The 72,089-nt window shown below is 46.3% G+C and overlaps 1 protein-coding gene across 1 annotated transcript; it reads left to right on the top strand.

The window, feature by feature from the left end:
• The first annotated feature begins 17,386 nt into the window (after positions 1 to 17,386).
• On the top strand, positions 17,387 to 59,469 carry LOC147732862 (mitotic-spindle organizing protein 2B-like). Its single transcript, XM_086957404.1, has 3 exons — positions 17,387 to 17,685; positions 20,747 to 20,895; positions 58,299 to 59,469. The coding sequence occupies exons 1-3, from the start codon at positions 17,522 to 17,524 to the stop codon at positions 58,454 to 58,456; spliced, it is 471 nt and encodes a 156-aa protein (XP_086813530.1). The 5' UTR covers positions 17,387 to 17,521; the 3' UTR covers positions 58,457 to 59,469.
• The last annotated feature ends 12,620 nt before the right edge of the window (positions 59,470 to 72,089 follow it).

Raw genomic sequence — 72,089 nt, 5'->3', positions numbered from 1 at the left:
TAATTCCTCAAAAGCCTGTGTATGTTCCTGGGTCCAAGGGAGGGCAGTCGAAGTCGCTGCCTCCTGTGTTGTCAACTGTATCAGTGGTTTAGCTAGAAATGCATACTGAGGAAACCATTGTCTGCAGTACGAGGTGAGGCCTATAAAGGCCCGCACTTCCTTTTGTGTCTTGGGTTGTGGTAACTGTGCAATTAACTGAACTCGATCAGGTGTGAGCTGTCTTCCCCACTTGGACAGCAAGTGCCCAAGGTACACCACTTGCTGAACACAGAATTGCAGCTTCGAAGGAGACACCGTGTGTCCCTTGTCAGCCAGAAAATGTAAAACTGTCAGTGATGCTTGTTCACATTCGGGTTCACTTCGTGCGGTGATCAGCAGATCATCGACGTACTGGAGTAAGGCAGTGTTAACTGGCATTTGGATACAGTCAAGTTGTCTTTTCAGTGCTTGGCTATAGATGCTGGGGCTTTCTGTGAATCCTTGAGGTGCACGTGAAAATTTGAAGCTTCGGCCATTTAAACTGAATCCGAAGAGATATTGGCTCTCTGGATCAATGGGTACACTGAAGAAGGCGTTCTTGAGGTCAATTACAGTAAAGAACGTTGCTTCTGAATCAATAGCAGTCAATAAGGATGAGATGTCGGGAACCACAGGATACTGTGGTACAATGCATTTATTCAGTTCTCGTAAATCAATCACCAGCCGATATACAGGCGGTGCATTGGGATCAGTACGTTTAAGAATCGGAATGATAGGGGAATTACAGATATTGGAGTCGGTTTCTACGACCACTCCTTGGGCAATGAGCTCTTCAATGATTTCCAGTAAAGCCACTACAGCATCGGGTGGTAACTTGTATTGTCTGATTCGGGGTAATACAACTCCTGGCTTGAGTGTAACACGGTATGGTGTAATGTGCATACAACCTACATCGGTTGGGCCTTGTGCCCACAGGTGTTTCGGTAGATTTTTCAATCTGACATCAAATTCTCGCAGTACATAGTGACCTTTAAAGTCACGTAGGAAAAGTCTAACTCCTTCCGGAGAACAACATATCACTGCTCCTAGAGCCTTCAGTGTCTTGATACCTAGCAAGTTTTCTGGACATGACTTCGTGAGTAACAGGTCTGTAACGCGTGATAATGGACCTACTGCTAGAGGGACAGGCTTTGATACTTCATTTACAATAGGCTGTCCTGAAAAACCAAGGGAAACATTCTGTGAGCCTGAGAGGGGTGCCCCTGGAACTTCGTCATGACTGATCGTTGTGCGACTTGCCCCTGTGTCAATTAGAAACTTTCTGTCTTTTCCCAATACTTGACTATGTACATAAGGACCCTCTTGATCTACAGGAATTTCAATAAGAGGCAAGCCAACCTCCCTCTCTAGGCTGTTTCATGTGTATCGCTGATAATCGGGATAATCAGATTGGGCATACTGGTACATCTGCTGTGAAACTTGCTGCGTCGCGGCAATGGGCTGTGGCTGTGATACCGCTACGGTCTGTACTGTATGTGGTGGAGCATGCATAGGCTGTATATTCTGTGAAGTCTGTTGCTGGACCTGGTCTTGTCTAGGCTGACGTGGTCTTTCTTTAGTTTTACCTGTTGATATATTGTGTTTCAGGACTGGACATTCGTTTACGTAGTGACCTGGTTGTTTGCAATAGTTGCATGTCCCTTTGACAGGAGCTGCTGAATTACTTGTCTGGGTCACACCCTTTTTCTGACCGTCGGCTGGAACCGACTGGGCCACTAGCATTTTCATTTTCGTGTCTTTCATACGTCTCTGTTCGTGATCTTGTTCTTCTCTAATTCTGTTCTGGTGATATTGTAACATTTGTAACATCTGGGATGGCGTGTTTGCTTGCCATGTACTTTCGACTTTATATACACGGTTCTTAACTTGTGTCAGGGAATTCTCGACTAATTTTGTTACAAAAAGGTGCGGGTATGACTCGCTACCTGGTTTCAGGCCACTATTAATAATGAAACATTTCTCGAATCTTGAATAGAAGTCACTAGTATCTTCATCGTGTTTCTGTTTACAGGCTGAGATTGCGTCCCAGTCTTCCTTTTTAGTTGTCAATAATCTTGGCAAGACCTGTACTATTAATCCTGGTAATGCTTTAGCTTTTTCTCCAAGGCCTAGCCCTGGAGTACGACCTTTTTCCTCGTCTTCTATTTCAGTCCAAATAATCTTTTTATCTCCCACCTCCCATTCTTTTTCCTTGAGTTTCTCGTAAATGCCTGTGGGCAGCAGTACTTTTAACAATTTCATAATATCCGTATACGTGTAATCTCCCATGAGTAACATGTCTTTAATTTCTCGGTGAAAACCTGCAGGGTCTTTATCGTGACAGGGTACTAGTTTCTTCATTTCTAACAATTCCAACTTTGTTAAAGGTGTGTACACAAACACACGTCTTAGGGTATTATCGTCATTCCAGTTCAATCAGTTCAATTAGTCTTTATTTCGAATAAAATTCATAAAAGACAACCAAATACATGTATATTAAAACATTTCCCAAATTTGATAAAATTGTACAATAAATCCCCCATTACTTAAGCAGATAAAAGAGAAATTACTTAAATATAGCAGTTTGGTAACATTAAGACAAATAAAAAAAGACAATTTACAGTTTACAGTTTCTTAACGCGAATGAGCCACAGCCAGCCCAAAAATTTTGCAATACAAATCACAGACTTTGTAGTACGTAAGTCTCTTAATTTAAGCAGGGCTGCCTGACTACTTCTGCAGTTGAGTGTTTCGCAGACTGGCTTCAACCATTTAAGTCTGGGTAGTCTGTACACAGGACATGCAAAGAATATATGACCTAGACTTTCTACCTGATCGGGACAAAAGGGGCACTTGTTACTTTGGTTATTTGCCCACTTTGCAGTAAACGATTTGATAGGCAGAGTTCCCACTCGGAACTGGTGGTACAATTTACGATCAAGTGTTTTGCCTATCAAGTCCCAATAAGGTTCAAGGAATGGGGATATCTTATGCATTAGAAACTGACCTGTTAGGTTGTTGTCAGAGGAGAGTGTAATCAAAGCAGATTTTTTGTCAGCCCAGTACAGGTCTCTAAGTTCCACTTTCGATGGGAAGATAGAGCTTTCTGGGTGCAACCATAGCTCTGGGAGGCCCATAGAATATAATATTCGTTTGACCTCGCGTAGCCAGGGGATCTTTTGTGCACCCCATAGAGCCCTAACCTCACCTAGTTCTTGGGCAAACAAACTAAGCTCTTGGCTCGTCCATAGGCGACGCCATAGAGCTATAAGGCGGTATCTAGCCATCTCATCCAGAGGCCTGCAACCCAAATCTAAAAGCAATGGTGTTGTGGGGGAGGATTGGGGGAGCCCCACTAGGTTCCTGAGAAACTTATTCTGCGCACTGATAAGAGCCGGCAACCCTATGTATCCCCAAATATCCGCACCATAAAGGGTAGCAGCATTCACCTTGGCCTCATATATTTTTAGCACCGGTGTGATGCGTTTTGTCAAGGTTTTTTTCTGCTCCTTTAACAAACATCCTGTGAGGCGGACAAATTTAAGAGTTAGCACCTCTAGCTGGGGTTTCCAGGTTAGTTGGTGGTCCAGGGTCACGCCCAAATAAGACATGACTTTAACCTGTTCTATTGGAACACCCTCTAATGTGAAAGAACTGGAAATAGGTTTATTTTTATTAAAAATCATAAATTTGGTCTTATCAGCATTGATCTGGAGGTCGTTTAAGGCACAGAATTCAGAGAATCTATTCAAAGCAGCCTGTAGGCCGCTTCGAGTCCTTGAAAGGAGCAGGGTGTCATCTGCAAATATTAGCATGGGATACTTTGCCCCCCCCAGGATAGGTGCATCAGTGTTGATGTCTTTAAAAAATGTGACCACCCGGTTAATAAACAGGAGAAACAAGGTAGGGGCCAACACACAACCCTGCCGGACACCTCGTTCGACAGGGAAGCTAGTGGTCACCTGACCCTGATTGCCCCATCTTACATGTGCAAAGTTGTCCTCATGAAGGCGCCTGACCAGATCTAGTAACTCAGGAGGGAGTCCCATATCTCTCAGGGCATCCCAGAGTTTAGCTCTGGGAACAAGGTCAAATGCCGACCGAAGGTCGACAAAGGCAGCGTAGATAACACCACCGCCCAGGAGGACCACCTTCCAATAGATCATGGTTAGACGAAACACCTGATCAAGGGTACTAGTGCCTGATCTGAACCCTGCCTGCATGGGGGAGAGTATGTTGTTTAACTCCATCCACCCCTGGATTCTAACAAGGGCCATTCGTGAGACCACTTTCTGTATGGTATCGATCAAGCTGATGGGACGATAGTTTTTAGGTAAAGATCGATCCCCTTTCTTGAAGACCGGAATGATCTCAGCCGCTTTCCAGGACTGCGGTATCCTTTCCCCGGCTGTAATAGAGTTTGCTAAAGTAGTTATGTAAGGGACCCATAGATCTAAGTTCAGTTTAAAAAGGTCAGCTGGAACAGCATCAATGCCAGGTGCTTTCCCAGACTGGATCGAACCTAGAGCGTGCTCCGTGTCCAATCTGCTAAAAATAAGTTTATCCCCATATGAGGCTGTAATAGACCTTAATAAGGGACTTTCTGCCAACTGAGGGACATTTAGATTAATGAATTGGGCAGAAAAGAATTTAACCCAATCTGCCGCAGAGACATGGTTTTCAGGGGACAGTGTGTCCATACCCCTACCCCGCCTAACTATCTCCCAGAACTTGATTTGGTTGGAATTCTCACATGCATGGAGGAGGTCTAGCCAATATGAGTCGTCCCAATCTCTTTTTGCTTCCCATATTGTGCATTTGTAAACCTGCCTTGCTGCCCTAATATCGAGTGTGTTTCTAGATTTAACAGCTGCAATAAGGGTACCATGGGCTTCTCTACACTTTTTGTTATACCAACCCTTCGGTTGGGTAGCCTTCTTTTTGCGGCACGGCCTAGTGAGCAGTTCCTTGATGGCCGCAAAGCATTCCTCGTGAAGGTCAACATTGTGAGAAATGGGTATGTCAATGGGGGAGGGTGTTATCATTTCATCTTTGGTGTGTAGGACCAGTTCTTCAATCTGGTTAACAAGCTCTGGGTCAGCTGCCACTCTGGACCATTTGACCCGCCTTCTGTTGTCACATAAGGTGAGGTCAGATGTGGGACAGTCTGATTCCGCCTGAGGGGGCCCCAATCCTGGGACCATAAGTGATAATGAGAAAGGATTATGATCACTCTCCAGCCTGGTGTCAATAGTCATGTCTGTTACAGAAGCCCAAGCTTCGATATTGATTAATATATAATCAATACGACTAGAGCAGGATCCATTATCAAAAGTCGGCTTTCCCTCCTTATCAGAGGCGCTACGACCATTGACTGCACGGAGGCCCCATTCTAGACAGAACCCAAGCCAGTTAAGGGCAGCCTCTGTTCCCTTGACTCCCTTAGTAATTGATAGCGGGGGGATATTCCAAATGAGATCTTCTTCTAAGCAGACATCCTCGGCAAGGTTCAGGATCGGTTCAAATGAGCAGTTCAAGTCGCCAGCCACTATTGTGAGCTGATCGCTTTTGTGCTCATTTAAAAGATCTTCCAAATCATTAATGATAGGTTGTTTCCGGCCACCCTGACAGCCTCTAGCATAGATGTTGATTATGATTAGATCCATACAGTTCTCTTTGCTTAGGGATATGCAAAGAAGATCTGGGTTCATCCCTTCTAATTCTCTAACAGTGAAACCCAAGCTTTGCCTTAGCCATATGGTAAGGCCACCCGAGGCCCTGCCCTTCGTTCCCTGTACAGCTGGTTTATAGAAGTTAAGGTAGCCAGGTCTGAACAAAGGGGCAACTGACCAGGTTTCCTGGATGAGGATTATGTCGTGGGATGAGATATAATCTACCCAATCATCGTCCTCAAGGCGGCCCCGGAGTCCCGCTATATTCCATGAAGCAATTTTGATTACATTTGCAGAATTATTGGTTTTGCTGTTTACAGGATTATCGGTGATACAGGTTATTGGTAGAGCTGAAATCACGACCTCAGTCAGGGGGGGGGTGGGGGCATTAGCAGGTGTTATCTGTTGTGCAACTGGTAACGTGGGGCAGGCTATACTCGTTCCTTTAGTGGAGTGTATGTTAGGACCTACCAACTTCTTCTTTGTTGGAATCACCACCCCGAGTCAGTCAACCTCCTCAAGGCAACCAAACATATTGGATGTCGGAACACCATGCCACCAGGCACTCTGACTTGGTCCCCCAATTCCAAATCCCCTATTCCCAGACTTTTGTATTGTTGTCCATGCCCCACCCATCCTATGCTGGTTCCTAGGGGGGTAAAAAAAGGTGAGGGGTCTGACTACAACAGAATGATCATCTTCGCTAGTGGCCCATGAGCAAAGGTGCTGTGCAGTGAGAGGATCAGCAAAAGTCACCACAATGCAGTCACCCATGATCGATTTATGACTCGGTCCAACCCATGGTACTCTACGCACCATGAGTACATGACTTCTTTGGTGGCTAGGGAGCTGTCTATTTACGTTAAGCCAGTGTATTACCTTGTTCTTGAGGGACCAATGGTCCTCTTTCGCTGATGGGTCAAGGATAGGTACACCGGCCAGAACAATAACATAAGGAGTGGCTTCCGGTGGTAAGTCGATATAGCCACCTCGGAAGTTGGGTCTATTTGGATCAGGAAAGGGAGGTGGCTGGGTATTAAGGGGTGGTAGGTTGGATTGCGGGTCAGCTAAGGGCACAGGTTTAGGACGTGCAGTAGTCTTCTGGGAATGTGAATCGACCCCAGCACAAGAGACAGTGCGCTTAGGTTTGACTGGCACTGGGACGTCCTTAGCAGGACCTGACCTAGCTTTTGGGATGGGGATGATTTTAGTGCGGGGTTTGGGTATAGGTACAGGTTTGGGCCCTGGGGCGGTAACATGAGATGCTTCTACTACTAACGGTTGTGGGAGTACCTCTCCCTGTGGAAGTCTTGCATCCATCTGCTTGAGACTAAGGCTGGCCAGTGTAACAATAGTCCTATCCATCTCAAGTAGATGGTTTTCCATTCTGGAAAGTTTGAGTTCCAGGGGGATAAGTAACTTCTTAAGAGTATCCCAAACCGTTTGTACGAATTCCTCGTCACCCCTCTTATCCCTCCCGTCCTCACTCAGTCTACCCTCCCTTGAGCCAGCATTGCTTAAGCCAGACAGGCATTCAACCTGTTCAGCCCTCCCATTTCCCGCCAGAACATGATTAGTATCACTTGCATGCAAATCAATGCGGGAGTTATCTATGTGGGGTTTATCAATTACTGCCTCTGGAGCAGGGGCACCTAATTGGCGGCGGCAATTAAAAAAACTGGGCTCTCGCAATTTTTGCCTTTTTGCGGGCAAAAGCAGACCTAGCCAAGTTTTTCTTTTGCTGCAGTGCCATTTTTTTTAGCATTTTTGTTGTCCTTCGTAACCGCCCTAGGCGACTTACTTGTTACTTGTGGTCTAACACCGACTACACATTTGGGTAGCGCGACCTCCTCCGGGAAATTTGGTGGGAGATCCTCCACTTGATCACTTGGTAACGGGGATGGGCAGTGATGTATATCAGCCAATGCAAGTAAGGGGCGAGGGCCTGCTGTGCGCTCTGGGGTGAGAGCTGAAGCAAAATTGCCTAATGAAGATTTCTTCGAGGAAGCAATGGTTAGGGACAATTTCCGTGCAGCATCCAACTCCAAGGAGACCCTATGTTGCATTTTTGTAATTTCGGCATCTATAGCCAAATTAGTCTTTGTTAAAAAGTCGTCCAGAGTCCCATTGGATTTACTGGCCCCCCTAGCAGCTTTGCTGCGTGTTACACGAGTGCACATGGTAATCAAGAAGGAAGATGAGCCACAGATAGCAGGATACCCGCTCACTAACAAGGGTAAAGACGGAAACGCAGCCAAGGGACGTGGCCCAGCCCAGACCTCTAAGACCTCGAACGGCCCGCTCTTAGCCCGGTCTTTGCCCCGAGCTGCGTCCCGCGCTGCGGGAGATTACGTCTCTTATGTAGGAGGAGTGTTAGGCAGGGGGCGGGCCAGCAGGGAGAGCGGACCGTCAGCTGTTCCCCGGTCTCGCAGGGACTCCTGGTCACTGGAGTCCCTGCACGCTCGCAGCCCCGCCGAGCCTCTTACCCAAACCGCCTTAGATGACCTCCTTAATGTCCGCTGTGTTCACTAGGCCGATGCGGCACCCGCGAAGCGGGTGCGGCGAGGAGTGGAGCCGGTATGTAGGATACGCTTCTTCTGGCCACACCGTCAGTATCCCAGCGCCTCTGCTTTCACGAAAGAACTTGTGTCCCACAGGTGCAAAGTGGAGCTCGCCTTTAACTAGGTTCGATGGGCGGGGGGCGGGCCAGCAGGGAGAGCGGACCGTCAGCTGTTCCCCGGTCTCGCAGGGACTCCTGGTCACTGGAGTCCCTGCACACTCGCAGCCCCGCCGAGCCTCTTACCCAAACCGCCTTAGATGACCTCCTTAATGTCCGCTGTGTTCACTAGGCCGATGCGGCACCCGCGAAGCGGGTGCGGCGAGGAGTGGAGCCGGTATGTAGGATACGCTTCTTCTGGCCACACCGTCAGTATCCCAGCGCCTCTGCTTTCACGAAAGAACTTGTGTCCCACAGGTGCAAAGTGGAGCTCGCCTTTAACTAGGTTCGATGGGCGGGGGGCGGGCCAGCAGGGAGAGCGGACCGTCAGCTGTTCCCCGGTCTCGCAGGGACTCCTGGTCACTGGAGTCCCTGCACGCTCGCAGCCCCGCCGAGCCTCTTACCCAAACCGCCTTAGATGACCTCCTTAATGTCCGCTGTGTTCACTAGGCCGATGCGGCACCCGCGAAGCGGGTGCGGCGAGGAGTGGAGCCGGTATGTAGGATACGCTTCTTCTGGCCACACCGTCAGTATCCCAGCGCCTCTGCTTTCACGAAAGAACTTGTGTCCCACAGGTGCAAAGTGGAGCTCGCCTTTAACTAGGTTCGATGGGCGGGGGGCGGGCCAGCAGGGAGAGCGGACCGTCAGCTGTTCCCCGGTCTCGCAGGGACTCCTGGTCACTGGAGTCCCTGCACGCTCGCAGCCCCGCCGAGCCTCTTACCCAAACCGCCTTAGATGACCTCCTTAATGTCCGCTGTGTTCACTAGGCCGATGAGGCACCCGCGAAGCGGGTGCGGCGAGGAGTGGAGCCGGTATGTAGGATACGCTTCTTCTGGCCACACCGTCAGTATCCCAGCGCCTCTGCTTTCACGAAAGAACTTGTGTCCCACAGGTGCAAAGTGGAGCTCGCCTTTAACTAGGTTCGATGGGCGGGGGGCGGGCCAGCAGGGAGAGCGGACCGTCAGCTGTTCCCCGGTCTCGCAGGGACTCCTGGTCACTGGAGTCTCTGCACGCTCGCAGCCCCGCCGAGCCTCTTACCCAAACCGCCTTAGATGACCTCCTTAATGTCCGCTGTGTTCACTAGGCCGATGCGGCACCCGCGAAGCGGGTGCGGCGAGGAGTGGAGCCGGTATGTAGGATACGCTTCTTCTGGCCACACCGTCAGTATCCCAGCGCCTCTGCTTTCACGAAAGAACTTGCGTCATTCATAACTGGGTGTACTTCTCGTAAAGGATTCTGCCTGTCAAAATGAAACATTTTTCTTTCTGGGGGCGGAGCTGAAACATATTGTGGGCCTAAGAAAGTGTTATATCTGTGCCGTTGTTCTAGAATTATTCTAATTAAATTGGTACTTAGGCCTCTCCATCTATTCATAAGTAGTGCTTCTAATGTATCAGGTAGGGGACCTGGATCAGAATGCTGATTTCTGTATAACGAAATGAGATGCTGAATCATGTACATACCAGCTAACTTCTGCTCGTCTGGGGAAAGATTCAAAAATGTCTGTGCTACTGTATCATCATTATATGTGCTAGGATTGTCAGCCCATTGTACTGCTGACCGGGCTAGTTCTTGTTCGTCCATAGAATTGAGTACATGGTACCCCATTCGTTCTTGAAGAATTTTATCGGTAACTTGAAACAGATATTCAGGAGAGCTCGTTTTTGAGATGCCAGAGAGGAAAACTCTCTTGCTTTCTGGACGACTGCCTTTCTTAAGGTAATTTCCCTTACCTACATACGCTATCATTTCTTTAGCCATGTCAGATTCCTCTGGTTCGTCCTCCTCGGAGGAGTCATTCCTGTCGCTATCTCCTTCCTTTTCTTGTTCCTTTCTTTCATGTATTTCTATTACAGCTTTTCTGATTCTTTTGTACATACTTGCTAAAGAACTCTGTTTATCATGGTTTCCATCGGCTATATTCTGACCCCACTTGTTTAGTGCGTCCATCTCGTCCTTGTCTACTCCAGGCCTGTCTCGTTCTCTTATTAAACAATTTATGAAGAAGCGTAATATACAACCTTGAGTGTCAGCTTTCTGGTGAGCCAGGGCCTCTTTAATACTTTCAGGGTCTTCCCCAGTCTGGATAAAATGATATATTCTATCTAGGTGTTCAGTCATTCCTGGAAATAACACTAAGTAATCTGTAACTTTCCGTAAGCGTAGTGATGCTAACAACATTCTATCGTCTTTACCGGGTACTGGATCGTATCTGCAAATTGAAAGGGGTTCTTTAAGCATGTCGTAACTTGGTGTTCGGGGTGTACGTTGCTTTGCTATGTCCATAAGGGTCAATCTGTGTGTTTGTGGCGGGGTCTGGTAACCTCCTGTCGCACCTCCTGAGGCGGAGGCTTGAGCATGGCTTGTCTGTGGAGTCTGTATATGTAACGGACCTTGTCTTTTGCCAGGATCAGACCCAAACGGATTCAGTGTATTAATCTTAGGTGTGGGAAGTGGTGGAGGAACAGGTGGAGCAGGATGTCGAACGGGTGAACTTTGTTGCGGTACGGGCTGGGCATGGTCTTGGAGTGGGTTGCCACCACCGTCACCGTCAGTAGGCGGTACGTGGGCACGTGGATTGGTGTAAGCGGGAGCTACATCGTCTAGATAGGAAGCAAGGAATATGTCTTTGGTGGTCCTGTGACTTACTTTAGTTGGAACCAATGGTGACGGCAGATCTTTCGGTATTTCTGGAGTGGCCTTAGGCAAACCCTCGGCCACTAAATACATGCCGTTTGCAAGAGTGTTTCGCATGCGGTCTACTTGTTCTGCTCTTACTCGGATACCTTCAGTAACCAATTCGTTTTCTCGGACCTCATCCGACTCTTCTCTATGTTTTTCGGCTTTTCGGAATGCTTTTTCTGTACGTTTATGCGATTCTTTACGCCACAATTCTATGGCATCTTTCTGGGATTGTCTGGCTTTCTTTTTCCATAGCGCTTCCTCTACTCTCATGATGCACTCGGCATCCCATGTCCCTGTAACAGGCTACCTGTGTCTCTCTTCTAGGTGCTTGGTATAATCAGCCCATAAGTCCAGGTACAGTATGGCATCTAGGCCATGCTTGTGGTACATAAAATTTCCAGGAGTGTCCCTAGGTGGGACAGGAATCGCTTCTTCTAGTATCCCTTTCCTAGTTCCTAACTGTCTTAATTTATTGAATAACGGCATCTTGTTACTTGGTACTGGACACTCGATACTTGTTACTTACTCTGAACACAGCTAGTTATACAAAAACACAGTAATGTACATCAAACAGTCACTCATACCACGACATTAATCACATAAACATTTTGAATACATATTGTCTACCCTTGATACTAGATGTACTGCTAAACAGTACAGATACACTGCCAAGAACAGTGCAAGAACTTGAATGCCTGATGTACTGCTAAACAGCACAGATACACTGTCTAAAACAGTGTAGACCGTGTTTGTGTACCCAAACCCGTCTTTACCGGATACATAATAATGCACCCGTCTAGATGCGTCCCCAGCAACGGTACTCACCGGGAAGCACGGAACAGAAGGCCTCGGAAAACTCGACTGGACTGGACCGGACTGGACTCGACTCGACTCGATATGTGAATACTTCGGAACTGGTGGGCCTCTTGACACCTCGGACCTTGCTTCTTTCGGCTAGGCTCTGGTCGGGATCCTCCGCACTCCTCACCGCCTCGTCTGGGTGCTGATCGCAGTCTCCGTCACCTCCGTAGGCCTGAGGGAGATACAGGAAATCCTGCGGGTACGCGTAGTTGTCCGTCTTGACTGTGGCAGGGGGCAAAGGCTGCAACGCACCAACCGGCGCGTGGGGTGGGGGAGGGGTCCCTATTCGGGCGCCAAATTAATGTGGTAAATATTTAATTACCGTCCTAATTTCTATGCAGGTAAGTACTTTAAAAAAAAATAACTCAATCGGAAAGAAAGACGCAGAGTCCGTGGTGTTAGAGTTCTTTAGGGGTTTTATTCCTTTAAAAAGGAATGGTTCTTGAACCGGATATCGGGTTCCTGACACCACTGGGGTTCAGGAAGGGATAGAGCATACTTTATTGACAATACATAACTTTTATACTTAATACACATAATGTTAACCAATACAGAAGGCGTAACAGCTGAGAGAAATGAGATAAGAACACACACGTGTTAGCAATACGTAATCAGAATGCGTGAACTAGGCGTGAACACAGAGGTGTGTGCTAGAAACGTCACATGAAAGTGTCACAAGTGGGTGGGTACATAGCAGAATCTTGCAATGTCAGCAGAAATCTGAGGTCTGGATGCGCGCGCAGCTGCATGACGTGTGATTGACGTGAAGCTGGAGGGTGCAGGGGACTTGACATTTACACTAGAGGAAAGAGACAGAAGTCTGGCATGTCAGATCAACTCGTTCCTATATCATATCTGATATCTGATGTTTGGGAACCATATTATCTAGAAGGAAAGGTCTCTTGGGCAGAGGCTATCCTATACTGACTATGAATGCGTGCATATGTGCCTACGTGTCTGTGTGTAAAGCGAGGGGGCCATGGGCCTACCATGGTAACGGGAGCTATGAATTACTTGCATGGAGACAGAAAGGCCGGGCCCTTTGCTCTGCAGCTGAGGGATTGTTTATCTATTCTGCTGGACTGGAATGTGTTTTCGGGAAGCTGAGCTTGACTATGCTGATAGCGTGAAGGTAAAATACTGTAGCAAGCAGACCGAGCCAGGCTCCGTTCGCCTCGAAGGAAGTAGGACAGAGTTCACGGGGGGCATCCCACGTTGCAGTTTCAGGAGGCAGAGATGACTTTGAAAAGAGGCTCGATGACAGAAAACAGGGCCTAGCTCGCACAGAGCCAGAAATACGTGAAAGTGCACCATACAAAGACGGTGGCAAGGCATACTTAGGAACTGAATTATCGACCCATTCATGGTGGATCTGAAAGAGGACATGTTAACGTTGGACGCAAATGTATTTGCGTTTTCATAGCTGACACAGGAGGGAAGTTACATGCACTTTAAGCTCGTACATGGAGACGGTGGGGTACACGTTAGGGAACATTTCTTGACCATAAAATTTATATTTCCTAAGTGCCAATAAACATAGTGGCAGATACGGGTTCACCGTACACGATAGTCCAGAGGGCGGTGTGGAACGAGACATTTAAACCACATTTGGGCCCGGAGCTAGAGAAGTTGGATATAAGGCCTGTCTCATACAATGGTGACCGCATACCCATGGCGGGTTACAGACTGTTAAAATGTGAATTTAAAGGACGCAGTGCGAACTGCAAGCTGTACGTCTCGGAGAAAGGACCATCGGTACTGGGTTGGATGGACCAGGGTGACCTGGGCATCAAACTGGACCCAGGAGGAGAGGTTCAAGTATTGCTCACTGAACCAGAACGATGGCCGGATATGGACCGATGGAAAAAGGAATAGCCCAAGGTGTTCGGAGGCAAGGTGGGAAAACTAGAGAAGTTTGCGCACAAGATCATACTCAAGCAGGAGCGCAACCGGTGTCCCACAGGGTGAGGAATGTGCCCCTCGCAGTTAGAGACGCAGTGCAGGTAGAACTGCAGGAGCTGGAGAAAAAGGGCATAATCAGACCAATCACATGTGCTGAATGGCTGGCACCACTTGTAGTGCTGATGAAACCCAGTGGGAAGGTCAGGCTATGCGTAGACTTGCGTGAATTAAACAATAACATCGTAGTGGAGAAGTTTCCCTTGCCATGGATTGAAGACATGTTGGCCAAAACAAGAGGAGTCAAGTGGTACTCCACCATTGACCTAACCTCAGCATACCACCAGATCGCGTTGAACCCAGAGAGTAGGAGGCTAACGTCATTCATCACCCCCCTTCGGGTGCTACCAGTTCTGCCGCATGCCGTTTGGGCTGGCGTCAGTGGTGTTTCAAAAACTGATGCACCAATTGTTCAAGAACGTGGACGGCATCCAGTACTTTCAGGATGATATCCTAGTGATGGGACGAGACAAGATAGACCACGACGCGAAGCTCGCTAAGGTGCTGAAGGTGCTGGAGAAAAAGGGCCTAACTGCAGAGTGGGAGAAGTGCCGCCTAGGTATGGAGCCAGTGACCTACCTGGGACACGAAATTGGGGTGCAAGGAATCACGCCCAAGACTGAAAATGTGAAGGCGCTTTGCAACGCGCCACCCCCCACCAGCAAGGAAGACATCAGGTCCTTTTTAGGCTGGCAGAATACTATAGTAAATTTGTTCAACATTTTGCAACGAAAACTCACCACATGAGACAATTAACGAGAGAAAAAGCAACCTTCAATTGGACGGAAGAGGCACAAAGGGAGTTCGAAAGCATAAAAATGGACGTGGTAAGCGCCGTACCCCTGCAAGGTTATGACCCCCAAGTGAGAACAGTGCTCACGACAGATGCCATTGACAAGTGGCTAGGTGCTGTGTTGATGCAGGACAGAGGACAAGGAGTAGTGGAGACATTGAGCTTTGCATCTCGCACACTGAGTGACACAGAGAAGAAGTTCAGCGTCATAGAAAAAGAGATGCTGGCCGTGGTATGGGCGATGGCAAGGTTCCGGCAATTTCTATGGGGTACACGGTTCCAGTTGAAGACTGACCACAAACCGTTGGGGAAAGTACTCACCTCAAGTGGGCATGCCAGCGACACGCCCAGAATTTCACAGATGACTCTGAAGCTTTTGGAGTACAGATACGACGTGGAGTATATCCCTGGCAGTCGGAATAAAGTGGCAGACTATTTGAGCAGGGCGGCGTCCATGGAGACAGAAGAAGAAGACAAGGAAGCTGGAGAGGAAATGGTAGCTTTGATGGAGGACCAGGAAAGGGTCATCAGCAACCAAGAGTGGGATGAAGCCTATAAGGAAGATAGTGACATACAGGAGGTGAAGGAGTGCATAGTGAATGGATGGCCAGAAAAGAAACACCTCAGTGAGAATCTACGGAAGTATTATGAGGTCAGGGAGGAACTGTCAGTGGACGATAAGGGAGTGTTTGTATACGGGGGAGACAAGGTCATCCCCCCAGCAGGAATTGTTCCGAGATTACTAGCGATACTCCATAAAGGACATCTGGGGATCGGGAAGACGAAACCACGGACCAAACAGGGATACTGGTGGCCAGGCATGGACTTGCAAGCCGAACGGTATGCCCGGGAATGCATCCAATGCCAAGGAGCGGACAAAACACTTTAGCCTTTAAGACCAGCGCTGGGAAAGTTTTACTCCCTGAAGAACCCATGGGAAGAGCTGTCTATTGACATTTTGGGCCCGATCTTAGATGGACAAGGAACCCAGAAGTACGTGTGCGTCCTCATAGACAGATACTCCAAGTGGCCAGAAGTGAAGGTGGAAGAAGTAATGGACACTGAGACAATTCTAAAGTTTCTGAATGATACGTTCGTAAGAGAAGGCATTCCCAAATCCATACTGAGCGACAATGGACCTCAGTTCACCTCAGAGAAATGGACTAAATTCATGGAAAGGAATGGTATCCTGTCCAAACACACCTCCATCTATCACCCGGCTGGGAATGGCCTAGTCGAGCGCTTTAACCGAGTGGTGATGGGATCGGTACAGGCGGCCATAAGGAGTGACAAGGACTGGGAGAAGGAAATATGGAAAATGATATGGGCGTACCGAATCACCCCCACTGGAACAGGGTATAGTCCCTTCCCAATTCTGAGGGGCCGAGATCCTTTCACGAAGGACAACCATGTGTGGAAGGAGAAAACAGTGACCAGTAAATGGTCCCCAGCAGTGATTCAGGCGAACCTGGAGAAAACACATGAGGTCTACGCCAAATACTACAACTTACGAAGGAACATGAGAGACACTGGATTGGAGGAAGGGGAATGGGTGAGAGTCAAGTTGGCAGTAATGCAAAGGAAGGGGGACAGCAAATATAGTAAACCCCTTCAGGTCAAAGAGGTGTACGATAGAGCTGCCCTATTAAGCGATGGCAATGTATGGTCGCAAGACCGTATGGCAAGGTGCAACAAAATATTACATTGGAACTCCGGTGAGCAGGAGCAGGAAGGGGCAGCGGAGCTTGATAAAGGAAATGAACTCTTCAACTTGGACGTGGACACGGAAGAGGGAGACTCGAGTGAGGAGCAGGGCAGCAGAAGTAACCCCATAATAGAGATGGAGAGGAGCGCAAGGAGGTCGATGGGGAGCCCAGCTGAACCGAGCCAGATAGAAGGTATTGGAGAGACTCAGGAGAGAGAAGAGACTCCCACCCCGGTAAGACGTACCCGAGGGGGGAGAGCGGTGGTGAGACCACCCAGGTTCCAGGACTATGATATGAGCGATGGACTATTAGTTTTCATGGTTGTTTCATTGGTGGGAAAAAAGGGGAGATATGTAATGTTAGCGCTCTAGCTGGCATACGTCGCATGATGACGTAATGCGCCCGCTGCCTTGTTGGAGGATGCGCGCGCATCTCAGAGTAAAGAGCGCGAGTGCCGGAGCCGGGAGTAAAGCGGCTCGGCGCTCTCTGACCACGGTTTAATAAAGAATAAACCCCTGAACCTTGACTATGTTGTTGGGTCATTATTGGAGTAAGGAGTATCATTACAATATTTAGCAATGCCAATAGCTCAAACTTAATTAATGCTGGACCTATTGCATTGCAAATGCTTGTTTATGGGTGGGGCAGAAACACTAATTAAGGGAACAATGAAGCAACCATGTGCTAACCAAAGATAAGCAAGGAAATGAGAATGAAGATGAAAACATTCAATGGCAATTAACTGGCAGGATTAAATAAACAAAACGTCTGGCAAACGAACTGCGAAGCCTAATAAGTCCCGTTTCATTCAACAATGGGCAAAGGAAGCGACAGACTAGACCTAAAGAGCATAGGCGCAACATGCAGGAAGCTCCAAGAACATGCGCCCTCAAGCAGAAGCAGGCTTCCTTGGGTACTGTAGCTCGCGTCAGCCTCATTCGTTGGTAGTTTAGTCCTGCATTTATTTCCATGATAGGGAAAGCAGGCGGAACTGTGCTTACGTTGACAGCTGTTTCCGAACAGTCTCACTGCGACGCTGACCAGTGCTGACGCTGCCGGTTGCTAAGGTGATGGTGCTGGCGGGAACGAGGCTACAGTTGTGCTAGCGCAAATGGCGGCTTCTGATCCTGCGCTCCCCCCGGGGCTGGCAGTCACAGTGAGCGGCACCGCACAGCGTCACGTGCAGAAGAAGAAAAAAGTGTTGAATGCTGAAGAGACCGAGCTCTATGAATTGGCGCAGGCTGCCGGCGTAGGCTTGGACCCAGAGCTCTTCCGGTGAGGGGGTGTCATAGAAGGGCATGGTTGCACAAACAACGGGGTGTTGGGGAAGGCAAACCTAGTCATGATCGAAGGGAGAGTACACCCCTGCAAGAAAGTACCTCAGGTGCTGGATTTCTGATTCGGACAGAGTTCTCAAGTCTCCCAGCAAGTGTAACTCATAAAGGTCTGAACGTTTTACATTGCTCTCTTCGACTTTTAACCCTGGATTTATAATAGAATAAAAAGAATGTGTCTGAATGTAAAGTAAAAAGACCACCTGTACTGGATACCCAAGCTAAGCAAGCATGTAGCAAGTCCTTAAAAATACTCCGTGGACTTAACTGAACAATTTGCTACTCGTCACAAGAGCTCATGTCCCTCAACTAGGAGGGACATGAGCTTTCAGTCAACATGGTCTGGAAGTATTCCATGTATTCCTGCCTGGGCTGGTGCCAATTTCTGATGCGGGGTTAGAGAAGAGAAGCTCTGTGCCCACCTATTTATCCTAATTTCCAGCAATTTTGGATGCGTTCACAGAGTCAGTGATATGTTCGGCGGAGCCTGCTGTTAATTTCCAGTTCACTTCAGAAGCACCAGCTGAGCTTGTTGAAAAATTGCCATAGTACAATGACCCACAAGTGATGTTTACGAAAAGGGTTTATTGGAGCATCCGCACACTGACAAGGAACACTCCAAAGAACTCAGAATGCATAGTGAGCATTATCACAGTGACACCAATTATATTAAAAGATAATAGCAACAAGTTAGACTGTCTACCTACTATGCACACAAGCTGAAATGGAACATCTGACAATCAACAGTCTAGCGTTAAAATCTATCTATAAACAAACTACTACATACCTTCCATCTTTATATAACAACCAAACAAACCAAAAACTTAATTAAGACACATTTTACTTGCACAACTAACACATGGTAACATTATCAAATCTTTTAGGTAAACTAATGCATTATGCGATTCTCAAATCTTTTAGGTAAAGCTCTATTCCTTTTTTGAACTTTTCTATTAAGTACCGACCTATCTAAAGTATTTCCAAGTATTTCAACATGTTTTACCTTTGCGGTATCACTAACAAAATCAGGTTCATTATTACTATTGCAATCTCTGTGAGCAGAAACATTCACTTTAGCCAACCTGGCTAGACTCCACTGAGACCCATTACTTCAATAAAGCAGATGTCGTTCCTAGTTTCAATGCTTTAAAAACGTCAGAACATTCAGGAAACCCCCTTTCCACATGCTCAGGTAATTGAACTTTTATTTTGTCACCCACTCACAAAGACTTTTGATTACAACTTTCATCATCATCATCACACTTTATTCGGTCGTTAAGACCATCAAAGTGCATAGGCGTACAATAAAGTATAGTTGTTAAAATAAGATTTTCGGACTAGAAATTGTAAGCCAAGATAGATGACATTAATTATACAACGAGAAAGCATAATAAAAACCGAGCCATTAAAAACTAAAGAACAAGTTAAAAGACCAGCTCCAAGATAATAAAACCATAAAAGCTAAAAGCACAAAAAAATATATGTAGCCATGGAAATGCAGAAAGTGCTAGTGCATAATTAGCAGGAATACAACATTGCACAAGTTCTCTGTAATTTAAACATGAGTCATATAGTGGCACGATCAAAAAATATCGAATTGGGACTGGATACTTAGAGCGGAATGATCCTTAATCCAATAATATTCTCAGTTCATTTTTGCATCTTCCTCCTAATAAACCAGATCCTCCCCAGGAATTTGGCCATTGCACATACTATTTGTGGCCTTGTATCTGTCCTGAGGATACGTAGTGCCTCTAAATGACTACGAGTTCCTAGTTGTCTACAAGCAGGGGCTAACCATTTAGATCTTGGGTTTTTATACAGAGGACATGCAGAGAGAATGTGCTTAGTCGTCTCCTCTGTTTCGAGGCAACATGGACAGTTGGTAGGTTTGTCTTGGGAGCCACTATTCCATGACGCAGTAAAGGAGTTTAAGGGGAGACATCCAAATCTAAATTGGATAAATAACTTCCTCTCTTGCGGGACAGTGATGAAGTCCATATAGGGCTCATAAACACCTGCCATCTTATACTCCATAAATGCTATCGTAAGTCGACCTTCTTTCGCTTGTGTGACTGTTGTCTCTGCCACCCATTTCCAATAGTAGGACTTGACCCACTCTCTACTGGGCAGTAAGCTATATTCCTTTTCTTCCCAAAAGTTACCCAGGCCTATTTCAAAAAGCAATGTTTTGATGTTACAGAACCAGCCAATTTTTTAAAAACGATCCAGCTTAAAAACCTCCTTAGTAGCAATCTCATAGTGGACAAGCTCAGGTGTTTTTTTAAGGCAGATCCAAAAAAGAAGCGAGCGAAGCCTCGATTTATCCATTAGTGTAGTTCTGCCCTGATCTAGCCGTTAAGGAGTGAACCGGGTCCTCTGGGGGAGTAAGCAAAGTGATCTTAAAATTTGTTTACTGTAAGAAGCGGGCCCTCCAAATGATCAAATCCCTAGATTTCAGCCCCATACAGAGCCGAGCCAACCACCTTCTAGTCATATATCTGAAGCGGTACTGCAATCAGTCTTGTTTGTGATGACTTATGTTCTAAGATTACAAACTTTCACATTCTTTATGAATTTTCCTTTGTTTTCAGAATGAACATGTACCATTTTATAGATCTTAAGTGACCAGCCCAGAGCCTTTTTCTAGCACCTCTCAATCAAGGAGGATTTATTCTCTTTGCCACTATTGATGGCTTTGTGTTTTCCCTTGCACATTTCATCTGCAATCCTTATCTCATCAAAGTTTAGATTATTTCATGCTTTCTCCTTTCATATTGTTTGCTCTTCCTTTCACATAGATATGGTTTTCATGGTATTAGAAACATCCGAAACTTGACAGTATTGCAAGAGCTAGAGATTGTAGCACACATCTGAAAAGTGACCAAATTCGCCTTGGAATCGGCACACCATTTGTAATGTAATGCTATTCTGATGACCTTTTGGCTCTTTCTTCTTTTCTTCTTTTCTTTTAAATATATATATATTTTTTTTTATTACAGAATTTTGTTGGATTTACTGAAGATGAATGTGGCCCCCTTGGCAGTCTACCAGATGCTCAAATCTATGTGTGCTGGGCACAGATCAGCAGAACCAGCCTCTACCGAAAGTCATTCTGCCCTGCTGCCTGTTGCCCTTCCTGAATCTAGAGGTTAGTTAAATATCTCTACAAAGTTGCCCTCAAACCCTATCATCAACTCTAACTTATTGCTTTAAGAAAGCAGTTGCACATTGTACTCTTTTGATGTTATAATCCTAATATCTTCCTCCAAATTCTTTTCCAAGGTTTTTCAACATTTTAGTTATAAAAAAGGTTCCTGGTTTTAATGTATTTATGTTAAATAAAATTAACATCTATAACCATATTTATTGATGTATCAAATGCAATTCCTAATGTCATAAATTTGCTTACAGGTAAGATTACAAGCCAACAACGCTTACCAGTGAGACCACTGTAAATAGTCATTTTGAGAATGTGTTATTTATTAACTATGTGTTTTTAGGTGGTATTACTTATTGATATAAGTATTGTGTTATCAAAAGCATTGCATTTGGTGTGCAATACATATGATGGTTGTTAGCTGTAGAACCTGGTCTTTGAGCAGGGCCCTATGCCCAGTTCACCATGGATAGCTATGCAGGGTGTAAGCGGTAATCGAAACAAGCTCTATGACTGTGTTTTGGTGGTGGTTCTCAAAAAGACAGCTTTTTGTAAATTTATTTTTTTAGGTCTTTTGTACAAACATCTTTTGGTGCGGGAACTGGGTTTATGTTTATACTTTTTCTCAACCCCTTAGCGCTGCTGACCCCCTCCAGCCGCCTCCCCACCCCGCCCACCAACACCAGTGCTGAACTTTTTTTTTTTTTTTTTTAGCTATTTGGGGTACTTTGTGCTTAGGGCTCCATAACCTGGAAGGGACCGAGTACATAGGCAAAATATGGCAAATGTTAGAATTTTTTTGAGAAAAAAATGGAAAAAGTGCTCCAGCGCAGTTTCAGTTTTTTCCCCTAAAAATATATATCATCAATAGACAGGCTTTACTAAAGTCACCATCTTCCCAGCTTTCAGGAACATGCAGAGCTGAATTAAAGTTTGTTACACAGTTCTGGCATTTTTCAAAGAGGTAGCCCATTTTTATGTCTCGCCTACCCAGGGCACATGCCCTGAATAGGAGGAGACTTTTAGGAATCGATTAGCTTTTTCTGCCAAAAACATGCACGCTTTGCATTGCTTTCAATGGCCACACGTGTACGTTTGGCGATTCCCTTGTGGGAGCGAGCTTTGAAACCATCTATTTGTAATGAACTTTCAAACCGATGGTTCCCCTGCTCGCTCCCGCAAGGCAAACAGGCGCAGGCCCCCTCCTCTCTCCTCTTCCCCCTGCTGCCTCTTCCTCTCCTCGTCAAACTTGTTTAGTTGGTTTCTGCCCGTCTTGTTTTTAAAGTGGTAATTATAACACACAACCACGCACAGCTATTTTTGAGTTATACTTTTTATTTGATTTTGAAAACAAGAATCACTACAAAAACCTTTGACTAAATATACATTGAGACAATCAACGCTGGAGGAAACCATCTCCCCTTAAAATGCCTGCTGTCTCCTTGTGCCCACAGTCATAGAAGACCCGCCCATTCAGAGGCTATGTTCCACACTGATGCGTGTTATGAAAGTCGATCCCTGACTTTGCTGGACTAAACCACTGTCTGCAAACCAAGAATATCCACGCGTGCATATCTCCTGACCCCTGTGAATGTGCATTCTGTAGAGGGGACAGGGAGGCTGGCGACTCTGATTTGTTTGCCACTATCGCATGTCCCTCAGCCCAGCATGAAGTGGACTTGCCGGGTCTTGTGAGGTGTGCACTTGCGTGACCGTGTGCAGTCAGAGTGGACGTTCGGAAGACGAGCATTTGGAGAGGGAAAGGTGGCATCTACCGGTAAGTAACGGAAGGGCTTCCTTGGCGTATTTTTGTGCTTTCTAACTTGCGCCTATGCACCACTTAGTGTCCTCGATTGATACTTTTGAAGCGGCTCAAGCCAGCAGGAGCACAATCTCTGTACTATTATCGAGGCGTGATTCCCCAGAAGACAGTGCTCTACCAATCTGCTTTTTAGGCCCCAGTGGCTGATTTCTGGCAGTGGGTACAGGTGTGTTTCCGCCGTACAAGGGATTGGGGTGACATCCCCTTGCCTGTCGATGTTGGGAACTGGCCCCAACATGTGGAAACACAAAATGGCGGCTGGGGTAGCTGCCGTTCTGCAGATATTTGGGGAGCACCAGGAGGTATTGCTAGGAAAGACTACAGAGTTCCAGGGTGTCGGAGGGCTTCCTTTTTAACTCGTATACGAACAGCCTTTTGCTATGGAACTTTCCATGCGAGATTCAACTTGTTTTGAAACTGCCAGTTCTGAGCACAGGCAGGACCCGGCCTGCTTACAGCCCTGTGTATGCAGTCCCAATACAACCCCATGCCAGATTAGTAAATCAGTGTCATCACCCCTGCGATACCCAGCAGGAACTCCTTCCATCACCACCTTGATGGAATATACATATAGTTTCCAACTTCCAGACACCTACGTATTAAAATATTTTTTTCAAACATATTTTTATTGACGATTTTGACATAGTACATCATATGCTATTACCACCATATTATCCCACACAGGGGCCGTTACAAAAATGTATAGGACTTAAACTGTGCAGAGTTACACAACATTAAGGGTTCTCCCCGACCCAATCTCATTGTAGTGCATAACTAAGGGGTACAGTTTCTAGCAGTACTGGGGCTTAGGGCACATCCCTGTGTTCAGCACAATACAGCCAACAAAATAAAACAATGTCCTATCTTTCTTTTGTGATGGCTCAACCTTAATTCCTTCTAGTCAAAAGGAGTTACATAGAGAGTACTATGAGTCCTATTGTAACAGCTCCCAACTGCGGAGCAGCAAACATAAAAGGTAAATAAACAACCCCTCCCACCTCCCTCCCCACTCCCCTACCATGGTGGCGGTAGCACTTCACATCTGAAAGAGGTGCAGGGCTCTGACAGAGGAAGGGCAGACAGTGGACGGTAGACCCCGGGAGAGAAAGGAGACCAAGGGGCCACATTTAAATTCGAAGTTCTTGAAATTGTCCCTGAAAATGTCCGACATTCTTTCTAAACTAAGCAGTTTCCATAACCTAGAATGCCAGAGGGAGATTGCCAGAGCTTCCTTCCTTTTCCAGGCGGGCGTCAATGTATTCTTCGACGCCCCTATGTAGAGCCACATGATAGTCTTATCAGCCCGTATCTGGTGTTCCAAGGAAGGGTCACGGATTCCCAAGAGAACCCCTGCCATGGTAGTTGGGATGGGGTATCATAGCATATCTTTAATGTGTGCGAGTATTTCTTTCCAAAAAGGCTGTATATTCGGGCAATCCCACCATATATGTTGGAAGTCCCCCAAGAGCCTGCAACCCCTCCAGCATCTATCGGATGTGCTGGGGAAGATCTGTCTAAGCTTGGAGGGATGGAGGTACCAATCCATCATGGTCTTAAGGTGGGCTTCCTGGAGTTCTATGGAGTGGTTGAACTTAATGATATCAGACCATAGATGGGCCCATTCGTCTTTCGAGATGCCACACTGCAGCATTCATTCCCACATGGACATATAGCGCAGTCGTGGAGAGCGGTAAACAGTCAAAATATCGAGTACAAAATATCGAATGGACATAATATCTAGTTTGAAATATAGAATGGACAAAATATCGAATGGACAGAATATAGACTTCAAAAATATCGTTTTTAAGGTAAGTAATGTAATATTGAATGTTAAAAATATAGAAAGTTAAAATATCGAAGTATATAATATAGGTTATTAAAATTATCGAATTTTTAATATTCAATTTTTTATAGTGTTTTTTTATGTTATTATATGTGTATATGTGTTAAAAGTGTGTATTTATGTTATAATTAATTTTAAAACAATGAATTTTGTTTTTTTAATTTTTGCGTAATTTAATTCTGTAGCGGGTTGTGGGTTTATAGGGGAATAGGGTGGGAAGTAATTTAATTATAATTAATTAAATATGTACATTTATTTATTGGTATTAATTTTTAATTAATTTATATTTGGTAATTAATTACATTTTAATTGGCAATTAATTTTAATTAATTGATTAATTGCTAAATATGTTAATTTTACTAATTTATTTTCTGTAGTGGGTTGTGGGTTTATAGGGGAATAGGGTGGGAAGTAATTTATTTATAATTAATTAAATAATTACATTTATTTAATTGTATTTAATTTGAATTAATTGTAAATCAATTTTTAATTGTAGAGTGGGAATAGTAATTTTAACCCCTACGCTATCCAATGCTTTCCTTACTGTTGCACTCTTTTGAGTGGGAATAGTAATTTTTACCTCTACGCTATCCAACGCTTTCCCTACTGTTGTACTCACTGGAGTGGGAATAGTAATTTTTACCTCTACGCTATCCAACGCTTTCCCTACTGTTGTACTCACTGGAGTGGGAATAGTAATTTTTACCCCCTACGCTATCCAACGCTTTCCCTACTGTTGCACCCACTGGAGTGGGAATAGTAATTTTAACCCCTATGCTATCCAACGCTTTCCCTACTGTTGCACTCTTTGGATTGGGAATAGTAATTTTTATCCCTACGCTATCCAACGCTTTCCCTACTGTTGCACTCTCTGGAGTGGGAATAGTAATTTTTACACTTCCGCTATTGTACGGTAATAATATTGGATTTTATTCAATTATATTATGTTACTATATATATATATATATATATATATATATATATATATATATATATATATATATATATGTTTTAACAAATATGATTTAAAACATTTCTGTTATAACTTTCATTAATTATTTAATTATTATAAGTTAATTTAAGTATTTTTAAGTATATTTTAGTAATTAATTTTTAATATTAATTTAATTTAACATTGTTTTTAATAGTCGATATTTTTATAAACTATATTTTTGTAAATTATATTTTTAACTCAATATTTTTGTACTTACCTGTTTGTAGATACAAACTCGATATTCTGTCTGTCGATATTTTGTCAACGATATTTTTGATAGTCGATATTATGTCCCTCGATTTTATGTCAGTGATCCGTGGAGAGCGTGTAGTGGTAAGGAGAAACTTGTATATAAAGGAGATCACGCCTTTCATAGAGGTGGCCTTAGTGAGGAAAGATTCAATTTTTGTGAGGGGACGGGTAGCCACCTTCCGCACTTGGGGCGTGAGAGCCCAGTGCATTAGCTGGTTGTAATGGTATCTTTCTGTGTTCTCTAGGCCATAGTCCTCCAATTCTCGCCAACCTTATCAGACCCTACAAAACGTCCAGAAATCTGCGGTCCAATGATCTCAATCTGGCAGAAGTTCTCAGAATCAGCAAGTCTCACTCCGGAGGTCGCCTCTTTTCTTAAAATGCATCAAAGCTGTGGAACTCTCTGCCCCTCTCCCTTCGCCAAGGACTCAACCTCCTCACTTTCCGCAAGAAACTAAAAACATGGCTTTTCCCGGTAACCAAATAATTAAGATTACATAAGAACTTTCTTAGCTTTTCTGCCTCTCTGCGGCTCCAAGCGCTGGGATGCCTCCGGGCAGCCATGCGCTATATAAGAATAATTTTCATTTCATTCATTCATTTCATTTCATTTGTAGTTGTCAGAAGTGAGGAGATTAAAATTAAAATTATAAAAAGGTGTGTCAGGGCTAAACATCCTCCCTCCCTCCAAGCATCAAAACGGCCCGTCTGTAAACCTGGGGGGAATGCAAGATTGAAATGGATTGGTGTGAATGGAGAGGGAAAAGAGGTCCACCTATAGTCACCTGCCACTGAGTCCCATGCCTTAAGGATGGTGCGTGTAAGAGTGCTGATGTAGGTATTCCTAGGTCTGTCCTGTTTAGGGCACCAGATAAGGTCCCATATAGTCCTTCCTGTCACACTACGATCCATATGTAACCAGTGTTGATCGGATTCTCGCTTCGACCTTTCAGTAAAGACTCTTAATTGTGTAGCTTTATAATATAGTTGGATATCTGGGAGTTCGACCACACCCTCCGTTTGAGAGCGACAAAATAGTGAAAAAGAGAAGCGAGCACGTCCCCCCTGCCAGATGAAGTGCAAGATCATGGCCTTAACGCGCCGAAAAAAGTCTCTCTCCAATTCTATGGGCAAAGCTTGAAATAAGTAAACGAGCTTAGAGAGAAGTGTCATCTTTACGGCGTGTATTCGACCAAACCAGGCCAATAAGAGGGGCTTCCACCTAGTGAGCTCTTCTTGGATATGTGTGAGAATGGGGGGAAGTTAGCAGCATAGAGTCCTTCTACTCTTGGTGTGAGCTGGACATCCAAGTATTGTATAGAGGAAGCGGTCCATTGGAGGGGCGTAAGAGATTGGAACCTGCGGAGTTCCGCCTCAGGGAGTGTGAGGTTGAGGATGTATGACTTGCCTAGATTTATTTTAAAGCCTGCTGCTGCTTCAAACCGTACAAGTTCCGACTGCAAAGGTGGAAGGGACATGGCTGGGTCTGCGAGCGACAATAGGAAATCATCAGCGAAAAGGGAAATTTTGAGCTGTTCCCCTGTGAAAGGTATTCCCTGGATTGCAGGATTTGCTCTAATTGCCACCGCTAAGGGCTCAAAACTGAGGTTGAAGAGTAGGGGTGAAAGGGGGCACCCTGTCTGGTGCCCCTGGAGTGGAAGAAGGAGGACGAGTGCTCACCATTGACCACAACTTTAGAGTGGGGTTGAAGATAGTTAGCCTGGATCATAGTGAGGAATTTGGACGCAAAACCAAAGGCCGTGAGGGTATGGAAGAGGAATGTAAGTCTACCCTGTCGAATGCTTTCTCTGCGTCCAGCCCCACCAAAACTGCAGGGATTTGACGTTGTGTAATCGTGTGTTTGTCGACCCTTAATAAATCCCAATTCTTCTGGGTGTATGATATCAGGCATGAGATCATTCAGGCGCTTAGCTATAATGGAGGAGTATAGTTTCGCATCAAGATTGAGCAAAGCAATAGGCTGGTATGAGGCGCAAACATGGGGGTCCTTCCATGGTTTGAGTATGACAGTGATCACTGCTTCCGATATAGAACCGGTGGTCACGCCCTCTTCAGCGATCTTGTTAAAGAGCCGCGTAAGGTGTGGGGTAATATCTGGAGCGAAAGTTTTATAAAATAGGGTGGTATATCCGTCCGGTCCTGGGGCTTTATGGGGCGTAAGAGCTTTAATAGCAGTGGTGACGTCTTCGGAGGTGATGGGGGCGGAAAGTAAATCGTTCCATTCTGGTGAGAACTGCAGGAGATGGAGGGTTTGGAGATAATCCTGTTGGGTGTCGGGGTCTAAGTGGTCCCCAGTGTAGAGGGATCTCTATGGGTGAGGTCGCCATGGGGTCCCTGGATACCATCTATGTATTCCCTTTCTCGTTTGCCCTTGAGCTGTCTAGCGAGGTGTTTGCCAATCTTGTTGCCCTGAGAGTAGGATAGTTGACGTAGTTTGAGGAGTATAAATTCTGCCCTGTTATATATAGCTCAGATTTTACCTCTAAGTGCTGTCAGATTGCGAAGGGTTTGCCTTGTGGGAATCAGTTTATGGGCGTGTTCAGTAGAGGCCAGTTCTTTCTCCAGCATTTCTCTTTCTTTGGTGCGTTGCGAATTTGAGGCAGAATTAGAGGAAATGCATTTCCCTCGGAAGACTGCCTGAAACGTGTCCCAGGTGGTAAATTCCGATGTCTTCCGGCTTGTTAATGTCAAAAAATTCAGTGATGGTTTCTCTTTGTTTAGTGCAGGATTCCTTATCTCGCGTAAGCACGGTCGGGAAGTACCACCTGGGAGAAGCAGAGGCATTTCCGCTCCAGGACATAGAGATTGCAAGGAGACTGTGATCTGAGAGAGGGAATATTTTGGCCTCTTGTAGGACGCCCATTATCGACTGGCTGATAAAAATGTAATTGAGACGTGAATATGTACGATGAACATGCGAGTCGAAGGTGTAATCTCGGGAGTGGGGCTAGAGGGTGCGCCAGGTATTTAAGAGTCCCATGTCGTGAAGTTGTTGTCGTGTGTCAGGGGAGAAGGAGCTCATTTCTGAGCGCTGCAGGTGAGTGCTATCTAAGTCTTTCTGCCAGGTTAGGTTGAAATCACCCATGAGGACCATCAGCCCTTCCACAAAGTCTAGTAGCTTCCCCAAAAGAGTTTTCAAGAAAAACGTCTGGGCAGTGTTGGGGACATATATCGCTACGAAAGAGCAAAGTTTCCCCATTAAACGGCCCATAACCATAATCCAGCGACCATCTTTGTTGTGTTGTACGTCCAATGGTTGGAATTTTATGGATGAATGAAATAAGAGTGCCACTCCTTTGTGTTTCGTTTGTGCTGAGGATCTATACATTAGTGGGTAGTGTATCCTTAGTCCTAGCTAGATGTGTTTCCTGTAGGGTTAGTACATCAAGGTGGGGATCAATTCTATATTTCCATACCGTTTGGCGTTTTTGAAGGGAGTTAAGGCCATTAACGTTCCAAGTTCCAATGGTGATTGTCATTGTGTCAGGAGAAAAAACAGCATCTCGTTGAAGGCCCCACCCAACCTGTCATGACCTGTGCCATTGCTTGTCCCCAAATGTTAATACACCACCGCCTATCGTAATTCACTAGTACATTCTGATCAGTAAACCTATCCATACAAAATGTCAAAAAGCCGCCACCATGTCCCACCCACCCCCTCCCCTCAAACCCCAGAAGAAAAAAGAAACTAAATCTGAACAAGAAATACAATACGAGAATTGTTACCAGATCCCCGCTAGGGGCTATGAAGCCCCCCCAGGGATATGGGGTGACGTCAGGTCTGAGGGCCCCGTCCGCGCCCATCTCGGAGCAATGCAAGGACAAATTAATGAAAAACATCTTTGTGTAGCTCATGAGTTGCCGCTGTGACAAGCCCCCACCTGGTAGGAGTAAGGTTTGCTCTCCTGCACTGGAACTGACAACATAATGATTTTCCCTGAGAAAGAAGAAATAATCAACATGCAAATATGGAGCAGATAACAAAGCAGACCTGACCTCAACGGAGGAGAAGTTTGCTGTTCTTGATAGTAAAGGCGTAGCAGTGTGCAGCGTAACCTGAACAGTAGATAGTGTCATAATTCCAGGGAAGGTAGGGCAGCTGATAGAAGCGGGGTCACTGCCATCCCTCCTATTGACCCCAAGAATCGCCCAAATCAGCGACAAGTGGTTGTGATACTGCTGGATTCAGTTCAGTTGGAGAGCAGAAACAGTACAGTTTTTATGGTGCGCTCGCCAAGAGTTCATTTGCGGCCTCTGCGTGAGCCCGCAGACCACGCAGACGTGTTTGACGCACCTTTGTGAAGTTCGCTAGCTTTGTCTTGCATGGAGTCATTCTCATCTGTGGATAGACCCAAAAGATCCATACCGTTCTGTGGGTCGTGATATGGCGCTGTTTATTGTGAAATTCAAAACTGAGTCCAAACAGATAGGTCCATCGATATCTGATTTTATCATCTCGTAGTTTTGTAGTGATTGATCTGAACAATTGTCTCCGCGCCAGAGTGGCAGGTGCTAGGTCCTGGTAAATTGCACATGTGGGGTTTTGAAATGAAATAGATCCTGTTAACCTAGCCGCCACGAGAACTGCCTCTTTGACTTTGAAGGAATGGAATTTGGCTAGGATGTCCCGGGCCTCCTCTTCTCGCCGGTCTGCAAACTTCCCACTCGGTGGACCCTTTCAAGTTTTATTTTGAGGGATTGGGGACTCAAGATTTCCGCAAATAGCCCTTCCATGAAGGCCCCCAGGCCAGGCCTGTCCACGCCCTCCTCCAAGTCCTTAATGCGTATGTTCTCCCTCCAGGCCCTATTCTCATGGTCCTCCGCCTTGAGCTGTGTCTGATGTAGCTGGTCACAGAGAGATCGAACATCATCCCGAAGTTCTGCGGTGAGTTTTTCTTGGTCTTGGTGGTGCGCCTCCAGGTCTTACACTCTAGTGCCCACAAAGTCCACGTCTTGTTGGAAGGTGGTCATTCTTTTCGGTCAGGTTCGTCCTCAGTTGTTCCATGGATGATTTGATGTCCTGGCCAAGGTCTTTGTGCAGCTCAATCTTAATGTCTTTGACCATGGCCAGGAGATCCGCCTTTGTGAGGGCCATGGTGGTTGCTTCGTCGTCTGTCACGGTGAAGAAATCTGAGACCTTGGTGGTTGTTCTGTTTGTCCCCTTCTTTGGTGGCATGCGGACTGGCCCTAGGGCCCCCCTCCCGCAACGGTGAAGGCGGCAAAAGATTCTGTGCACCAACGTGTGGGGGGGTGGAAGCCGAGGTGTAGCGAGGGTGCAAGTCACTGCCGATCCAGAAATGTGGACACACCCACCAATAGCACTAGAGTTCCTGATTACCGGGCACGCTGGTCAGTTGCGAGGTTGGTGCAGGTGAGTGGGGGGTGGTGTCCTCAGAAAAGGTGGAGGGGAGGATCGTGCGAGAAGTGGTGTCCCGTGATGTACGTGGCGCAAAATAGCAGGGGTCTAGGAGCCTTGTTCAGGGAGCAAAAGTAACCAGCCAGGTGGAAGCCGCCGCCACTCTCAACCTCCGTAGGTCCCAGTGGATGTAAGCAGTATCGGGCAGAGACCATCCACGAGTAGAGGAAAGGGTGCCATTTTGCGGCCATCGGTGAGCACAGAGTCCCCACAGCAAGCGGCAGAGAGGATTGCCATGTGCTGATCATTCTGCCTCCGGGTCAGATGGGGGCCGCAAGATAATGACCCTTCTGAGCAGCTCTTGGCAGGAGGTAGGCACGGGGGTATGAATCATGTTAGAAATGGGGGTCTCTAGTTGGCAGTGGCTGGCCAAAGTCCAAGTAGGGACCCTTCTTCCTAAGTCAGAGTAAGGGGGCTACACCCTTTGATAACCCCTGCTCAACCCTGTGGTAACGTAGCACGTACAGCTAGGATTATCTCAGAGGCAGTGTGCAAAGCATTTATGATCATACACAGTAACACAGTGAAGGACACTACAAAGGGACACCACACAAGTAGTTATAAAAAATTATCTTTATATATAGACTTAACACAAGACCAGTAACGGAAAAAAGCCACAATACTGAAAAATGGGGGTACTCTTGAAAAGCTGGAAAAAGAGTTCAAAGTTTTCAAACAGGGCTTCAGTTCAAGGCAGGGGTCTCTGTGACCCTTTTACTTACAAAGTACCTGGATTTCGTAGCAAAACAAGCAAAATGTCGCAAACCAGCTGTAGCATTGATTTTCCCCATGCTGGGCCGGCGATGCGTTGAATCCTTGCCGCAAGGGAGGATGATGCGCCGGTCTGCGGGTGCATGCGGGACAAAGCGACAGACTTCTTCCCGCTAGGCCAGCGATGCCTTGAATCCTTGCCGCAAGGGAGGATGATGTGCTGATGCTGTTGTGTGTGCGATCTTGTTGCGATGAAAGAAAATGGCTCCCTGCGAGGGAGCGATGATCCAGGTGCGTTGCGGGGAAAATGGCAGACGCGCGGCTTCCGCTCTGCGATGTCGTGATACGATGATCTCGATGCTATGATCCGGGATTAGCGAGCCTTCGAAAAGCCCACAAACGTGCGATGCAATGATCTCTGGGGTTAGCAAGAACTTTGTGGCCCCAAGCGTGCGATGCGATGATCTTTGGTTTGCGAGCGCTCGGCGACAGCAGCGCGATGATGTTTCTTATGCTCTTCAGCTGCGGCGGCTCGCAAACGGGCGTTAGCGACAATTTCAGCAATCTCTTCTCTGTAGTGGAACTAGAGACCCTGGAACTCACAGGGACCTCACCTGCAGATAGAAATCCTCGCTGGGAGGAATCAGGAGGCTGGTGGGGGTGTCAGATGTGCCTGTGACTCCAGCAGGAGGCTAGCTCTTCTAGCCCTTGGGTGATTGCTTTAGCAAAAAAAGTGCTCTCAAAGTCCTTTTCCCTCTTTTTCCAAGTCCAGGGGGAACTACTGCAGGCCAATCCAAGAAATAGCACACAAGCACAAGGACAGTCCTCTCCTGCAGCTTCCTTCAGTGAAACGGACAGAGGTTCTTCTTGACATCCAGGAGCAATACAAAAATCAGGGGTTTGGGCACAGATATTTATACCCCAAAAGTCTTTGTTCTCAAAAGTCTCTAGTCACTGAACCCAGCCAGAACCAGTTCTGCTCAGACCTGGAGCACTTTGTTTACCAGACGGCATCCTTCCTTTCAGAAAGAGGGGGTCTGCCATGAGACGCACAGTAGGAGGTGGAGCCAGCATTCACCTTGCCAGGCACAGCCCTATTCAGGTCAAGCAGCTACCCCTCCCCAGTACTCGATGCAGATCTCTCTATTGAACCCAGGTCTGACTCAGCCTGCCTTGCCCCTCTAAACCCAGACAGCTAATACACATAACAGCAGAGCACACTGGAAGGCTTAGGCAAGAAAATACCTACTTTCTAAAAGTGGTATTTTCAAACACAGAATATTAAAACCAACTTTGCTAAAAGATGTTGTTGGAACTGGGGTCACCAGCTCCCCGAGGGTAGCCTGGCACGAGCGGGTCGGCAACCGAAAGCTTATGTGTAAAGCGACCATACAGCACACACAACCACTGAGACAGAAAAATGGGCACGCAATAAGTGATGCCACTCCAGTGAGAATGTGCAAAAATTAAATAACTTTTATATTTAGAGCAGAGTCAGGGAAATCAAGAATTCACAGTATGGTTAGCTTATTAGCTTTCCTTTAAATTACATGTGAGACAACACTTGGCAATAAATACTGGATGAATAAATATTAAATAATAAATATCCACAGGCCTGACCTTGGCCTTGCTTCTTATCATCACCTGTAAGAATTACATTATAAAGACATGAATACAACACTGCGTTAAGTGCCAATCTTCATTTCCTCAGGTAAGCGAAGAGCATCTCCATAACAGTAACATCTCTCCGCTGTAGGAGTAAGCAGTGCATTAAGTGATGATAAAAACATTTCAATAGATGTGTAACATCTTATTAGCCTCAGCATTAGGCGGCCATAACTCTTCTCCTCTAATAGGAGCAAAACTTATGAATGCATAAATGATGTATCATAAATAGGGCTCCCGGTTTTATGGTATTTATTTTTTTGCCAATTCCGTCTGTATTTATCCATATTTATTTTTTGGGCATTTTTTCTGTATTTATCCACATTTATTTTTGCCACAATAAAAGACGATGCTACAGCTAGTATTTTTCCACATTTATTTAAATTGACAATGCACACATGCTCTCACTTACGATTTGTTGTGGCTTTAGCAGTGCTTTGAATGGTCCGGTACTGTGTAATTTGAATAGGAGAGTACCTGTGCTTCTCAGTTCTCCTATAAAAACACTTTGGGATAGAGTACAAGCACTTATCAGGAGCAAACAGGTGCCAGTGCCTCTGTATTTCCATCTAAAGCTAGCTAGAAATCTGCCTTCAAATGTCTATGGTTTTCACACAGAAAGTAAGTACATATATTGGTGGTGGTGTGTTCGTGTGTAGATAGACAGACAGACAGATATATCCCAAGCTACACACCACGTCCTTTTGATACATATTATATATATATATATATATATATATATATATATATATATATGTAACAATTAAGGACGTGGCATGTAGCTTGGGAGCTCTCTGCCACCAAAAGCTATTTTCAATACCCCGGGAGGGGAGCGTTGGCTCCTTCTCTGCTCATAGCTGCCAAGGTTTCACATTGCTATATGTGACATTTTCATAATTTCAGTGTAATTATGAGTGACATTTCAACGACTATGAGTGACAAATTCTCACAAGAAAAATCAAGCAATGAAGATTAGAGGAGCATATAAATATCAGAAATTACACCCATTTGAGCAACGAGAAACTATAAGAAGAGCTTAAAACTGCTACAAAGCACCTGAAATGGAAGGGCATCAACCAGAGATACACTGGTGACTCGATTTTTCAGTAACTGAGGGCAGGCAGACACTGCTGCTGCTCAGAAGATGACCTGATCATTCATGACCACGTGCTAGCCTAAAAACCACATTTTATAGCATGGGCCAGCTTGGTATTGAAACTACCAGAACCCCATCACTTCTGCATCTCTCCCACCCCGAGAAAAATACCAGCCTTCTGTTCTCATTCTAACATTTTACAAAGGCCCAGATATGATTCTCACAGCCATCCACGTCACCAGTGGAAAGCAAAGTAATTTTTTGTCCCAGAACAACTAAGCATGTGGGAATAAAACGAGGTGCAATTAGTGACCGCTGCAGCCACATTCAGCGCCCCCTTCAGGCGACATCGCAGACTGGCCCTTTTCAGGGTACCACACTGTGCACCTCTGAGCGGGGGCTGGTTTATTCTACAGCTTATGGTTGTGCAATGTATTGCAGAATGTATATAGCGCTTCATACCACTGATGAGGCCTGAAAGCGCTCCGATTCACATCTGCTTCATTGGCGTGCAGGGTTGGTAGGCTGCTGCTGGGTATAGTTTGGCCAGTAAGGGGGTCTCTGGTGCAGGGTATGACATTCAGCCTTGTTGGTGAGGTGAATGTCCTCTGTACTGTTCTATGTTTCTAAATCAACACAAGCCGACATTTCTATTTCCAGTGCGGCCACAGATGCCGGCTCCGTACAAATGCACCCTGCGTGACCTTGGAGCTGTTGGCTAGAAATGAATGCCGATGCAGTCTGTGATTGTTCAGTTTCCCTTAGGTCCAAAGTTCTGTCCTTGGTAGGTGCGTAAATTAATATTATTTACAGGGCACCGCCCTGGAAAAAAGAATCCCCACTTGGCAGTAAAAGGCAGAAGATCTCTGGTGGATGCATGCACGCCTCTGCCAACGTGTGCCAGGTCTGCGTGTGCACTCATTCGCCGAGCAGGGCACCAAGGAAGTCGTTTTCTCTAAACAATTAAATCAAAAATCTAATTTGGACCTCCACACAGTCAAAACGAGCTGCCACCTTCCGTGACATCTTTACTCACATTTAGGAGATTAATTAGCCCTGGAGCCAAGTGAAACATTCAGGTTCGAATACTGTCTGCAAACACCAAACCAGTCCAGAGACTGCTGCCAATTTTTCATCAGTGAAAACCTTCCTGCCCAGACTGTGTGAGAGCGGGGGAGGTTGTAACATTCAGGTGACAAATAGCTCAGTGGATTCAGCCATGACTACTGTTGAAATCTGACCCTAATCCGCACCTCGGGCGTTTTGATCCCTGCAGTTCATGCTGCTCAGGTCGATAAAATTATGGATCAGAGCATAAGGCTCTTCGAATAGCACAATACATAACTTTAGACGTGCAGGCTGCAAGAGGCCACCTCTTGCTAGCCAGAGGGGGCAAATGGCATGCGTTTGAAACAATCTTGTTTTCACACTGCCAGGACCGACAGACAATATAAAGTAGTGACATATGAGAACACACATTTTTTTTCTCTGGCTGCAGCACTGTGAATTGAAGGGCTTCAAATGTTCACTGTTTGGGGCCCGGCACAGGAGGAGTCAGGAGCGTTGGGGGAGGCCACGGCATGGGGTGAAACAACAATAAAGCCTAATTAACAAGTAAATGGTCTTTCAAAAGACCTGTGAAGTACTCGGGTGCAGCTGTGTGCGCGCCCGGGAAGGAATTTCCAGAAGCAGAAAGGGGGCTTAGCTGGATTCGAGCAGGGCAGTGTGGCAACATTTTTTTAGTATTTTTCCGTTTCTACATATAAATACAGACAAAGGAAATATAGATTTCCGTCTGTATTTATATGTAAATATCTGTAAAAACGGAAAACCGGGAGCCCTAATCATAAATAACTGTAGGTCAGAGTTATCGTTCATCTTACGCCTATGAAGAACTTCCTGTGAAGTTAACGTAAGACATTTCATGAGGCATGAGGAAATCACCGTTTCATTTAACAGGTCTTAAACATAGCTGGGGACCTCAGTACATACGTTAGAACAGGGCCTAAGCGACTCCCTAAAGCAGTTTCGCCCTAGTGTATACCCTTCCCCTAATCAGGGGTTAACTGTAGGCTTCCTTTAAATGTAGCACCAAGTGGGAGAAAACATTCCATTAAGATAAAACATCCTCTCGTGCAGGATTAACCATCTCCCTAAACATTCTAAAACGAGGCACCCAGCAAGGGTGAGCATCTCATTATGCTAGTAACCACTTTTCTGAGCAAGAGTAAACATTTACTAATAGGTAAACCTTTCATAAGGCCTAGGCTGAACTGGACACTAGGCGGGATATAGAAAATCCCTGGGTTTGGGTCTATCACTCGCTATTTCTCTTCATCAGGGAATGGTAGGCTTTCCATTACAGCCCCTAAACAGGGGGGGGGTTACCCTATTAGGAATTGAGGCCTATAAACTATGGGCCTTGTGACCTCTAAAACAGTCCAATACCAGGGTAAACATTTCCTGCAGTAAAGATAAGCAGTTCAACAACACATTTCCTTGGGGGTAGAGTAAAGGGAGCAATTCACCCATGCATCAACATTCAATAAAGGCATAGCCTTTCATTACTTCTTAATAAACATTTCAGTATAGCAACCCCAGCATTTCATTAACCCAGCATGGAACATTTCCTCATTTACTGGTAGGTAATTAACCACCATTTTCCTATAGAAGAATAACCATCTACTTTTAAGGGCCCACCAATCAATCCGGGCCTCCGCAACACTGAACATGCATTAGGCGCTCATGACCATTTCATTCTATGAGCAACTCAGGAGTTAACCTTAGACTTTCATCAACAGGTCAGTAACTTGAATAACATTTCCATTTCAGTTACTGAACAAACACTCCATCAGGTAAGTACACCATAAAATGGCACAACATTTAATTAGCCATAGTAACCATTTCGTTAAGCCAAGGAAACAAGGCACCGGGTAGAAATGTGCTTCTCCTTAAGCATTGACTTCTTCCCGCTTCAGGGGGGGGCAACAGGGCCCGCGTTCACTACTGCGGCCGCCCTCCTCCCCTGGGGGGTTTACCTTTTTTTTCTACCTTCGGCCCGCCTTGGGCCCTTGCGAAGGTCTCAGCAGGCCTCGGGATGAAGGGGCCCACCTGGAAGGCCTCACGCGGCCTTCTTTCAATGTCCGGCGCTCCGGGGGCCTGCTCGGGCGGATGGGCACTTGGACTCCACCAGGGCCCTCCGTAGGTGAAGTTGCCGGCTCCCGGGCCTCCCGTGACGTCCGCAGCCCCAGTAACCAATAGGGGTGCAGATGCTGGGGGCACGCCAGCCAGGCCCAATGGCTGTGCGGCGCTCGACGGGGGCGGGGCACGCGCCCCTGTCATGTGGGGCGGAGGCCGGCTTCAGGCCTAGCGCGGCCTAGTTGATGATTGCGGCGTCCTCCTCAAGGCTCTGGGGCCGCCGCGGGGGGAACGGTACACAGCCGGGCCGGGCGCGGCCCACAGCGACACAGTGGCGGCCCTCTCCTGGCATCGAGGGCCGCCGGGGGCTGGTCGCAGCGCTCCAGACAACCGCCGCACTCCAGGAGGCAGTCTCCTCAACACCGATGATCGAGGCTGCGGCGGTGAGTGCACTGCTGGCGCTTCGGGGCAATGACGACAGCGCCCAGCAATCGCGCTACAGAGCAGGATGGCGCTTGGAGAGTGTGGCGCCTCGGGGGCAGTTCTCTCGGCTGTGGTAATTGATGCCGATGCGGCGCTGCTCAAAGGGGGGCAATAAGCAGGTTCACAGCGCTTCACGGGGGGGGGAAATCCAGTACTCTGCAGGTACAGCACTTCTCGCTGCAGCAACCTCCTCCAGCACCTCAGCGCTCCTCACAGGGACCGCAGGAGAGCGCTGGGTAAGCAGGGCAGACGGCACCATCAGCGCAGGGACCCAGCGTTTAGTAGAGATAGTGCCTGGGCATTCAACAGGATACAGGCTATAGCGCTTGGGTAGTTTCAGCCATAGCGCTTCACAGGTAGATTTTTGGCATTAGTGCAGTTCAGACAGTGCAGGCAGGGGCAATTTCCACAGCGCCTCGGGCAGCAGTCTCAGGCAGAGTCAGCGCTGGGGCAGCTTCTTTAATAGCGCTACAGGTCCACTATACCAGGGCACAAAGCAGAGTAGCACTCTGCAATCAGCAGGCTCAGTGCTTCTCACAGGGTCACAGTAGATAAGCACTTGAAGGGCAAAATAGCGCTTAGCCAGCAGACAGTTTATCTTAGTTGGAAGCAGGTCAGCAGGACCAACAGGACAGGCCACACGACCGCGTCAAACCAACAAAAGGGATCCCAGGTGGCGTCAGGGAGCGCGGGGAGCGACACCGCGCCAATACCTGGTTGTCCTCTCAATAGTCCTGTGGTGTTTTGGTTTCTTCTCGGTGCTTTATGTTCCTTGCGCCTAGTTTCTTCTCAGCGCTTTATGGTTCTTGCGCCCTTGTAAGTTTCAGTCTCTTGGTTCCTTAAAGGGGGGGGGGTTGGAGTTGATGGCTGGTATCAAACTTCCTCAGCCAGTCTCCTCAAGTAGCCCCTGGGTTCCCCTTCTGCCGGGCCAGATCAGGGGGGCAAGTTCAAGATCCCTCAACACTTGATAGGCAGCACCTAGGCTCTGTCTCCACCAGTGTCATAGGTCCCTGTCCAGGCCCCCGCCGTCTAAACTCCTGCGTAGGTTCTTCCCCAGGTCTGTGCTCCCTCAGTCTGACAGGAAAGTTTCCCTCCCTTTCCTTTTATAGTGCCATTTGACAGTTGGCAGTGGCAGTTGGTGCCACCTCACCTGTTCCAGAAAGTTCCAGGTGGTTCTAGGAGGTTCCACCATTCTGGCTATGGGCAGGCTGGCAGGCTAGTATTTATACATTGTTTGGAGGGTTCTAGCCAGCTCCTGACCACTAGAATGCGCCTACAAAGACCGCGCTGCAGTAGCAGGGGTCAGTGGCAGCCATGTTAGGGGAAGAAAGCACCTGCTCCATAACATGAGTTTGACATTACACAGAGCTTTCTCTACTACACAAGGCCTATACCCTTTTATTACAATAGGGGGCACCCTAAATTAAAGGAATAAAAAGCGAAAAATTCTGGGGAAAGGGCCAAGTCCTACAGATGTATTTTATTATTCTGAGCTCAGGCATGCTAAACTCTAATTTCTACCATGTTCCCTGGGACAGTTAGGACTATAAGATGTAATAGCCAGACTGCCCATTCTAACCTATGGAGAACAGGTAGCCTTGCAGCAGTGAAAAACAAAATGGAGGGTAATTCACTACCAGGACATGCTACACATATCAAGCCATGTCCTGCCTTACAGATACAATGCACCTACCATAAGGGTGACTGACATGATGCTAAGGGAAGGTTCAGGGACTGGGAAGTGTGGGTACTTTACAGCCAAGATGGCAGTTCTGGAACGCATACAAACTGAGGCACCATTTACAAGCTGCTTCTGTGGGTGACGCAAACCAGCGCTGCAGGCCCACCAGCAGCATTTGGGTTACCAGCCGTGGGCACACATAGGCCACACTACTAGGGACTAACCGGTAACCCAAATAAGCCAATCAGGGATATACCAATTCACAGTTACATTTACACAGGGAGCATTCGCACTGTGGCACTGAATGGCAGTGGCACAGCGCCCTGAGCATCTAATACCAGCAAAACCAGAGGAGACAACAGCGAAATATGGAAGGGAGACCCATGCCAATGGTGCCAGGTCTAGCAAATCAGGTTATGTAAACGGCGGTGCCAATATCACTAAGGAGCCGCCATTTTGGAGTCAGGCAAGTTGCCGTGTGAAGCGTGGACTGGGCCTCGGGAGGTGTCAGCGAGGGTGCTCCGGTAGTTGCGATGGGTCTGGGCCTCACCTCTGGCGACAGAAGGTAGATTGAAAGCCAGGGCCCCCAAGCAGCATCTCTCGTGAGCACCAGCAGACTTTGGTCAGGCACGCCTGGCGTCTGCCATTTTGCCGCACGTATGCTCGATCTCTTCAAGGTCGAGCCAGGACCGACTCCGTAGGTTACAAAGCAGGTGAGGGCACCTCAACGGCGCGCTACATCTTCCACTTCGTTTAGGAGCAGATCTCAGCCCCCAGAACTCCGGAACAGCGTGCGGACCGGGAGCCGAGACGGGTTACGTCCGCTCGGCCATCTTGCCCGGCCACGCCCCCCAATAAAATATTTTTGAAGGTTGCCGGTGCTATTTACATCAGCATCACAAATTCAATATCCTAGTATTGTTGTGGTCAGTGACGTGTAACTCAATGAAGCATTTTCTTAAGGGGTTAGGTGCTACCTTTCCTTCTTTTGAGCAGTGAACAAGGAAGTAACTGACCAAACCAACAAGAAACACGTCTCTTAGAGGCTAAATTTACAGCAGAAGAGAAATTATTTTAAACTCGTGCAACTCAAACAGCACGTTTCCAGCGACATGGTGTGGTTGACCCGCTGGCCTCCAATTACAATGCACTCGAGTCCTCACAAATCGAGCAAGGGTGAGAGTTTACGACAGTCTTTACCTTTCGGTTTCCAGCAGTGTGGCAGTTTAAGACATTCGTCCGACTCTGCCTGTCTTTTGGCAGTGTGACAGTCCTAGCAGGCTCAGCTAGGTTTCAGTGTCTCTGTGGCCTTAAACCATACCTTTTTCAGTTCCCGAGAGATCCTGCTTTTACCATGAGTGTGCATGACCTGTTTAGGGGTTTCTTCGGAGTCCCGGGAAGGAGGTAAGATGCTATACACCCCCACGACCATACAACACTACTAATAGCGAGTGACACACACTTGTCCAGTGCTCCTGCTTTTAACGTTCACACCTGACCTTCCCACATACAAAGCTGGGTGCTTAATTTGTAACCAACTACAGGCTTTGGATGGAGCACTGCTGGCCACACCAGACCACATGTAAGGGGTCCCACCCCCAAATACACCAATAGAGGCAGTAACAGCTGACGCAGAGTCTCTCGCACAGACTGCATCGTCTCAAAGGTGTGAACTGGCATAGAATGACTTCCAAAGTGAGAGGGAACTGCTCCACATGAGGGTGGGAGAAGCCAGTGTTTACCCACCTACAATAGCTGGAACACCCTCCTCTTCTCTCACATAGGGCGTTGTTACTGCCACTCTACAAGTTGTTGTGCTGGGGACGGTGGTAACTGATAAAAGGTCTGACTCGTGTATTTGAAGGGCCTCTCATGTGTGATACTGAAGAACAAGCATTGGCATAGCCAATAGGTCTCGCCTTTGGGACCTTATAAGTGTTTGATTATCCAGTGCAAAAACATCAATTGCCGCATGGCTAAACACTTATAAGGTCTCAAAGGCGAGACCTATTGGCTATGCCAATGCTAGTTTCCTATTTGTTTTGTGCTCAACCCATTTCCGGTTTGTGGTGGAAACCAGTGTGAAACCCATGGGTGATCCAAGAAAGCTGTAGATTTCTGAAAAGTAGACAAAACTCTGAATTTAGCAAGAAGTCATATGTGTAGATCCCTCGAGGGTTTCCCCAGGATAATAATGTTGAAATATTGAAAAGGAGTAGGAAAAAAACACCCAATTTATGACCTTTTTCTTTCGAACTTTTTTTTCATTGGCTGATTTACAAAAGAAATATTCCATTTCGTATGCAAGACTCTTCCAGTTGACCTGCGCCGTACAATGTTTTTTCATTGAGTGCTGAGTATAGACCGAATCAATAGGTAGAGTGAAAAATGGGTGTCAAGTAAACCTATGTATTTCTGAAATGGGCACAAGCTATGCTATGGAGTTTAGGAACATTAGTTATTTGTACATCTCTGAATTTGTAGGTACCCATACTAGCGTATGCTTTGGGGGGTATTTTTCAAAATGTTTTCCTTGTTATACACTGGCTTACTTTTTAAAGACACAAATGCAGCGAAATCCAAGTGGTAATAACAAATGTTTTACTATTTTGTGCTCCCACAACTCTTCCGATTCAAAATGGTACCTCAATTGTGTTCGCAGACTTGTTGGCTGTGACAGGAAATGGGACAAAACACAACATTTACCCCTAAAAACTGACTTTTTTCTCCCAATGTGGGGAGCTTTAGACTTTGGACCAGAGCTAAGCAAGCACCTAGGGAAACCTAGCAGGGAGCCACAAACGTCCTTCAACTCAGCATTTCCGCAAGTCTTAGGGGAGGCCTAAGGCCTGCAACAGGAAACAGCCCAATACACAACATGGACTCATAGCATTTTTCCACTGAAAACTGACCCTTATATCCAGGGTGGGCAGCTGTAGATTTTGGACCCTAGCTCAGCCGGCACCTAGGGCAAACTAGCCAACCTATACATGTTTGAAAACTAGTCTCCAAGGGTATCCAGGGTGAGGTGACTTGCGTGGCACTCAACAGGTTTGTACCCAGAATCCCTTGTGAACCTCAAATTTTGACTAAAAAAAACAAATTTTCCTCAGTTCTGGAATCTGCAGTAAGCCACAAACTTCTTTTTCCACCCGGCATTTCCCCAATTCTTCCGATAGAAATCGTATCTCACTTGTGTTGGTGGACCTAGTGATAAAAATGTGTGTTTCTTACCAAAGTTTGACATTTGCAAGGGCTTCTGGGTAAAATTACTTGGTGAGAGCCACGCAAGGCCCCTGGTTGTGTAGTTTTAAAAAATATTCACGCTCGCTCGATGCTTGCTGAGCTAGGGCCCGAAATCCACAGCTGCCCACATTAGGGGGTTGTAGGGAAAAACCGAGGAGTTCTAAGGGAGGGTCACCTTTAAATTTTGGCTGATAAAGAAGACTTTGTCGCCCTGGCAGAGGACTGTCATGCTGAGACTACTACAGCTGTCAAGTTTACAAATTACCACCATGGCGGTTAGTTTTATAGCATTGACAGGAGCCACCGAAACAGCGATTCCTGACCATGGCTTTTTACGCTTGACTCACTACTCCATCACCATGACCGAGCCTTCCATCAATTGTTTTAACCAAGCTGTTAGGTATACATTGTAGACTCTGTCTTGAAGTATTCTTGCACATATCGCTGACAGGATGCCCTGATTTCTCGTTAAGTTTAATCAGACGACTTTTTGTTCTGATGAGACCCGAAGAATAACTATAGAGCAAATAGTTGATATCCCCTCCCTATGTTTATTTTATTTATTTATTTATTTATTTTGAAAGTTTTATATAGCGCGAACAGGATCTTTGCAGATATCAGAGCGCTTTACACGGCTGGGAATGCCAGCAAGAAAGTGGGGTTACACATAAGTGGTACAGCAAACAATAGTGCAAGTATAACAGTTAAATGTGTGCATAGATAGTCAGTGGCATCAATCATACAATGCCAGCAAGAAAGTGGGGTTACACAAAAGTGGTACGGCAAACAATAGTGCAAGTATAACAGTTAAATGTGTGCATAGATAGTCAGTGGCATCAATCATACAGGTAAGATACATATTCATAGAGTTCGAACAGCGAATTAAATGTGTGCGTAGATAGTTAGTAGCGACAATAATTCAGGTGAAATACATAATCGCGGTGTTACTCCAACACAAACTCAAGGTGAAATACATAGACATAGAGATCGAACAAAGTAATACAGGTCAGAGTAGGGTCTTTCCAAATCCAGGCTAATAGGTCAAGTGTATTTGGCCATAAAAATAGCTTTTACTTCTTTCTTAAAGAGTGTGAAGGAGGAGATGAGCCTGGTTTCAGGAGGGAGTGAGTTCCAGATCCTGGGTGCCATTCCTGAGAAAGAGCGTTTATAGGTTTTTACCTTCCGGAATCTTCGAGGTTTTAGTAGAAGATTGTCTGTGCCTCTAGTGTTTCTAGAGCCGCCAGAGATTGACAGCTTCTGAGTGAGGTAGCCGGGCGAGCTCAGATGTAGAGCCTTGTGTGTCATGCAGGCGATTTTCAAATGTATTCTGGCTTCAAAAGGCAGCCAGTCCAGCATTTTCAGATCAGGTGTGATGTGCGAGTGTTTTTTTGATCCAGTGATGAGTCTGGCTGCAGCGTTTAGAGAGGCTCTTAGGGGTGCAGTGCTGGTTAACGGGAGACCGCAGAGGGCGGTGCTGCCGTATTCAATTCGTGGGATTACTAAAGCTTGTACTGCAGTTTGGAAGTCTTTGGCTGGTAGGAAGGGTTTAAGTTTCCTCAATGTATTGATTTGGAAGTTCGCTCCCTTAGTGGCTTTGCTGATATGCTGCTGCATGTTAAGGTTGGAGTCGAGGGTTATGCCTAAAGATTTCGCTGAGTCCACTATGATGGGTTGGACATTGAGTGCCGTTAGCTGTTTAAGCCAGGTTTGCGTGATGGGGATCTTCGCGGGAGGTGCGATCAGCAGGAATTCTGTTTTCAGAGCATTGAGTTTGAGATGATTATCAGCAAGCCAGGATTGGGTGCTTCTAATCGTAGAGTTCAGTAGTAAAATGTCGTTGGGGGATTGTAATTTGAGATATAGTTGGGTGTCATCTGCGTACATGTGAAAAAGTACATTGGATGCTTGAAGCAAGGTGGTGAGAGGTTCCATAACTAGGTTGAACAGGGTTGGTGACAGGGAAGATCCTTGGGGGACGCCTAACGACACAGGTATTGGAGAGGACATCAGGTTGTTACTCTTGAATTTCTGCGACCTGTTGTGTAAAAAGGAGGTGAACCACTTGAGAACAGTCCCAGAAAGACCCATTCTTGTGCTCAGAAGATCGAGTAATTTCTCGTGTTTGACAGTGTCGAATGCCGAAGAGAGATCAAGCAGGATGAGGAGGCAGGTATCACCTTGATCTAGGATTTGAAGGGCGTCGTCAATTATGTGAGTCATAGCAGTTTCAGTGCTGTGTCCTGCCCGGAAGCCTGATTGATGCGGGTTGAGGAGATCAAACAGGTCGATGTGTTTAGTCAGTTGTAGTTGAACGCATTTTTCCAGTAATTTGGCGAGAGTGGGAATATTGGTAATGGGACTGTAGTTGTTTAGGTCGGACGGGTCGGCAGTAGGTTTCTTTAGCAAAGGTGTGACTTGTCCAACTTTGAGGGAGTCAGGGATGGTTCCTTCTTGGAGCGAGCTGTTGATGATTTTAGTCCAAAGAGGAAGGAGCAGTGGGATGAAATCTTTGACAGCGTTAGCAGGGAGGGGATCCGTGAGGTGATTGGACGGTTTCAAGGTGTTGAGCAATTTGCCTATTTCTTCTTCGGAGTAGGTTTCAAAGGTTGACCATGTTGCATTGTTTTTAGGTTCGGTGGGTGTTATGCAGTTGAGTGTGTTGAGGAGTCTTGCGTCATCGCGGAGATCATTCTTTATGTTGTCAGTTTTTTGGGTAAAGAAAGTGGCGAATTCTTCACAGGAGGGTGCTTCGTGCAAGGTACTGAGAGGTTGGGGTTGTTCCTTGGCTTGTGTTCTGATTAACTCAAAGAGTTTTCTAGGGCGATTTTTTTTTTTTGCTTGGTCGAGCTGGAGGCTGAAGAAGTTTGCTTTTGATCGTTTTATTTTCCTGAAGTAGGCGTTTCTCTTTTTCTTCAGGGTTTTCAGGTGTAGTGCAGAGGTAGCTGTCCTCCAGGTGCGCTCTGCCAATCTCATGGCTCGTCTATCTTCATTGAGACTCCCGTCGTACCATGGATTGGAGATTTTAGTGGAGACTCTTTTTAGCTGCATGGGAGCAGCCTCATTAATTATTGAGGTCACGGCGTTAAGATAGTGGTCAGTCAGGGATTGGACATCTGTAACGTCAGTAGGGGGGAGTAGGAGGTTGCGACTATTCGGGGGTAAGGATGATGGGTTGAGTTTTTTCAGGTCTCTTTTCCAGACTTTAGTTCTGGTGGGTTGAACCGAGTTGAGTTTGACTTTTTCATTGATGTGAAATGTAACAATATGATGGTCTGACCAGTCACAGGGTTGAATAGTCTCAAGTTGAGTAGTGCCCTCTTTGGCGATGATAAGGTCGAGGATAGAGCCTTTCTTGTGGGTCGGGCTGTTACACAATTGTGTGAGGTCCAGTGCGCTGAGGAAGCTTTTAAGACTATTTACCACTGCATCGTTAAGATCGTTCCAATGGAGGTTGAAGTCACCCAGGTATATTTGGGTGAGCTGTCGTTCTGCGTTGGTTGAAATCAGGTCCATCATTTGTTGGGCGAAGATGAGGTGGTCTCTGGGAGGGTGGTAAATGCCATGGAGAGAGCATATTGGTTTTCCATCACTGATGATATCGAGGCAGGTGTATTCGTAGGAAGTTGGGGAGGTTAGGGGTGGCACGGAAACTGTCAGAACAGAAAGGCTGTTCCTGTATATGCATGCGATTCCGCCACCTATCTTGCCAGACCTGTCAAGCCTAGTGATGTGGTAGTTAGGGGGAACCAGAATGTCCATTATAGGTGTAGAGGATTCGGTTAACCATGTTTCAGTCAGGATGATAAGGTCAAGGTCCAGTCTTAGGATGAGATCAGCGATGTCGGAGGAGTGTTTAGAAGCCGATCTGCAGTTTAGGAGAGTGCATTTGAGACTGGGTGTGTCTGGAGAGGATGAGGGTACTAGAGAGAGGGGGACTTTTCTAAGGGTATTTGGGACGGATGTTCTGTTGTTGAGAGTGGAGGATCTACGGGGATTTGAGTGTATTGTGGGGATGGGGAAGTGCGAGGCAGTTGTGAGGTTTAGGGGAGCCTGGTCGTAGGAGCGGAGGAGGGAGAGGGTGTCGAGGTCCGAGAGAGGGTTGCATGTACGACGGGGCGGTTGTTGCGATTGTGGGCGGGGATCGCGGTCCAGTGAGTGCGGCTGTTATGCTTGTTGCGAATGTGGGCCTGGATCGCGGTCCGATGTGAGGGACGTGGCTTAGGAGCGTCGTCGGGACGAGAGGGTAGCAGGTCGAGAGGGGGGGGCGGTGGTGCGTGAGGCGAATCTAGGGGGTGAGGTGAGCAACTCTTTGATGGTGTGCATGTCTTCCTTGATGGTGTGAATTTCTTCTTTGAGTTGTAGGAGGAAGGACATAATCTCGTCTAGCGTGGGATGAGTATTAGTGCTGAGGGTGGAAGTCATGGATGGGTGGATGACCAGGGACTTAGCGTGCGGGTGAGGGGGAGGGTTAGTGTTCATGCAGGGCTCCGTGTTGTCGTCGTGCGGGTTGGTGTTAGGGAGAGAGGGTACGGGGGCGATGGGAGTGGATGGAGTATGGAGGAGGTTGGAGGCGTGGAGGCGGGGGTTCATGGCAGGCGGAGAGAGCGGGGTGGAAGTGGAGTGTATGATGGTGGTGAGAGGGGAGCCTGAAGGGAAGTGCGGGCTGAGAGTGGGGGGGGAGTTGAGGTTGGAGATGGTCCTGTCGTGGGGCGGGGGAGTTAAGATGGTAGATGTGGTGTGCTCTGCATGATTAGTTAGCGTGTGGAAGTGGGGGCTGAGAGAGGGGGGGGACGGGGTGTGGGATTTGTCGCTATGTGTGTCGTTCAGGTGTTGAACTAGGTTAGAGGGGTTGTGGGCGGGGACTATGGTGTCAGAGGGGAGAGGATGGGTGGGAGAATTATGAGAGGGGGTCACCGGGGTGGGAGTGTGGGGTCGGCTAGTGTGTGATGGGAGGTTATTTATGTCAGTGACTGTGGGGTGTGGGGAGGTTGTAGCAGGTGGGTGAGTGACTGGTGTGTTGGGGGAGGAAGTGAGGTGCATGTCGTTCTGGTGCTGAGCTAAGTAACAAGAGTTGTCGGTGGGGGCTGTGAGGTCTGGGGTGATAATACTGGCGGGGATGTGAGTGGAGGTCCGATGGTTGGAGAGGTTCTCTTTGAAAGTGGGGAACAGGTTGTCTAGTAGTTCCAGGTTCCTGTCTGTGGATTGAATTAGGACAATCCCGTTATTGTAGATAGTGATAGTGGTTCTGCCTAGGAAGAGTTGAGAAGGTGTGATGGAGAGAGTTGCTTTCAAAACATGTAATGGTTCGCCAAGAGATAACGTACATGAGCAGACCGGATCACTGCTTATCTTTGTTTGATATAAAATCATGTGCAACCTTGGGATATTGTCAGCGTGCGTTGCTCCACCTGATAGTGGTTTGAGCTCTAGGCTCTGTCTTCGAGGCCCTCCTCCACCAGAAGGCTTCCACCTTCGCCTCATCCCTGGTGGTCCAGTTATAATCCTTTTCTCTCTTTCATTTTTCTTTCTTTTCTGTTGCTATTTTCCTGTTTTTATTTTTAGCCTTTTGCTGTCCTTTTTTAGTTTTTGCTCAAGTTCACTTTTCTTTCTTCCCTTTCCCCTTCTCTGTGTCCCCCCATTCTACACTCACCATTACTCGTTCCCTGCGGGCCCACCCCCTTCCAGCGCCATTTCCCGACTCCCAGCTGACCCCATCCCTAACACTACCTAAAGGTGGCTGCACAGCGGGTGCGCCAAAGGTGCCCCAAAGGCAAGCACGTCTGCGCCCATCCGTGCCTGGACCACGCCCAGCACCACAGACCCTGGTCCCCGCGGCCTCCACCGAAACGACCCCAGCAGCCTCCATGCACTCAACACTAGACGTTCCACTGCCTGCCAACTTGCGTCACCGAAGGACACCCAAGGCCAATTTACCTGCCACAAGTGCAGCTTCTCCTACCTCAGCATGTCAGGCCTACCGACCACATGTCCTACAAGAACTGGACCGGACCACCTCAGCTGCATCCTACTCAACACCTGCTCCCTCAACAGACACGCTTTAGAGATCTGGGATCTGCTCGACTCCATCTCTCCCGACATCGCCTTCTTCACGGAAACCTGGCTGAACACCACCTCGGACCCGGACATCTCAACCGCCTTCCCCGATGGCTGCAAGATCATCCTCAAGGATTGCGCCAGCCAGCTGGGAGGAGGCATCGTCATCGTACACAAAAACACCCTCTAGTTTGTAAATAGCTCAGACGGCCACTCACCTGACATGGAACACCTCCACTTGCAGATCCAGACAAACCCGAACGCCACCTCCCGGACCCATCCCCCTTCTTCAGCAAAGCCATAGCCGACTGCTTCGCTCAAGCTCTCTGACCCCAATTGACTACATCCTCCTTGGCAACCTTAATGTCCGCCTGGACAACATCGACGACCACAAAACCTCATCCCTACTAGAAAACCTCTCCATCATAAGATTGAAACATCTGGTCTCCTCCCCAACCCACTCAGCTGGACACACGCTCAACGCCATCTTCTCTGCAGGCAACAACTCCGTCAGCCACACCTCCAAACTACATTGGACAGACCACCACTGTTTCCACTTCTACGTCATCAAACCCACCGAACACCACTGCGACCCATGCAGAAGTTGGAACAAGGTCTCCGAAGACCAACTCTCCACCTCCCTCAGCAAAGCCCCACCTTCAACCATCACGGATGCCAACACCTCAGCATTCAACCTCCCCCAATGACTCTCCAACTGCTTGGACACACTGGCCCCCTTAGGAAACCATCCGGCAGACAGCCCCCTAGAAAGCCAGCTTGTTCTCACCCCACCCTCCAAGAGTCCAGGAGCACATGCAGACTGCTTGAAAGAAGATGGAGGAGCAGCAAGACCTTGCCGTCACACCACCACCAACTCATCAGAACCGCCATACAGGAACGCGCCAACACACACAACAGCAAAGAACTCTTCACCATGATCAAAGAATTCGCAAAGCCCTGCATGGACACCACAGACATCCCTCCCCCGATCTCTGCCGCAACTTTGCCACCTTTTTTCTTTGATCTATTTTGTGTGTGTATGTGTACACACACACACACACTATAAACCAATTCATGACCACGCGCCTCCCCATGCGGAATTTAAAACCGACCTCTGATAATGCTCTAAAGATTTGATTAGACTTTCACAGTCGCCGTTGTGTTTCGGACGCAGCCTTTATCACACAAATGCAGCTGCGCCATTGTTATGGATTATAACATCCAAGGCGGCACAGACATGGACCAAAAATACTATATACCACACATCACAGAAATATACAAATACAACATTATGTGTAAAGCAATCCACTGGTATGCTACCATGATATATATATATATATATATATATATATATATCTATATGTATATATATGTTGTGTCTTTAACTACCAGTTTTAAACTTTATCTTTTTTTTAACTGATGGGCTTTTCTGTTTTGTTCTACTACCTTTCAGTGAAATTGAGGTTCTCAAGAAATTAACCATCAAAGATAGATTACCTCCAAGAATTGTGGCAGAAGCTCCCCTAAACTGGGTAGATGTTCATTACAGCCACTTCTGGGACTCTGTTATCCTCCGTGCTTAGGTATAGGTTCGAAAAAGAGGACTTTACACTTGAAAGTCTGACAAATATCTGTATCCTCATTTCTTAATGTTAACATCATAGAACCTAGACATTGCTTTCATATTTCTGTCAGGGTCAAACATTGTATTCATCTCTGCTGTGTTGGATGGTATATAAGAGGCTCAATTTGCTGTCTCTTTCTCATATTTCAACCAAATTCACTCCTCCTTTGTGTCTGGTTGCTTATTGTATGGTGCTAGGTCCCAGAATTCATGTTTTGCCACTTATAACATCTCTTGATGAAGTCCTGTGGTTGTTTTCACTGGGTACAAGAGGAGCAACTAGCTGCGTAGTATGCACACTGAAAGAGTGCAGCAAATTCTAGCTCATGCCCTGCAGATCAGTGAATTTTGTATCGTCATTGGTTGAGCATTAACCTCTACACGCCTCAAGTCTGTTCAGCATGGACACCTTGTTTTCTACTTGTTGAAGACATCAATGAATCAATTGGTACTTGTAGAGCGTGGCTTATCACCTGTGAAGTTATCCAGGTGCTGGGTTGCTGGTCTTAGTCGAAAAGCCAGGTCTTTGCCTCTTCCTGAAGCCCGCAGTGAGGTTGATGTTCGGAGGTGGAGAGGGAGGGCGTTCCAGGAGCGGCCTCTTCCTAAAGCCCGCAGTGAGGTTGATGTTCGGAGGTGGAGAGGGAGGGCGTTCCAGGAGCGGCACTGTGGGAGAAGGAACGGCCTCTGCTGTGGCTCGGATGCCTGATGTCTGTGTGAGCGAGGCGGAGCACAGGTTTTTGGATAATTGGTGGACGTTCAGGTGGTGGTTCATTTATGCTGGTCGTGGTCGTGGAGGGATTTGTAGGCGTGTCATTAACTTGAATTGGCATCTTTTCTACACAGGGAGCCAGTGATGTTTCCTCAGGTTTTGGGTGATGTGGGTCCGTTCAGGCAGGTTGAGGATCAGCCTGGCTTCTGAATTCTATATCGTCTGGAGCCTTCTCATGACTGAGTTGATGGTTCCTGCATACAGTGTGTTGCTATAGTCCAGCTCGCTGGTGATTAGGGCTTGCGTGACTGTTTTTGTTGTGCTGATGGGGGGCCATTTGAAAATTCTTCAGAGCATGCTGAGAATGTGGAAGCAGGTAGAGGAGATTGTTGATCTGTCGTTTCATGGTGAGTTTGCTTTCCAGGATGATGAGATTGATGGCATGGTCTTTTGGTGTGGTGGTTGGTCCGGCAGGCCACCAGGTGTTGTTGTAGAGGAAGGCGTGGTTGCCAAAGATCAGCACTTCAGTCTTGTTTGTGTTGAGCTTCAGACAGTTGTCCTTCATCCAGTCTGCAACATTCTGTTCTTGGTGATGGTGGGTTCTGCTGAGATCAAGATGAAGAGCTGGGTATCGTTGGCAAGGGATATGATATTGAGATTGTGGGTTCTGATGATGCCGACTAGAGCCGTTGTGTAGGTGTTTAAGAGGGTGGGGCTGAAGGATGAACCTTGAAGGACCCCACATATTGTGTTCGTGGGTTCCGAGGTGAAAGGAGGTAGGCGGATTCTCTGCTTTTGTCCCATGAGGAATGATACAATACATCGGAGTCCATCTCCCTTGATCCTGATCTGGTGCAGACTCTTGATGAGTGTGTGGTGGGATACGGTGTCCAAAGCGGTGGAGAGGTTGAGGTGTATCACGGTCACCGATTCTTCTCTGTCAAGTAGGGTGTGGGTGTTGTCCGTGACAACTATCAGGGCGGTCTCGGTGCAGTGAGTGGTTGGTGCAGAAACTAGATTGGGAGGCGTCTAACAGGCTGTTTTTCTCCGGGTGTTCGGTGAGCTGCCAGTTGATGGCCTGCTCCAGCACTTTGGCGGAAAAAAGTAGCAGTGAAGATGGGGCAGTGGTATGGGCTTCACGGGGTCTGCGGAGGATTTCTTGAGGAGAGGTCTGACTTCTGTGTTTTTCCATGCATCAGGAAAGGGGGCTGTGGTGATGGATGCTATGAGACTGGTGGTGAGTTTGTGGCTGATCTAGTTTCTGCCTGGGTTGAAGAGGCGGTGGGGCAGGGGTCAGTGGGTGCTGCCGAGAGAATGGAGTTCATGATGGTTAAGGTGTTGGGTGTGTAGAGCTGTTCCTCTGGGGTGAGATGTTGGTCGGGGGAGGTTTCCATTTTGAGTGAGAGGGCTTAGGAGGTCAGCGAGTTGGGGCTCGAGTTCCTGTGGATATCTTGTTGTGGAAGTGTTTTTCTAGAGCGTTGCAGAGTTCCTGTGAAGAAGGAATCGTATTCTCGGTGGCTGTTGGGCAGGAGAACTCGGACGATGGTGAAGAGTTCTTTGGTGTAGTTGGCGCTTGTCTCGCTGCTGTTTGCAAGGGTGTCCTTTTTAGCATCTTTGAGTCGCTGGTGATAATTTTTAAGAGCTGACTTGAAGGTGGCTCGGTCTGTATCTTCTCTGCTATTGTGCCATCTTCTCTCCAGTTCTTTGCATCTTCGTTTAATCGTGTCTAGTTCTGGTGTGTACCAGCTGGCTTGTTTGGTGGATCTGCAGGTTTTGCCTGTTTTGATGGGGGTCTAGGTGTTGAAGATCTGGACTGCTTGTTTCTGGTTGGTCGTGGCTTCGGGCTGGGTGGCATTGAGGGTGTTCATCCATTGGGTCGGTTTCACTATGCTGCTGCTGCTGCAGAAGGAGCTGTTGGGAGTTTTGATGGGGGTGCGAGGTGATCTTCCAATGGTGAAGTGGATGATCCAGGTGAGTTTTGTGGCATGGCTGTATTTGACTCTGTTGCAGGATGTGAAGTTAAGTTCCAGTGTGTGTCCTGCTCTGTGTGTGAAGTCTGTAACAAGCTGGGTGAGGCCAATGTTGTCCATTCCTTCCAGGAGGTTGGCGGAGTTAGTGTCTTTGGGGTCGTCCAGGTGGAAGTTGAGGTCTCAGAGGAAGATAAAGTGCTTGAATTTGATGGCGATTGGGGCAGTGAAGTCTGTGAAGGCGTCGTAGAGGTTGGTGCGTGGTCTTGGGGGTCTGTAGGCGAGGGTGCCTTTGATGGTTGGTTTGTCATTGGTGTGGAGTTGGAAATTAAGGTGTTCCATGATTGGTGTGAATTAGTCTTCGGTGGTGGTGCAGCTGAATTGATTCTTTGTGAATGGTGGAGGTACCCCCTCCATGTTTGTTGGTATGGTCTCTGTGTCATCTTGTAGCCGTAGGGCATTGCCGTGGCAATGTCAGGGGCAGAGGAGGGGTTGAGCCAGGTCTATTTGATAAAAGTCACATCGGGGCAAGGGTGGAGATGGTGTCCCAGACTTCAGTAGCATGTATACATAGCGATCCGGCGTTGATTAGGAGGCATTTATTTATTTATATATTTTATCAAGCGCATGGTTACACTAGCAAGTGTGTCCCCGCGCTGGTCGCTACAGTTGTTTCAAAAGAGTCTATGGCATGATTGCGTGAAGCGTCTTCGGTCCGACCATAGTCTTTGGGGAAGAGGACTGTGCTCAGGTCTCTTCGAAAGATGGGCTCGGAGGGTTCCAGACGCAGCTTTTCTGGCAGCTTGTTCCATATCCTAGCGGTCATGACTCTTAAAGATTTTTCACCCATTCTAGCTCTTTTAACCTTCGGGACCTGTACTTGCCCAGTGCCGCATGATCTTAGCTGGCGGGTAGACTCGTATCGTTTTAGAAGGCCCTGCAGATACCTTGGGCCTCTTCCATGAAGCATGCGATGTACTACACATAGTGCCTTGAAAGTCACCCGTTCCCTAATCGGGAGCCAGTGAAGGGTCCTCAGTGCTTTTTTTGTTGATGCCCTTCTGGGTAATTGTAGGATCAAGCGGGCAGCTGCACTCTGTATTCGTTGTAATCTCGAGAAGCTTTTTACGCTGGACCCTGGAGTTGGTTATTTGGGCATTGGAGTGGTTATGGGGTGATCTTGGTCAGCAGAGTGGGAGTAGCAACGATTTCTGTGACGGTGGGAAGACGTACATTGCAGGTGAAGAGAAAGTGGTAGCAGATGAATGGTCCTGCTGTGGAACGAGGAGATGTGAGGCAGCAGTTGTTGTGGCGTTTGGGTTCCAGTGCTCTGAGACCTGCGGTGGAGTACCTGTGGGTGCACTGAGGGCCAGGGTTCCTGGTAATGGGCACAGTCCTGATGCAAACGGGCACAGACTGGCTTGCCTTTGGTGTGCCTTATGCATGCCTGCTGCTCGGCCACAATGTGGCCTCCATCAGGTAGGTCTTGGAAGGGGGGTACTGGGGAGACGGGCGGGTGGGGACACCGAAACAGTACAGAGCGGCCAGACAATAAAACTAAAAATAGAATAAAAAGTGAAAGCTGGCTGCCAAGGACTAATCCGCACAGGGCAGGAGCAGCCCTATCAGCAGTCCAGAGGGAGTAGGCCCATGGAGGAAGGAGGCACTTACGAGCAGTGAGGGGGAGCTAGTGAGGACACCACTTGACCAGCGCTTGTTGCTGTTGCCCCTTTTGCTATCCCCCTCTAAGAGCCATTCCTCATGACACCATTGTTTCTCAATCTAGTTGTACATCTGTTTCTTATTTGTGTCTCCATTTCTGCAGTGACTACAAGTCTAAACTGTGTACAGAGCCTTTGTAGCCTTTCTGTTATACTTTTTGCCTGGTGTTTCCCTACATTTTCATCTGTTTTACCCATGTAGGTCTATATGGACTTTTCATGTAGTTTTGCATTGCCATTGTTGCTCTTCTGTCCGTTATATGATGAGAAGAGGGCTATTTTAGATGGGCTTTGTTATCTCCTTTCTTTATGGCATTGTTCTATGTCATTGATCTTGGAAGGGGGGTACTGGAAGTAGTGTGGCTCACTGGTTAGAGGCGGCAGACCCGAGAGCAGAGGACGGCCCGGGACCAGGGTTCGATTCCCGGCGCGGCAGGTTTCTGGACCAGGGTCAGCGGACTCGATAATTCTCTCGCCTCGGTGCCCACTCTGATCAGCGATCACACTCGGCAACTCTGGGCATTAGCTTGCCTCATCTTCACTAACGGCCCCACCAGACCGCCGGGGATGCCTGGTCTCACTCTGGAGATACCCATTAAGGGACCATCTCTCAGGGAAGCCAGGAAGGGTTTCGCAGCGGTCGAAGCGCCTTGGGACCCTACGGGTAAGTAGTGCGCTATATAAATGCCAATACATTTACATTTACATTGATCTGGGCGGCACATCCGGATAATATCCCAAGGCCACCAATATGCACCAGGTGAAGGTAGTTTCTAATATTTATGTGGAAGGCAAAGCCTTCATGGCAAAACATAAAACTCGCCACTGTTTAACATTTTTGCATGGTGGTTTTAGGTTATTAAAGAAAATTGCTTAGGAGGCAGCTTCTCCCTCCACACTTCGCAGCTGAAATTGCCGGTAGACCTTATTCAGAATGGGGTTTCTTTGGAGCCCTCTAGTGAGTCTCTTTCTAATTTTATACTTCGGAGCTACTGTGGTTTGTTTCCACTTTGGAACGAGTTTGGTCACATTGCTGCAGTATCTTACGAATGTGACATTTGAGAATTAATAATATTTCGTTTCAACAAGGATGTGGCCTGTGCTGACACCCATGAGGTATGGGGATAAACAGCCAAAAGACTTGATACTTGTGTTCAGGGGAAAGAGACCAAGACTTGAAAACCTTCCGACTGTCTAATGAAACAACAGCATTGCTACAGCAGTGGCCTCATTTGTATGCATCTCTAAATGGTCATTGATTGCCATACTGGTTGTTCCGCAGTGGACCTAATCCTTTTGATTAGGCTGTACCAAATTAGGTATGAGCCACACCAGTTATGCAGCTTTATCATTACCACAGTCTTATTATCCATTCTGATTAGGAAGATGGGGCACAGATATCCTCACCTGCTAGTATCTTGTGTGAGTGTTAGTCAACAATATCCTGGCCTGTCTGGCTTTGAGGAGGGACAGAATAGTTACTCCCCTAACACATTTAGGAGGGATGTGGCAAGATCCGGATCAAGCGTTTGGTCTGAGAAAGCTTCAGGATTATGTGGGGCTCTATTGTTGGCCAGTGAGGTAATCGTACATGTCATTTCTCCTCTGCTGACTCTTAGCTCTTCAGATAGCCATTCTGAATACCCGTCTGACAAGACCAGTTCTTCAAGGAAAATGTTCTGACTGAGAGGAGACCACAGGACTATCAATATTTCTTAACTACATTCAGTAAGGTTGTAACCTGATACTTGGGCGCAGCTAGCTTATTGATTGGCTAACAGTGCTTTGCTATATTTTCTGAGTGCGATGCCCTAACTTGCAGTATTTGAATTCACACAAGTAAATTATGTTAATTCATTTGTGTACGAAAAAAACTAATGTAGTTTGATTTGAAATTACGCACAACACAATACTGCAGAGGAAACACGCCTCAATTAAGCAAAGCTCAAGTATACTTTGTAGTTGGCAATCGATATCTTATAGTCTTAATTGAGAGATATTGCACACAAACATTTAACAGAACTGTTTACACACATCCAGCACCGCTGAGAAGCATTATAGTATATTTGACAATTCGATATGAAAGTTGTGTCATGCTGTGTGAATAGTAATATCACACTCTTATCTCTAATCACCAAGCAACTGGCACATTTTTGGCCAGTGTTTTGCTCAAGGAAACAGTGAAGTTCTTGCTCTTTTTATTTCCCGTGACTCTAATATCATTTACTTGCATCGACTTTCCAACAAGGCCTCTGAAGATTCTTTGCACATTAATCCTTACATCAGCCTCATACCGACCAAACTCCACTTAAAGTCCTGTTCATGTGCCAGAACACTAAACATTCTAACTTCTATCCATGAGGGTCTTGTTGGTTTAGCCCTGATTTAACTTTCTCAAAAAATGTCATGGCACAATTTTACTCGGTTACCTAATTGCAAAGAGGTTTCTCTCCCACAATTGTGAATTCCAGATAGATCGAACATTCTCGGTCTTCAGTCCTCTACTTTAGGACCTCCAGTCCTTTAGCTACTTGAGAATCATTTGCACCCATCCTTTGGAAAAGGTCTAAAAAGCAGTTTTTATTTTTTCCTACTGGTCTCTTTGACCCTAGTGGCTCCTGCCATGGCTTCGACATATAGTGGTCTGTGTTGAGTGCATTACAAACTTGTCCTTGTAGGAATTTACAGATCCAGTTTGGATCCATTTTACCATCCGTTCCATTGAAATCGAAATAGCACTTTTATGTAAATTAATGCCATTTATTTACCCATTTATTAATGTTTTGAAACAGTATTTTTGATTGGTTTGAATGGGGACGGAATTTCTGCAAATTATTTGGGATGTTGCTGAGGTGCAGCGCGTCATTTGAGTTCTTGAGGAACACCAGCAGTGCCTATGCAGTCCCTAATGTGTTGCATGACTAGTAAAGTATACTTGTACTCTTCCTCAGGAAGGAATAAACCACATCTTTCTGGAAGTGGGGCACAAGCTGCAGCAGACCGCGTCAGCCGTGAAGGGTCGAGCCAAAGAGTGCCACGTCAGCCCAGCGCCAGCAGAGGGCAGAAGAGCGGGGGCTCTGGGAAGAGCACAGGAAGTGGCGGCTCATGAGGCTACTGAAGACGCCAATAAGAGTTGCATCCCCCATACCCAGGAGTTAATTTATAGATTGAGTTTCCACCATTGGACCATGAATTTTGGACTTATCCTAGATATTTAGGTTAACCTTTGACTAGAAATGATAGCCGTTTTAGATACATTGTATGTCAATGTATTCCTTCTAGATGTCCAAAAAGCCTGGAATTTGAGAACCAAAGTTGGGCATCCCTCTTGTGTTGCTTGTACAGACTTGGATGTATATTCGTCATGAAAACTATAACTTTGTATTTATTAATCTTGATAGATAGTATTTGGCAAAGGCCGTATTCATTTAAAATGCTTGCCTTGCTTTACACAAAATTATGAAAATACCTGTAAAAATGCTTGGAAGATATCTTACTTTGTTGCAGGTTGAGGTGTGTCTGGTTGTTTATATTGTACTGCTGTCTTAAATGCATCAAGACTTTTTTTAAGAAAGTCTCTTTTATAAGATTGAGTTATGTGTTCTGTTTCTAAGCTTGTATTCCTTCACAGGTGATGTTGGAGTCGCACTAAACCTGAAAATTTGCAATATCAATTCTTCATCAAAGCATCGTCTTCTTAATTTAGCTGTTTACACTGTATTGGCTCCTGTTGGCAGCATGATTCTCTCTAGAGACTTTTGATGAGTGTAAACTACCTTTCACTAACCATATGTATTAAATGAAGAATTGTTTGAGGATCTACATCTAACAAAATCTACTGACCCCAGGAAGAAATGTGCAATTGAAAAAAATAATAATGTACGTTTAAGAACATTGGAGTAAGCTGCATGAGCGTAACACCTATAACGGGAATATACAGGATGATGGAAAACATTAGTCTTTTACTTTGTATTAAATTGACTTTTATTAATATTTTGGCAACTTGGGTCTGGAAGCCATATTTATTTTATATTGTTCTTCATGCGTTTCATATGTTTTCGCTATGCATTTAACTAACTAAAAATAAAATCACTATTTAATAAAGAAATCAATTTTTCCAGTCTTCGACTTCTGGCTGTGTCTTTGTACAGTTTAATTTCTGTAACTAGGAATCACTTATCGGCAAAGCCAATATGTCTGGATGTAATGTGACCGCAAATGCCAGTTGAAAGGCAGAAACGTTTGCATGCAAAAACACTTTAAACACAGACCTTTTGGCTTTACCAATGTTTGATTCTGGTATTGGTAATATCGATGGTGGTAGTATTTGTGCAGGCTGTATTGTTAGTGTGCTGATTTGGTATTGGGGGTGGTATTTGTGAAGGTATGGTATTAGTGATTGCGAGAAGATAAACTAGAAGACTGTGTTATCAGCAGGCTGGCTCTATGGCCATAAAAAAAAACATTAAAAAGATCTTACTTGAGTAAAAATAGCTTGCTGTATAGAATGCATATATAAGGTAAAATCTTAAATGTGCAAAAGCTATGTTTGTCAAATGTAATTTTGAATGTAAAATAGTCCTATCTGTATTGCAATGCAAGCATTCTATAGGACGTGGAATGAATTGCCAAACAGGCAATCACAAGATGGAGCTCCTGCCCTTTGCTGTTCTAGGGTGTGATTGACAATCCCTCAAGCCAGTGGCTGAAAGCGGCTAATCCAAATAGCCAGTTAAAGAGGACTGACCCAAAATCCACTCTGTGTAAAAAGAAAACTGTGCTGCGAACCAAGACCTGATAAGTTTGTACATGGGTACACTTACATCTCAGCCCCCCCTGCACATTGCACTAGTTTCCTTATTGGCAGTACTGACTCACATTTTGTGGTGCATCTCCACTACATCTATGTGCCAACAGATAGCTGACACTGCATCACACTTTCCACTACTGATAATACCCTTCTATTGAATGCTGTACATCCCTCTACTGATCCTTAGCCACATACCATACATAATTCACTGAGTCGCACTCTTTTTTTAGGTCTCGTATAGGGCAGCGCATGCGCTGCCTCTACGAGGCATCATGTAATTTGTATGTTGAGAAACTTGGCGGTAGTTTCTCCTGCCCCTTGCTATTTGTTAACTCTTGCATTTATTTTGTTAGCGGGCTTTTGGTTGGCTTGTGAGTCGATTCGTCACTTCCGTTTTGCTTTCCTCTTGCAGGAAGCAGCACCAACCATCTACAGTTTAGTTCCACTGCTCGGCTTTATCTATTGATGTAGGGACTACTTCCTTGTTTATTTTTTCCACCGCTGCTCACCGCCAGATGCTGTACTAACAGTAGACCAACTGCACTGGGCTGGCTATAAATAACTTTGGTTCTTCAACCCTGCCTCCTCCGTGGCCTAGCCGAACCTGCATTAGTGTTTATTTCAAAAAATAAAATGACGTGCCAAGGGTGTTATTTATGTTTATTTTCGCCAATTATATTACAACACGTTGCAAGCAAACCCTTTACCGCTGCGGTTGCTATCCCGGACTGCCGCTGCTCCCAGTGCATCTCCCTATCCCAAACACCCTCGCGCTCTCGCTGCCCCTCCAGCCCAGACAATGGGATCAATAGTGATGAAACTAACTCGCAAACGTGTCTGCTCCGTCCGTTTGTGTATTGCCTCTTCTCCTGTATGCAGCTTATAGCGTCTTGAAGCCCAAAGGCAGAGGAAAGGTACACTGGCGTAATGAACAGTGAGGGGGGCCTCCCTGCACGGTACTTAGGGGGGCCCCCTCCGGGCTCAATCAGGAGCTCTAGGGCCAGAGTGCGGTGCCGAGGGGGCCCCTTGGAGCTAGGGGCCCCCCAGCACCGCGTGGGCTGCGGGGGCCTGTGTTACGCCCCTGGAAAGGTATGAAAACTCGTTCCAGTTTCGCAAAACAGAAGTCCTATAAACACCCAGAGAAATATTTACAAAATGCCCGCTTTTAATCTGAAAATGTAAATTTCCTCGGGGCACACCACTGTTTGTTTACCTAACGCGTCCTGTGCGTTGCCCTCCCCCTGACACCACCTCCTGTGGCACTCCACTTTTCATCTTTAATTATGGCAAACCGTGCTGCGACCTCCCCGTCACCAAATCCCACTCCATGACAATCTTTATCTTTAAGTACGGCAGCCTGTGTAGTGCTCTCCCTTCACCACCACTTCTCATTGAAGGCCAGTGCACTGGTCCGGATATCAATAACTTTGTTTTTTCAACCCCCCTTTATCCGTGGCTTAGCTGAACCTGCTTTAGCGTTCATTTAAAAAAATAAAAAATGACACGCCAAGGGTATTATTGACGTATTATTTATTTTCGACAATTCAAGCAAACGCCTTACTGCTGCTAAATAAGTACCGCTGTGGTTGCTATCCCGGACTGCTGCTGCTGAATTAAGCATTGCACATTTCGATTTTTCATTTGTAGTGATTTTGTGTAAGTTGCAGGATGTGTTGGCAGCTCCTTGGATAAACGTGCTTTATTTTCCAATTTGGTTTTAGTTCCATGGCTGAAACTGCTTTTATTTTCAGTTTGGGAAAAAAGGGGTTGTTCTGTTTCGAACGGACTATTGTTTTTTTAATGTGTAGAGTTTATGAATTTATTGAAGCTGTTTGATGTTTTTGCTACTCCTTGGATAAAAGGGATATCTTTTCTGTACAAAACGGATCGTGTTTTTCTCTTGCGAACAAATTGTTTTGTAATTGTGTATTTCACCATGGAAGGTGGCGGGGAGGTGCTGCAAGGGCCTAGTGACACTGTTTGTCGCAGGCACTAGGGCACTGAATGCTAGGTTGCACTGCTGCCCTGCGTGTGCCTCGAATGCTTATCTCCTCTTTAGGGGTGACAATCCGCTGCAAAAGAAAGCTTCCCACTTAACGTTATTCAAAATAACTGCAATAAACTACCTACCCCTTGCTCCCCTCTGTTCCACTGTAAATGTATCCGCTACAACAGCCTGAAAGAGGCTTATGGTCGTACGCCTACAGGAACCAAAAAGAACAGGCTAGCCAAAGCTTGCACCATCTTACCATAACGATAATTCAAGGACGACAACAGTCTAAATGTTTGCCCAGAATATTACCCACAACAAGGCTTGCACCACACTTCTTTGTTGTCTTTCCACTCATTTAGGTCGTACTCTTACCGTAACCAAAGAAACAGACCAACCAAAGTTTGCGGCCATAATGATATTTCAAGGACCACACTGTCTAGATAGTCCAGAATATTATCCAAAACGAGGCTTGCACTACACTTCTTTGTTGTCTTTACGCAAATCACCTCTATAGTGTCTCTTTCAGGACTTTGCGCAATTAAGGATGGGCGGAGTGTTTGAGTTCATGATCACATGCTAAATGTAGAAACTTTACAAGGAAAATTCCATTCTTCCGGATCTTTTTTTGCTTACAAGTCATTATATGTAAACAGGGATTCGGAAATAGCGTTTTTGAGCAGTTTTGTAGGTAGACTTTCATCTGTGCATCACCTTTCTGTTCACGTTCTGTAGATGGAAAAGTTTAGATAATGAAGCCTGCTACAACCCAACCTATTTACCCTCGTAGAGCAAACATCAACTGTCTCCCCAGCTGCCGTGGCATTTGCATTTTAGAAAATGCAATCTCATTTCTTTTGCTCCTAATGGTGGCATGTTGAATGGCTGATGCGTTGTATAATGCAACCTGGGTGTTAAACTGCTATAACTGTCCACCCCTTTGCACAACACCATGAATCTATATGCTCAATTTAGCAGTGCACCGGAATTTTAGTGCCTGAGTGCCGCAATCAAAATGCCATTTTGCCACACACTCGCTCCCCAAGTGTAGAAGAAAAGTAATTAGGCAGGCCTTTAGCTGTTATTCAGTGTCACTATTGGTTTAAAGTACTGGCTTGAACTTAAGTGTTTATGTGTCTATGGCCTGTCCTCCCCTTCTTTCTCTCTTTCTCACACAATCTTTCTATTGCTCTCTCTGGAGTTCATTCACCACTTTGTGCACAAACTACCTATCCCTCTCTATCTTCCTACCTATTCTGTGCAGCTCTCACCCCTATCTATTCACAATGCCACACAATTCCACCATACAAATACACTATACACCACCCAATTCCACCCCACCCAATTCCACAACTAAAAATTCCAATTCAACCCACATAATTCCACTCCAAACCACATACATCCAAACCAAGACACTTGGGTAAAAGACATTGTCATTTACAAACACAATAGCTCTAACTCTTGCAAATGCGAGACCGATTGCATTGCAAATGCTTGTTTTTTTCCTGCCACCCCGAGTCCTAGGAATGGTGTTCGCTTTTTCGTCTCTGTGCTCCGTAGTATATGCTTTTATTTCATTGTAGGGGATGTCTTACTTTTTTTAAGGGGGTTTCACTTCAGTAATTACTGGACTTACACTGTTGCAGATTGCAGGACTAATGGAATTGATCCCCTGTTTTGAATTGCTCGCCCAATAGCTGCTATACATGCAGTGTGGCCATCAAACTCATATTTGTCCCCGTAGTCACGCATTTACCAAAAGACTTAATTGGTTTCTTTGTATCATTGTAAGTTCAGGATTGTGTCAGTTGGTTTTAATTGGTAGTTATTAAAAACTCTGCCCTCTCGGGCAGTTTTTCCCCCCATAGATGCGTGCTCACTTCTAAAGTCAGCAGGGAGCTCCTTTAGTACCAGGGTACATGTATGGCGAGTATCTGGGTGACCCAAACACGTTCTTTGGATGTAATTCCATGTATCCCGTGACGTGCATTTGGGCCCAATACCTGATGCGATTTCAAAGTGTCACCTTGACCTAATATCTTGAGGTACTTTTTGAGCCAACCCAAACCTCCCTTTCCTACTCCCTCTCACCTTCCCATTTAGGTGTCAGTTAAACTACATTTGCATTAATTTGTGGCACCACTCCTACCTGTTAAGATAGCTTTAATATCAAACTCACAGCCGGCCTCAAAGAGTTGATAATGGAAAGGCAATGAGCAGGCCCTCAAACATTTATTTTGGTATCTTCTAGTTGGAACACAGAGGGTACTGGATTCTTGTAATGAATTTCGCCAGCTGACATTAGAGTGTTCTTGCTGATGTTCATATACCTTGCAGGGGTGTGAAATTGTTTAACTATTCTTCTTGTCCTAGGGACAAAATGTTGCTTAAATCTACTTGTCCTGTAAATATATCCACATGCCCCACCACTCTTTAAATCAATTAGATGGACTGGCACAGAGAAAATCTGTGCCATGATTAGACAACCAGGACTCGCATGCAAGTACCTATGTGCAGTGAAAGGTGACGCAACAGTTGTATTGTATGCAAATATTTTGCGTTTACTACATGTACAACAGATGTTTTGCAACTGCACGCACCTGTTTGCAGTGCCGTTGTTAGATTTTCTAAATCTAAAGCCCGTGTGCTGGCTGGGAATTGTTGTAATTCTTTGTATGTGTCTAGCAGTGTGCCTTTTGCAATAATATTCTCCATCTCAAGACCAGCTGATAGTGGTCCGGCTGCACAAATTCTCACATTTCATGGTCTGGCAAATATGTCCATAAGTGACAACACCCGCATTTCTCGGAAAGACTTTTAATGGGACTTAGCAAAGTTGCTGTAGTTTATGGAGCAGTATCTGCACTTCTCCTCGGTAATTCTATATCTTTAAATAGTCAGCTGCCCTACTTCGGAGCAGAAATGTCATATTTGGATTGAAAAGTTCCAGTACTTCTAAGCATGACTGCTATCATTTCAAGGAGATAATAAAGACATTTGTTTGCAGTTTCATTTAAGTGACCAGTTTTTGAATAGGATCCCCTTTTATATATGACTGGGCATGTGTGATGAGGTTGTATGGTGTACACAAGCACCAGTGCATGCTTCCCTCATTTAAGGATCACCCATAACCAGCACATTTATTAGCAGTACAAGATTTTCTCATATACAGAACAGGTAGAGTACCTGCTGCAATGCATGCTTACCGGAGATAATAAAGATATGCACCACAGCTAGAGATGTGCAGTTTTGTCGCAATCACAATAGAGAACACCACCCCTCCCCCTGCGAACACACACACACACACACCTCTCCCCCAGCCTCTTTCCCCATACAGAATGGCAATAAAAAGGGCAGCAGCAGAGGGCCAGGCCCACATAGGAAGGGAGCCATTGACCGATAGAGAATAGTAAAGGAGGGGAAGCAAATGCCTGAAAGAAAGCTTTGGATGGAGGTCTAGAGAGTTACAGTAGTCCCTGCACACCCTGCCTGGGCCCCAAATGAAAGGTTCCACTGGGCTCATTAACAGGAGAGTTCAAAACCGTCTCAAGGCCTCTTGTCCAAATGAAACGTTTACCTGCTTCAGGTACAAGAATCTATAAATAGGATTTTAGCTGCAGAGCTGAACATACGACTTTTCTTTTTTGCTATACCCTGCTGAATAAGTCTGTATGTCTGCTGAGAGGAAACCACCAACATGCCTGTCCTGCACCCTTCCTCTCATTGATGGTAGGTGGCATTTCCTCCCATACCCTTGATTCCTCTGGTTCCGAGGAAGATTTGCCAAGACTGGGCCCAAGTCATATTGATCGCACTGGATTGGCCGCAAAGGGTGTTGTACACAGACTTCCTTAAGCACCCATCGCACCGTCCACTCCGCCTCCCTCTCAGGGCAGACCTCCTCTCGCAGGGGCAGGTTCTACATCCCCATCTCCAGAGCCTGCACCTTCATTCCTGGAGATTGAACAGGGTAACCTGAGCTCTTTCTCTCTCCTGTCGGATGTGGTGGATGTTATTTTATCGGCCAGAAGGCACTCCACTAAACCGGTCTAGTCTGGTAGGTGTGGAGAGAGAGTGGAGAGAGATCGATTGATCCTTTGCAGGCCCATTTGTCTGATCTTCTGAGTTTCCCCTTGTCCCTGGCTCAACAGGGTTGTGCAGTGGCTACTGTTAAAGGCTACTCGTCTGCCTTGTCAGCTTTTCTCTCTTATCCTGATCATCCCTCTTTATTTAAATCTCCTATCATCAATGGGATTTGGGTGCGGTTCTCACTTTCTTGATGGTGTCTCCCTTTGAACCATTGCATAGTTGTCCTCTGAGATTCATAGCGTTTAAGACACTATTTCTGATTGCAATCACTTCCGCTAGGAGGGTGAGTGAGCTGCAGGCTCTTAGCTCCAAGCCTCAATTTACCTCTTTCATGCGGATAAGATGGTTCTTAGGACCAGAGATGCTGTCCTGCCTTAGGTGGACACTCCTTTCCACCTATTGCAATCTATCACTCTACCCTCATTCTGTCCTCCCCCTCACCCTTCTAAGAAGGAAGAGAGACTTCATCGCTTGGACCCTAGGAGGCCGGTCCGCTTCTACCTGGGCAGGACTAAGGACTTCAGGTTGGACAACCAACGTTTTATCGGATATGTGGGCACGATGAAGGGCAAGGCTGTCCACACAAGAACGCTGTCCAGGTTGATCATCCTCTGTATCAAGATCTGCTACACTTTGGCCAAGAAGGAGCCTCCTGAAGGTATTCAAGCTCATCCCACCAGAGCCAAGTCTTCTTCGGCTTTAGCTAGACATGTCCCTGTTGTACACCTCTGCAAGTCAGAAACTTGGGTCTCCATCCACACTTTTACGAAGCATTATTGCTTAGACTTGGAGGTGAGGAAGAACTGCTTTTTTGCATGGTCTGTGCTGCAGGATTTTTTGGGATAGGTAGGCAGGCACCCTCCGCCAGGAGTGAGACTGCTTTGGGATTCAATTTAAAAGGTGATGAATCCACAGGCAGATGTATCCATCAGAAGAACAAGTTACTTGCCTTCGGTAACACTTTTTCTGGTGGATAGAGTATCTGCCTGGGGATTCCTCACTGATCTACCCGTGTCTCTGTTGCCTGCCTGTTTATACTGAAAAATGGTTCACATTTCATTTATGTATTTTATTATTGAGATTATTGAAACAATGTGATGCTTGTCAGTAGGAAATGTCTATATTTTAGAATTTCCATCTTTAATTGTTTTTGTATACTGTGTATATGCGTGGAAATATTGTCGGTTCACCCGTTTGCCTCGAAGGCATGGAAAAAATGGGTGGAACTGATGTCAGCGCGCTAATGAGGTCTTATGGTTCTGATGACATCACGCGGAGTTGCACGTGGAGCCGTTCCATTATGACGTCCTTGTCAATGTGAGAGAGCTATGGAGAAAAGTTTCATGGAATGCTGAGCAAGGGCTTAAAGGTGAGGAATCCACAGGCATGAGGTTCCGTGACGGTTCCGTGACGACTTGAACCCGTGTTTTCAAGTTTGTCGGAAATACATAAAATTAGTATCAGCGAACCGCAAATGATCCATTTAGTATATCCTAGTGTTTTCGCTACGCTACGAGCAAGAGCACTCCTTCCACTGACACATTTCTGATATACACACGGCATCCATCTTAGATCATGGCCGCCATTTTGTGGTTCCTTGCCCTCACATATGCAATAGCCTCTGATCATTTCATTCACTTCACTTTGATTAAGGACACGTAGCCTTAGCCGGAGATTCACCTCTTACATGACACGTGCACCTTAAACCAGATCACGCTGAAGCTGCATGACTCGACAAAGGCTGCCTCCTCTGCCCGAGGCCAGCCCACCTGAACTGGTTTTCCTGTCCATTGTACCTGATCATGATTAGGCGGCCGAAGCCGGTAGCCTTGCCCATTTACAACCCACAAACATCTCTTATCCCGCTTTTCTATCTTCTGCACCTGGCTCTGCTCCTTTCCTTCTGGGCCTTTATTAGGGGGAGGTAACGAACTTTACGATGAGGCGGTCCGGGTCTTGAATGCAATATTGACAAGGGATTGTGATGGACTGGTGGGAACCCCTCTTCGTGATGTTTGGTATCAGATATTATCGACAGTTCCTGTGTAACGCCAAATATTTATTGTTTAGAGACACAAAGGTTTGGGAATGTACCGACATGTGAAATATTTGCCTAGAGCACAATTTTTAGTATATAAGGAGCAACCCACTTTGTACAAATCGAACAGTCTCCTAGATTCTGCCCGTGTGTAGATTCTGTGACTTCTGTGTCCCTGCAGTAATAAACCTTTGGTCTTTGACGCCACCATCGAGAAGCCCGTGTTTCTGTTCATTTGTGCACCAAGGCAGGTGGGACTCCGGGGTCTTTGGGTGTTGTACCCTGACACCTCTGGACGGAACCAAAAAAAGTCCAGAACTCCAATTGGCGCCCAACGTGGGGCGACGTCATTCGGTACCGGTCCAAAAGCCTGAAGAGTTCGAGAAGCTTCGTGTGAAGATTCCTGAGGGAGGCGCCCCACTTCATCGATCCCGGCATATCGCAAAAGTGGCCCTGAAGTTCTCTTCCACGAGGGTTCCCGTTCAGGACGGCTGCAGTGGGCCGTTGCCTTGACCGTCGCCCTGTCTTGGACCCGAAGTGGTGCAGTCCTTAGTACGGCGAAACGTGACGGGTTTCTCCTTGGTGACGTCTTCAGTGCCTCAGTTAAGTATTTAGTGATAGCTAGCTGGTTACTTTTGTGAGGATTGTTAAAAATCCTTGATCGGTTCTTGGTTTGGTTTGGTTTTGTAAGATTATCACTAGTTGTTCTGGTTACGATAATCTATTTGGTTCAGTTTTGGGTATCGATACATCAGTTCGTTTTGGTAGGCCTAAGTTCTTGGTTCAAGTGCACAATTTGTTTCGTGTTTTGTTTGTTTTGTGTTCCGGACTGAGAATGGTAAGTCGGAAAATGTTGTCTTGTTTTAGTTGCAACAGTGACTCACAATTAGAGGATTCCTGTCTGGTTCCTCCGATTGGGACTCCCCTATATGACCTATATTGTAAGTATGGTGTGGGTCCTATAACTTATAATGAGATATGGGTCCGTTATTGTAAGAAGGATGGTGTCCTTAGTTGGCCACTGCATGGTAGTTTTGAACAAGAGATTCTCGACAATTTAGAAGCGAAATTGTTTAGGAAGAAAGCCCGGCCGGCAATGTTTGACTCTTTTCGTTATTGGCGGAAAGAATCCAAACAGAGAGAAATGAAAAGGTTGAAAAAAGAGCAAAAAGAACTAGAAGAGTTAACTCTAGAGCAAGCGACTAAGCAGTTGCAGGCTAACGAGTGTGAGAAAGCCATAGATGTAGCCATTAGAGAGCGTAACTTAGCGATTGACAAGTGCTATCCTGCCTTGCCATCGAAAATGGCTAAGATACTGGAGGATTCCGAAAACGATCCTCTGCTATCTTATCTGTTACGGTCGCCTCCACCGTATGCACAAGGTGCTGCGGCTCCACTTATACCGGATGTTCACTTGCCGGTTGCTGGACAACCTGGTGTTCTTGTTCCTCAGAATCAAGTTCCTATACCTCCTGTGGTGAATGTAAATGTTCCTACAGCTCCTCCTCTTCCTGCACTGCCCGCTCCTATACCTACCACTGTACCTATTGGTCCTCAAACTATTTTCCTCGATACTCCTACTGTTTCGTCATCTATTCCTACCTCTACTGCGTTCTCTATGTCTGCGAGTGTACTAACTCCACTTTCTGTTCGTCGAAGAATTACTGATTCTGTTACTAATATGCTGTCTCCTATATATAAAACCTTGATTAAGACTCCTACTCCTGACTCTGTTCAGAGACGGAGTCAGCTTCCAAGTACTGAGGAACGGGGAGTTTTAGACTCCACGGCTCTCAGATGGATTACAAAAGTTAGAAGATATAGTACGAGAGATGTGTTAGAGACATTTATGCAATGGGGAGAGCCAACACAGCGATACGTCTTCGACGAGATGTGCTCGTTGTTGCGTGAGGAAATAGAAGAAGACGATGTCGAATCAGATTTGGAAGATTTAATTAAGATTCAAAAAGAGTTTGCTGCTGGAATGATAGTGGGCGATAATATAAAGGAAGCGATGGAACTCATTTTGAGTTTTAGGAATGATCCATCTCTTCGTTCGCCGAGAGATTTAGAGAAAGGTAGAATGAAGCTAAGTCGCCAATATCCTATGAGGGAAGTTCCTCCAATTTGGCGCGAAGCAGTACAACGTGATGATAATGCGGGTATTGCAGCTGCTCCAGCACAGTTCCAAAGAGTATGGATACATATTCCGTGGAAGCGAGCAGAAGTGTTAGCAGTGAAACAGGCCTTGCCAGATCCACGTAAGAATCCAGCCGGATATTACAAGGAATTGACACAGACAGTTGAGGCTTGCATAATGAACTTAGCCGACATTGATATGTTGTTTGGTAATGTAGTTCCACAACCAGTGTGGGCTAAAATTCGTAGAGAGGATCATCAGGCTGCTTTAGGTGGTGATTGGGCAGCTATCACTGCAGCAGATGCTCAACAAATAGGTGGTGCGAAACCCGAACCCCTAATTGCTAATCTTCCTGGCAGAATAATAGATTTAATGAAGACTCTGATGCCAGCATTGCGTGTTAATTGGGATAAATTATCCGCATGCAAGCAGAAGAAAGACGAAAGTGTCTCCGACTTCTTCACGAGGTTCGAAGAGACTTTTGTAGACCATAGTGGTCAGGATATGAGCACTGAAGGAGGACAGAGATTGTTTGTCGATAAATTTGTGCATAATTTGTTACCCGAATTATGCAATAAATTGAAAGACTCAGAAAGTGCGTGGGCTGTATCTACGACAGCGCAAATACTTGCGACTGCACAGTACTATGAAAATAGGGATAAAGAGGAAAAGGAGAAATCAGAGAAGAAAACGAAAGATTTAAAGACTAAAGTTCTTTTACAGCAGGCGTATCCGCCTCGCACGAATCAGACTAATATGCAACAGAATTCGTATCAAAAGACAGATTATAATTCGACCAGGCCTCAATACCAGTGGAATCAGTGTGCGTACTGTAAGAAAGAGGGTCACTATAAAAATGATTGTCAGATTTTAGCGCAAAATAATGCGGCAGCAGCTCAGAGAGGTCGTGGTGGTTTTGCACAGAATTCTAGAGGTCGGGGACGAGGTGCTATGCCTCCACAAACTAATGATCGTCCTTCTAATCACTTTGATCAGCGAAATGTACAGTCAGCTCAACAGAATAGATCTCAGCAATATCTTGTTGAGGATTATTGTGAAGTTGAAGAGGGATTTCAACAAAATGGGTACTAGGACAGCCATAGACAGAGAGAGGGAGTAGTATCAGTTCCAGTGGATCAGAGTGGGCCTTATGTCGCAGTAGCAACATCAGGTGTAGTCGAACCGTTTCTGTTGGATACTGGTGCCGCAAAAAGTTCTATCATGCATGCGAAACTCCCTGGCGCACCTTTGTCTGGCTCAACAAATGTTTCCGTAGGTTTTTCAGGCGCCCCTGTGTACAACCCGATATCTGGTCCTTTGTCTATTTCTGTTGGACCGTGTCAATTGAAAGCACCCTTAATTTTGACGACAGGTTGTAATGAAAATCTGCTTGGTTTAGATTTGTTAAAACGACTATATGCGACATTGTACTGTTCTCCGGAAGGAGTACAGCTTACTTTGGGTAAAAGACTCACCTCTCCGATGTACTTGTCAATGGACAAACTCCCGCCGGAGCTACGTTCACTCCCTGATTCTCTTTGGGCGACTGGTCCCAATGATGTAGGTCTACTAGAGATTCCACCGTATGTAGTAACTTTGAAAGCGAATGTGAAATTTCCAAGAATTCCTCAATATAAAATATCGAATGAAGGTGAGCGTGCACTCTTATTGATTG

The sequence above is a fragment of the Lissotriton vulgaris genome, chromosome 2_1 (assembly GCF_964263255.1).
Source record: "Lissotriton vulgaris chromosome 2_1, aLisVul1.2, whole genome shotgun sequence".
Lineage (NCBI taxonomy): Eukaryota > Metazoa > Chordata > Amphibia > Caudata > Salamandridae > Lissotriton > Lissotriton vulgaris.
This window is presented reverse-complemented; position numbering and strand designations above follow the sequence as displayed.

What these genes read in the sequence shown, in the direction of transcription:
- LOC147732862 (XM_086957404.1), top strand. Translation starts at nt 17,522, where the DNA reads ATGGCGGCTTCTGATCCTGCGCTCCCCCCGGGGCTGGCAGTCACAGTG. An exon ending in TTGGACCCAGAGCTCTTCCG is followed by an intron (nt 17,686 to 20,746) that starts GTGAGGGGGTGT and finishes TTTTTATTACAG; the next exon opens with AATTTTGTTGGATTTACTGA. An exon ending in TGCCCTTCCTGAATCTAGAG is followed by an intron (nt 20,896 to 58,298) that starts GTTAGTTAAATA and finishes ACTCTTCCTCAG; the next exon opens with GAAGGAATAAACCACATCTT.